This window comes from Triticum urartu, chromosome 1 (genome assembly GCF_003073215.2).
Source record: "Triticum urartu cultivar G1812 chromosome 1, Tu2.1, whole genome shotgun sequence".
NCBI lineage: Eukaryota > Viridiplantae > Streptophyta > Magnoliopsida > Poales > Poaceae > Triticum > Triticum urartu.
Genome location: NC_053022.1, coordinates 525520715 through 525590242, shown reverse-complemented (window position 1 = coordinate 525590242; position 69528 = coordinate 525520715). Strand labels below are relative to the sequence as shown.

The 69528-nt window shown below is 45.5% G+C and overlaps 4 protein-coding genes across 5 annotated transcripts; 1 reads left to right on the top strand and 3 right to left on the bottom strand.

The window, feature by feature from the left end:
- Positions 1-16914: 16914 nt before the first annotated feature.
- Positions 16915-18228, top strand: LOC125525490 (zinc finger CCCH domain-containing protein 37-like). The gene has a single exon (XM_048690489.1). The coding sequence runs from the start codon at positions 17087-17089 to the stop codon at positions 17888-17890; it is 804 nt and encodes a 267-aa protein (XP_048546446.1). The 5' UTR covers positions 16915-17086; the 3' UTR covers positions 17891-18228.
- A 9733-nt stretch (positions 18229-27961) lies between these two features.
- Positions 27962-33175, bottom strand: LOC125525475 (pentatricopeptide repeat-containing protein At4g14050, mitochondrial-like). 2 transcript variants are annotated; one of them, XM_048690482.1, is made up of 3 exons: positions 30094-33175; positions 29417-29535; positions 27962-28706 (listed from the first exon to the last, which is right to left on the bottom strand). In XM_048690482.1, exon 1 carries the CDS (start codon positions 33132-33134, stop codon positions 30330-30332), a length of 2805 nt encoding a protein of 934 aa, XP_048546439.1. In that variant the 5' UTR covers positions 33135-33175; the 3' UTR covers positions 27962-28706; positions 29417-29535; positions 30094-30329. The 2 variants fall into 2 exon arrangements, with proteins under 2 accessions (XP_048546439.1, XP_048546433.1); XM_048690476.1 differs by lacking the exons at positions 27962-28706; positions 29417-29535 and adding an exon at positions 29706-29995.
- Positions 33176-37761: 4586 nt separating this feature from the next.
- LOC125525466 (putative leucine-rich repeat receptor-like protein kinase At2g19210) lies at positions 37762-43032 on the bottom strand. The gene is made up of 13 exons (XM_048690468.1): positions 42760-43032; positions 42078-42627; positions 41445-41935; positions 41153-41291; positions 41000-41071; positions 40803-40874; positions 40269-40349; positions 39983-40146; positions 39621-39889; positions 39414-39540; positions 39212-39277; positions 38784-38976; positions 37762-38521 (listed from the first exon to the last, which is right to left on the bottom strand). The coding sequence occupies exons 1-13, from the start codon at positions 42845-42847 to the stop codon at positions 38023-38025; spliced, it is 2811 nt and encodes a 936-aa protein (XP_048546425.1). The 5' UTR covers positions 42848-43032; the 3' UTR covers positions 37762-38022.
- A 3934-nt stretch (positions 43033-46966) lies between these two features.
- Positions 46967-58858, bottom strand: LOC125533044 (senescence-induced receptor-like serine/threonine-protein kinase). Its single transcript, XM_048696844.1, has 11 exons — positions 58809-58858; positions 58248-58525; positions 57976-58114; positions 57757-57828; positions 57357-57437; positions 57124-57271; positions 53595-53606; positions 47882-48008; positions 47702-47770; positions 47377-47569; positions 46967-47291 (listed from the first exon to the last, which is right to left on the bottom strand). Exons 1-11 carry the CDS (start codon positions 58856-58858, stop codon positions 46967-46969), a joined length of 1494 nt encoding a protein of 497 aa, XP_048552801.1.
- Positions 58859-69528: the final 10670 nt, after the last annotated feature.

Genomic DNA, 69528 nt, shown 5'->3' with positions numbered 1-69528 from the left:
AGGGTTCAGATGCGATGTCGCTGAAAGGGGACGAAAATTCACAACAGAAAAATCCCGAAGAGGTTATATCTCATAACAAACCAAAAAAAGATGTTAATTTACATGTTATCCCACAAGGTATTTTTTAATATTATTATCAATATTATTTTTGTGATATTGCCTTTTGTATCCAACTAATTTTGCTCATTTTGATTGCTAAGTTGGCTCATTTGTTTATGAATTCGACAGACTATGTTTGTACCCCTAGGGATATTACAGTCATCGAATCAATCAAGTCTGCCCCCAAGAATACCCAGTTCGTGGACATTGCAGATGCCTTGTTATCAACCGACGATTTGGAATGCCTTATGAAAGATGATATGTTCTTACATGACGGTGTAAAAACAATTGCACAAACTTTGTAATTAATAATATAAACAATATATAATATCATAAAATATAAATATAATCTAAATGCCTATTACAGGTGATAAATGCTTACATATATTGCATGCTTGCTCACGGCCATCTACAAGACAGGGCGGGTGAAAAGGTACACATTGTTAGCACGTTTGTATCTGGCCAGATAAAAGAAGACAGGGAAAGAGACATAGACCCATCAAAATATCACCGCATCGTGCATCATGTTAATACTTATCTACAACAAGATATGGTTAGTTTTTGTCTCGTTATCCATGCATATAATTACGGATTGTTTTTATTTGATTCATAATATGTATATGTATAATGATTTATTAATATTTATATCTAATTACGACCGTGACTTGTATGATATTTATACCAGTTATTCATTCCGATTAACATGCCGGGCTACCATTGGTATCTAGCAGTCGCCAATGCCAAAAAACATGAGATTCAAGTATTGGACTCACTTGGTTCTCGGGTCAAACGCAATGACCTTGCTACTACGGTAACTATCTATTTTTTTCACTCATCTTAGCATATGTTTTGTTTACCTTGATTCCTAATATTTCTCATATATAAAATAGTTACTAGGACTCGAGAAGCGTCTGAAACTTGTAGAGCATAGTCCGGAGTTTATCAGAGGTCATAAGTGGCCCGATCTTAATGTTACAAAATGGACGGTTGTAGAGCAGTTTCATGAGGCAATACAAACCGATGGGTAAGCAGTTGTTACAATGGTTTGTTTATTTGATTCATCTGTGTGATATTCTAAAGGATTATTTTATAATATTATAGCGTTCATGTGGACTGTTTATGCTAAATTATATGGAATACTGGAAATCACATGGACTGTCAGACCAGTTCACCCAGGTATTTTACTTTTATACATTATCTCGTTATTTTATCTCAAACTATTATATAATTTGTTTATATATATATATATTGTAGGAGGATATGAAACATGTTCGACAAAAAATAGCAGTCATTTTGCTCGATTCAGAGCTGAATAAGCTAAAAGGAGGTCTCATATACCATCAACCTGATGATGAAGAAACTTTAGCTAATTCTGATCTCGAGATCCTGGAGAATCCATCTGACGTAGTCAAAGACAAACGTCCTACCCCAATCACTATCATACCCACGGACCAATGTGAATTACTTGTCGACCTTTGCAACTACATCATGTCGATCGATGATGCCGGGTGTTTGGAGTAAGTATCATGTATCAATATTTAATGTGCGGGTCTATATTATTGTTCTCCTTACCATCCAATTTATAGGAAGGTATGGGTCCGGAGCTCGACACCCGATCCAATGGGCTTAAGTCTTAAGAAACTTCAGTGCATACTTAACATGGAGCAGCCAATGGACAATGATTGCTTCAACACCGTCGTGCATATGCTGGCATGTTACGAGGGAGTATTGTTTACAGACCCTCCTGTACACTACTGGATTTACGATTTTGTGTAGGTTATCGTAACTCTTCATTCTATGTGTCATTAGTATCAACATGTTGAAACAATATTTTTTTACTTAGTCCATGATGCTAGAGTCAACACGAGGTCAGAAGTTTTGCGAGAAGAAAACTATCCAGACATTGGCAACATTATTTGATAGCTGTCCTGGGATGGACAACGACATCTCATCGTGCAACAAGGTAAGTAAATTATTTTGTCCATTGTTATCATGGTTTATTGTTGTTTCTAATAGCTCCATTTGTAGATTTATCTTCCCTCTGCATTCATCGTCCGATATATCTTGTACGTCATCGACAAAGAGGCACATCGTCTATATATTATGGATCCTATTCAAACATCACAATCGTTAGAGGATAAAAATTTGAGACATGCACTGAAATTAAAAAGTTTTACAAGGGATTTCAAAGAAGCACTTGAAATAAAGCTGCCTAGTTGGAATTATGATATATCTAAATGGCAATGTTTATTTCCATTCGGTGTTCCAACGAGTATAGACGGGTAATGAATTCATAACAAAAACATTTTATTTTGTTATCACTATATTCTTTATATTATTAATTTAAAGTTTTGTAGGAATGTGTCTGGCTATTTTGTTTTTCATTTTATGCTCTGATGGAACGGTAAAGAATTGGTCAAGCCGATTTGCACGGTGAGTACACTAGTAGAAAACGGGGCTTTGGTCCAGGCCGGGTCAGCCCATTAGTCCCGGTTCAGTCCAGAACTGAGACCAATATGGGCATTGGTCCCGGTTCGTGAGCCCAGGGGGCCGGCCGGGCCACGTGGGCCATTGGTCCCGGTTCATCTGGACCTTTTGGTCCCGGTTGGTGGGATGAACCAGGACCAATGGGCCTCGCTCCTGGCCCACCACCATTGGTCCCGGTTGGTGGCTTGAACCGGGACCAAAGGCTCCCCTTTAGTCCCGGCTCATGTCACCAACCGGGACCAATGAGGTGCCTATATATACCCCTCGCTCGCGAGTAGAGCACCCCAGTGCTCTGTTTTTCTCTGGCCGAGGGGGAGAGGGCTTTGTGGTGCTCTAGCTCACCTCCTATGCACATGAGGTGTTCGATGGAATGCCCGAGCCACACTACTTAAGCTTTCTCCTCTCGAAGCTCGACCTCCAAGCTCCATTTTCCTCGCGATTTGTCTAGATTTAGCGGTCCGTCACGCCCCGTCCCCGTCTTCACCGCCGTCGATCACCTGCGCCGATCTCATCACCGACACCACCGTGGTGAGTCTCTTGTTCTTATCTTCTTTCTGAAAGGAAAAATATTCTTACTTGTATGTTTAGATAGATACTTGTATCATTTTCTTACATTTATTATTGCATCTTATATAGTGCGATGGTTTTGGTATCCGCCCCCGTCGGCCCTCGTCCTGTCTATGATTCGGATGTGGTATGTATATTATCTTTATAACTATTGGTTCATTTATTGTTTATGAAAATTATGCCGACCAATGTGACATAGATTTTATTTATCTAGGATGTATGTGAATCGGAAATGCCAACCGACCCTATTGTCGAGAGGTTAAATTTAGTTGAAGAAGAAAACAATTTGTTGAAGGAAAAAATAAAAAAATTGAGGAGGAGAAGATGATATTGGAGTTGCATGTTGCGGATGTCGTCGATGATCACAAGATCAAGATGGATGCAATGCGCTTGAAGATTAGAAAGATTAGAAAATATGCAATTCATACCAAGGCTTGGTATCATTATGCTGTTGGATCAATTGTTACCTTGGTTGCGATATGATCGCATTTGTTTTCGCATTGAAATGTTTTACATAGTTTCAATGTATGGTTTAATTAATTAGATGCTCTGGAGAGCTATATGTTGTTAGACGAGAACTATGTATGCACTTTGGTTTTAATGTGATGATGAACTTCTATTAATTTGGACACTTAATTATATATAATGCACGCAGATGAACCGGCAATGGATGTACGGTGACAGACACACCCGCGAGTACATTAAGGGCATGCATGAGTTTCTCGATGCGGCTGAGGCAAACAAGCAGAATGGTTTTATGTGTTGTCCATGCACTGAATGTGGGAATACGAGGTCTTACTCTAACCGGAAAATCCTTCACTCCCACCTGCTTTATAAGGGTTTCATGCCACACTATAATGTTTGGACGAGGCACGGAGAAATAGGGGTTATGATGGAAGACGGCGAAGAAGAAGACTACGATGACAACTATGTGCCCCCTGAATACGGTGATGCTGCAACCGGGGGGGGGGGGCTGGTGAAGATCAAGAGGAACCAGACGATGTGCCCAATGATGCTGTAACGGGTGAAGCTGCTGAAGATCAAGAGGAACCAGACGATGTGCCCGATGATGATGATCTCCGCCGGGTCATTGTCGATGCAAGGACACAATGCATTAGTCAAAAGGAGAAGCTGAAGTTCGATCGCATGTTAGAGGATCACAAAAAAGGGTTATACCCCAATTGCGAAGATGGCAACACAAAGCTCGGTACCATACTGGAATTGCTGCAGTGGAAGGCAGAGAATGCTGTGGCTGACAAAGGATTTGAGAAGCTACTGAAAATATTGAAGAAGAAGCTTCCAAAGGATAACGAATTGCCCGACAGTACATACGCAGCAAAGAAGGTCGTATGCCCTCTAGGATTGTAGGTGGAGAAGATACATGCATGCCCTAATGACTGCATCCTCTACCGCGGTGCATACAAGGATCTGAACGCATGCCCGGTATGCGGTGCATTGTGGTATAAGATCAGACGATATGACCCTGGTGATGTTGACGGCGAGCCCCCCAGGAAGAGGGTTCCTGCGAAGGTGATGTGGTATGCTCCTATAATACCACGGTTGAAACGTCTGTTCAAAAATGAAGAGCATGCCAAGTTGATGCGATGGCACAGTGAGAACCGAAAGAAAGATGGGAAGTTGAGAGCACCCGCTGACAGGTCGCAGTGGAGAAAAATCAAGAGAAAGTACTGGGATGAGTTTGCAAAGGACCCAAGGAATGTATGGTTTGCTTTAAGCGCGGATGGCATTAATCCTTTCGGGGAGCAGAGCAGCAATCACAGCACCTGGCCCGTGACTCTATGTATGTATAACCTTCCTCCTTGGATGTGCATGAAGCGGAAGTTCATTATGATGTCAGTTCTCATCCAAGGCCCTAAGCAACCCGGCAACGAAATTGATGTGTACCTAAGGCCATTAGTTGAAGAACTTTTATAGCTGTGGAATGAAAATAGTGTACGTACGTGGGATGAGCACAGACAGGAGGAATTTAACCTTAAGGCATTGCTGTTCGTGACCATCAACGATTGGCCCGCTCTCAGTAACCTTTCAGGACAGACAAACAAAGGATATCATGCATGCACACACTGTTTAGATGACACTGAAAGTATATACCTGGACAAATGCAGGAAGAATGTGTACCTGGGCCATCGTCGATTTCTTCCGACCAACCATCAATGTCGAAAGAAAGGCAAGAATTTCAAAGGTGAGGGAGATCACCGGAAGAAGCCCGCCATGCGCACCGGTGATCACGTGCTTGCTATGGTCAATGATTTACACTACGTAATCTTTGGAAAGGGTCCCGGTGGACTAGCTGTTCCGAATGACGCTGAGGGACACGCACCCATGTGGAAGAAGAAATCTATATTTTGGGACCTACCCTACTGGAAAGACCTAGAGATCCGCTCCTCAATCGACGTGATGCACGTGACGAAGAACCTTTGTGTGAACCTGCTAGGCTTCTTGGGCGTGTATGGGAAGACAAAAGATACACCTGAGGCACGGGAGGACCTGCAACGTTTGCACGAAAAAGACGGCATGCCTCCGAAGCAGTATAAAGGTCCTGCCAGCTACGCTCTTACGAAAGAAGAGAAAGAAATCTTCTTTGAATGCCTGCTCAGTATGAAGGTCACGACTGGCTTCTCGTCGAATATAAAGGGAATAATAAATATGCCAGAGAAAAAGTTTCAGAACCTAAAGTCTCATGACTGCCACGTGATTATGACGCAACTGCTTCTGGTTGCATTGAGGGGGCTTCTACCGGAAAACGTCCAATTAGCCATTGTGAAGCTATGTGCATTCCTCAATGCAATCTCTCAGAAGGTGATCGATCCAGAAATCGTACCAAGGCTAAGGAGTGATGTGGCGCAATGTCTTGTCAGTTTCGAGCTGGTGTTCCCACCATCCTTCTTCAATATCATGACGCACGTCCTAGTTCATCTAGTCGACGAGATTGTCATCCTGGGGCCCGTATTTCTACACAATATGTTCCCCTTTGAGAGGTTCATGGGAGTCCTAAAGAAATATGTCCGTAATCGCGCTAGGCCAGAAGGAAGCATCTCCATGGGCCAACAAACAGAGGATGTTATCGGGTTTTCTGTTGACTTCATTCCTGGCCTTAACAAGATAGGTCTCCCTAAATCGCGGTATGAGGGGAGACTGACTGGAAAAGGCACTCTTGGAAGAGACTCAATAATATGCAGGGACGGATATTCTTGGTCTCAAGCACACTACACAGTTCTACAGAACTCTACCTTGGTGACCCCGTATGTCGATGAACACAAGAACAGTCTGCGCTCCAAACACCCGGAGCAGTGCGACGACTGGATTACATGTGAACACATCAGGACTTTCAGCAGTTGGTTGGAAACACATCTCAGAGGTGACAACACTGTTTGTGATGAGTTGTACTTGTTGTCCAGGGGACCATCTTTGACTGTATTGACTTACAAAGGATACGAGATAAATGGGAATACATTTTACACGATCGCCCAAGATCAAAAGAGCACCAACCAAAACAGTGATCTCCGCTTTGATGCAGCAACCGAGAGCGGAAAGGATACATATTATGGTTACATAGTGGACATATGGGAACTTGACTACGGACCTGATTTTAAGGTCCCTTTGTTTATGTGCAAATGGGTCAATCTGTTAGGCAGCGGGGTACAGGTAGACCCACAGTACGGAATGACAACAGTGGATCTGAAAAATCTTGGGTACACTGACGAACCGTTCGTCCTAGCCAATGATGTGGCACAGGTTATCTATGTGAAGGACATGTCTACCAAACCGAGAAAAAGAAAAGATAAGGAAGCGAATACATCATACGATGAGCCAAAGCGCCACATAGTTCTTTCAGGAAAAAGGGACATCCTGGGAGTGGACGGCAAGACAGACATGTCTGAAGATTATGAAAAGTTTCATGAAATTCCTCCCTTCAATGTCAAGGCTGACCCAAGCATCCTGATAAACAATGAAGATTATCCATGGTTACGGCGCAATAAGCAAATGACACAAGCAAAGAAAAAGTGAAGACTTTCTCCCGCAACTTTGTAACACACGAACATGCTACCATTGTCCGTTTTGTACATGCACATGCTATGTGGGTGAAATTATGATACCATCCCAACTTTCAACTTTTTCAGAGTTCATTTGAAATGCTTTCATGTCTTATGGTTCGGCCCTCGTAATACCATGACCATTAGTCCCTGGCCCATGCCAACTTTCAACTTTTAACTTTCTAAAACTAATGGCACTAACAGAAAGTTTATAATTTTGCTCCTCGCCCCTGGCCCATGACCATTCGTCCCGGTTTGTGCCACAAACCGGGACTAAAGGGTTGGTCCTCGTTGCGGGCCGAGTTTAGTCCCACCTCGCCAACCGAAGGGGGCTCACACCGGTTTATAAGCCCTTCCCTCTCTGCCTTGTTGAACTCCTCTCAAAGTGAAAATAGATGCCCTAATAGAGAAAAGTTTAACCTAAATTCATAGTGAATTTCTCTGAAATTCATAGAAATTTACTAGGAATTTAGGTTGAATTTTCTCTATAAGCGCATCTATTCTCATTTTTTAGTAAGTTAATCACAAACTTTTGATTCAAACAATTTTCAAAGAATTCAAATTTTAACTATTCAAATTTGAAAACTAATGGCACTAACAGAAAGTTTATAATTTTTCTAAAACTAATGGCACTAACAGAAAGTTTATAATTTTGCTAACCTAAAAGCAAACAGAATTAAAAATTAAAGCAAAAAACAAAAGAAAATAAATAATGCAAAAAACAAATCAAAAAAACAGGAAAAAACTATTTTTATAGTAAAGTTAATCACAAAATAAAATAAAGAAAGAAAGAAAGAAAACAAAAAAACTAAAAAAGTGTTTTCAAATTTGAAAACTAATGGCACTAACAGAAAGTTTATAATTTTTCTAAAACTAATGGCACTAACAGAAAGTTTATAATTTTGCTAACCTAAAAGCAAACAGAATTAAAAATTAAAGCAAAAAACAAAAGAAAATAAATAATGCAAAAAACAAATCAAAAAACAGGAAAAAACTATTTTTATAGTAAAGTTAATCACAAAATAAAATAAAGAAAGAAAGAAAGAAAAAAAAACTAAAAAAGTGTTTTCAATTTGAAAACTAATGGCACTAACAGAAAGTTTATAATTTTTCTAAAACTAATGGCACTAACAGAAAGTTTATAATTTTGCTAACCTAAAAGCAAACAGAATTAAAAATTAAAGCAAAAAACAAAAGAAAATAAATAATGCAAAAAACAAATCAAAAAACAGGAAAAAACTATTTTTATAGTAAAGTTAATCACAAAATAAAATAAATAAAGCAACAAAGAAAACAAAAAAACTAAAAAATTATTTTCAAATTTGAAACTAATGGCATTAACAAAAAGTTTATAATTTTTCTAAAACTAAAAGCATAAAGAATTAAAAAATAAAGCAAAAAACAAAAGAAAATAAATAAAGCAACAAAAAAACAAAAAATGCCACCTACTGGGCCACCACGGCCTGAATACGACTAGAAATCCTACCATGGGCCAGGATTCAGGCCCGCAGCATGCCCAGTAGGCCCACAGGCATTGCAGTGACAGATTAGGCCCGAAAGCCTGCAGTTGAGAGGAGCTCGGGAGGGTGGGCGCGGCAGCGCTTATAAACCACTCCCGAGCCCTCTCAACTAGCGAGGTGGGACTAAACTTTTGGGCGCGGGGCAGCACAAGGCCATTGGTCACGGTTCGTGGCACCAACCGTGACCAATGCCCCCCTTTAGTCCCGGTTGGTGCGAGCAACCGGGACCAAAGGCCGCCGCTTCCCGCCCTTTGGGCTGCTGAAAAGAGGCCTTTGGTCTATATAACAAACACTTGTGAAAATTTTCAGTTTGCATCGCCAGTTCCCCCTCCCCCGCCGACGACGCCGTCAGGCTGCTCCACCTCGCTGTCTACGCCGCCGCCGCCAACGTCGTCGCCTCCACGAGCCCGCGTCGTCCTCATCACCGGCATCCTCGAGCCCGTCGTCCTCGTCGTCCCCGTCGCTGCGTGCCTCCCCGAGCCCACCCCTCCTCGTCCCTGTCGCCGGCCGCGCGCCGTCCCCGTCACCGCGTGCCGCCCCGAGCCCGCCATCCTCGTCGCCGGACTCCTGCCATCGCCGCCCCCCCTCCTCGAAGTGAGCCCCCCCTTTCCCATGGTCCCGATCGAGTGCGGCCCTTGCTCTCTGCCCCTGCTCCATGGTCGCCGCCGGCCCCGACGCATTGAAGAGCAGAAGGAGAGGAGAAGGAGAGGAGAGGAGAAGGAGTGGAGCAGCAGCAAACTTTTCTGAAATTTCTGAATTTTTTTTACATATATGAACATTGCATATAGAGGGTGTTTGATCAAATGCTAGATGGCTTTGGGCATTTTTAGGATTTATGATATTTTTTGTGGTGAGGTACTGATGCAAGACAAAGGTGATGGCAAAATTTCAGAATTTTTTGATTGGTTTAGAATAGGTTTTCAGCAAGGAATTTGAATCTGGTTCAAATTTCATTTGAATGAAATTTAAAAAAATTAAACTATGGATCGGAAGGTTTTTGGTGAAATGGAGTGTGGGTACTGTCATGAAGTTGGAGTAATTTTTGTGGTTGTAAAAGAGTTAGGAAAATTTAGAATGTGCTAAATATGTCAAAAATGTCAAAAATTTATGTGAAAAAGAATGAGAGGAAAAAGGAAAATAAGAAGAGGAAGAAAGGAGAAGAAGAGGAGAGGAAGAAGAGGAGAAATAAATAAGAAGAAGAAAAAAAGAAAAAGAAGAGGAAAAGAAGAAAGGAATAGAGGAGAAGAAGAGAAAATAGAATATTCTATTTTCTCTTCTTCTCCACTATTCCTTTCTTCTTCTCCTCTTTTTTTCTTCTTTTTTTCTTCGATCTTCTCCTCTAGCTATTCCTTTCTTCTTCTCCTCTTTCTTCTTCTTCTTCTTCTTCTTCTTCTTCTTCTTCTTCTTCTTCTTCTTCTTAATTTTTATCGGGAACGAGGGTGTCGAGGATCGCCGAGGGGTCGAGGGTCGGGAACTAGGGTAGAGGGTCGAGGGTCGGGAACTAGGGTAGAGGGTCGAGGGTCGTTAAGGGGTCAAGGGTCGAGGGTTTCAGGTTCGAGGGTTCGAGGGTTCTATAGGGTCGAGGGATCGAGGGTCGAGGGTTCCAGGGTCGTCTAGGGGTCGAGGGTTCCAGGGTCGTCGAGGATAGGAAAGAAGAAAATAAGAAGAGGAAAGAAAGAAGAAGAGGAGAGGAAAAGAAGAGGAGAAATAAATAAGAAGAAGAAAAAAGAAGGAAAAGAAGAGGAGAAGAAGAAAGGAATAGTGGAGAAGAAGAGAAAATAGAACTTCTTTTTTTCTTCGATCTTCTCATCTAGCTATTCCTTTCTTCGAGGGTTCTATAGGGTCGAGGGATCGAGGGTCGAGGGTTCCAGGGTCGTCTAGGGGTCGAGGGTTCCAGGGTCGTCGAGGGTTCGAGGGGTCGAGGATCGCCGAGGGGTCGAGGGAGGTTTCCTAGTGTCAAAGTATTGAAGAAATCCATGGCTTCATCATTAGCCGGAAGTAACCAGGGCATGACGAAGTCCACCAAAGTTATTTTGGAATGGTGTCCCGGATAGGATAATTTGCCTTTTTGTATGAATTTCAGCAAAGGCCTTCCAAATAACGATATTTGGAAGGTGTTGCTGAACTTTGTACCAAAAAGCGAATTATCTTATCTGGGACTCCGTTCCAAAATAACTTTGGAGAGCTTCGTACCATCATGCACATGTTACTTTCGCCTAATGATGAAGACATGGTTTTGTTGAATCCTTTGACACTAGGCAACCTTCCGACCCCTCGGCGATCCTCTCGAACATGAGAGTAAGAAGAGGATAAAAAAAGAAGAGGAAGAAGAAGAAAAAGAGGAGAAGAAAGAATAGAGGATTTCTTCTCCTATTTTTTTATCGGGAACGAGGGTCGTCGAGGTACATATAGATGTAGTGTCATCGTTGTCGATATATACCCCCTCCCGATAGCTTCAACACGTGGGGGGGGGGTCGAGGCCACTAATTAATATATATGATTCCTTACTATGATTAGGTAGCTAGTTCTACGTTTGGCACTAATATATCCATCTGTCATGTTTGAATAATAATTGCCATGTTGTAAATATTTGTAGAAACTATGGACACCGCCCGAGACGAAGCAAAAGAAGCGTTGTTGAGGGACATAATCACAGAAGGAAGTGATGCCGCCTCGTTGTTTCTCAACGACACTGATGGTCTGGAAGGAGAGGGTGAAGAAGCTGGCTACGGTGAGCTAATGCCGGTGCAAGAAGAAGAACATGAGGACGGCTCCGGTGACCCAATGCCGGTGCAAGAAGGAGACCGTGATGACGGCTCCGATGACCGAACCGAGTCCGGCCAGGTATATATATTAGTTAAGCCTGTGCTGACTAGCTGATTGATGCATTCATTGTTTTGGTATGTACACATATTAATTAAGTCTTTGTTCTTTTTTCTAGCCCTCCGGATCGAGCACAACTTCGGTAAAGAGACGAGGCCCGAAGAAAAAGTTGAGCTCAGATGACAAGTTTGAGATCATAGCAATCGCGCCCGACGGCCAACCGATTGAACCCCTCCGGACAAAGAGCGCATTTGTTGCTCAGTGCGGGGTTCTGGTTAGGGACAAGATCCCGATAAGCATCCAGCAATGGTTTAAGCCGGCTACAGAAGACCCTGAGGTGTCTTATGTCAATGATATGCAGAAAAATGATCTTTGGACCGAGCTGAAGTCAAATTTCACCCTACCGCCAGAGGATAATCCAGAGAACCCAGTTAAAGAGCAATTAATCAAGTCTTTTGCTCTTAAGAGGATGGCAGAACTATTCAGGAGGTGGAAGAAAGAGCTGAATAAGTTTGTCGAAAATAATGAGACACCAGAATTCAAGGGCAGATATAAGAAGATCAGAGATCACTGGCCCGCATTTGTGGCCCACAAGACATTGGAAAAGAGTAAGAAGATGTCGGCGACAAACAAGAAAAATGCTGCGAAGAAGATGCTTCACCATCGCACGGGGTCAGGTGGCTACCTCGTAGCCCGGCCTAAGTGGGCCAAGACTGAGAATGATCTGGTTGGTAAAGGGATCGAACCAGAGACAATTAGCTGGCCAGACCGTTGCTGGACTTGTTTCTTCGGGGCTGGCGGAACCTTGGACCCTGTAACAGGGAAGTGCATTTGGAGGAACGATCAAATGGACATACCAGTCAGGAAGCTTAAGCAGTATATCGAAGCAGCGCAACAAGGGAAGTTCTTTCCAGACAGAGAGAACGACGAGCTCACAATGGCCCTCGGGAATCCTGAGCACCCTGGACGGACACGAGGCACGCCAGGCTCCATTCCGTGGAAGGTTGGGTTTTCGGACGCAGGCGGTTACAAATCCCATGAGAGGAGGAAAAAAGTGCAGCAGACCCAAATGCAGGCGCTGCAAGCAAGGGTAGACACGATAGAGGAACGACAAGCAAATCATAGCAAACGTACTGCCGAAGATTCCCTCGAAGCTACCCCGCCATCTCAGCGCAGAAGCGGCGTGGCTTCCACCGAGCTGCTTCAGCCGGAGCATGCCTTGATGGCTCCTGCCAGCTATCCCATGGATGCTATCATGGAGTCTCAAAATTGCCACCTTATGACGCAATGGATGAATTTGAAGGTCAAGGCGGCTGTTGGCTCTGTTTATCCTACTGAACCCGGCGCAACTTTTCACTGCCGGCCGATTCCAGAAGGATATGCTAGGGTGATGGTGGATGAAATAACGGAGGGATTTGAGGACCTCCAGCTTGACCACCCTACCGGTGAAGGGGAGACTCGGCTGGGGTCTGCTCTAAAGACTCCATGCCTATGGCGGAAGGAGCTCATCAACCTTCCGAACTGGACGCCTCCGCCTCCTCCTCCTCCTCCGGCGAGTTAGGGCACTCCGCCTCCTCCACCGCCTCCTCCTCCGGCGAGTGACGATCAGGGCCCTTGGCCGACTCCTTCTCCAGCGCGTGGCGGCACTCCGCCTGCGCCAGCGCGCCCGAGCAGCCAGCCTCCTCCTTCTCCGCCTCGTCAGCAAGGGCGGAAGAGACCCGCCGCCGCTCCAGCAGCTGCTCCGGCGCGTCGTAGTCCTTCTCCTCCGCCTCGTAAGCAAGTAAAGAAGACAACTGCTTCGTCTGCTTGGCCGGCGTCTAGCAGTACAACCAGAGGCGGGAGGACATATAGATTCTGTCCTTCTCTGAAGAGTCCACAGAAGTTACCATACGAGAGGACCCCGGAGGAGAACGCGAAGATCGCGCGAACCGAAGTGGATGACTGGTTTCAAGGGTTGAGAGCAAAGAGACATCCACCTCCGGAGGAGAAGGTAGATCCGGTGAAAGTGAAGCGCACTCTGGCTGCCCTGGCAAAACCATCCAAGTCTCTGCCGAGAGGCAACTATGAGCGCATTGCAAAGACATGGGCCGAAGCGGAGCGGTCGGGAAGTACATTCAGTGATCAAAGGCTGAAAGAACGACGAGCAGCTGGGAAACAAATTGCCCAGCTCGGTGAACAAGCGAAGCAATCGTGCCCCCCCCCCTCAAGGTGCCTAGCGACATCGTCGATCCGAGGATGGTGCCCGGTTATGGCAATGTTGACGATTACCTGCCCGACGATGTACATTATGATCCCATGGAGGTGCAGATACACAGATACGAGTACGGGAAGCCTCTCGTCAAAGATGAAAAATCTTTAACAACGATGATGCGAAGATTACATGATTGGTATTTGAAAATCTGCAGAGAGTCTGGGGGAGGAGTACTTTGTATGCGAGAGTTAAACCGGAGCATGACCTCGTTGGAATTGAACTGTTGCCTATTCCATTTGAGGAGTTCTATCAGTTTTTCAATCAATTGGCCCTCGATAAAACAACGATCACCTGCTACTGTCTGTAAGTACTACTATTTCTGTCATTAAGTCTCTCTATATAGCTCATCTCTTTCATTGCATGTATTTATAATTATCCTCACTATATTATGCAGAATGAAGATCGCCGAATTGAAGAAAAGACAAATCGGTGATATTGGGTTCGTTAACACATATCTCATAGATGCAACTGAGGTTGAACATCGTCCCTGAGATACCGAGGCCAACTTGCTACGATCATTCAAAAAAAATGAAAACAAAGATATAATACTCTTTCCTTACAACTTCAAGTGAGTGTTACTGTCTTGTGCATATTCGGTTTCCCTTATATATTAGTCCAGGTTATAGTAATGTAATTGATGAGTTATGCATGCGTGTGCAGTTTTCACTATATTCTCCTAGAGATTAGGCTTGAGCAGGGAGTAGTAACCGTCTTGGACTCTAAACGAAAAGATCCCCAGGAGTATGCGGACATGACTGAAATCCTCAAGAAGTAAGTTAAATCGATCATTATCCACCATATCAGCAACTTTGTTCATTTCCTGATATCAAGTAATTGTTTTCTTTGTCCGGCAGGGTTTGGAGAAAATTCACCAGAAAAGTTCTGGGACTGCCGAAGGAGCTGGAATTTAGACACCCGAAAGTAAGTACTATAGTAGCATGTTCCACGCATCTCCTAGTGATTCAAGCGCTAGTTTCATCAATACCATTTAGCATTCTTGCTTATCAGTTTGATTGACCCCTATTTCTTGTAAAGTGGTTGTGGCAGGAACAAGGAAATGATTTCTGTGGATACTACATCTGCGAGTCCATCCGCCACACGACCTGTGAGCGGGGCGGGTACTCTGACGAACAATATGAAGTACGTAACTAACAACATTCACAATTTTATTTTATTACCATCATTTGTATTGAGTTTCATTCATATATATATATATATATGTATTGACCCCCTTCTTCAAATTAGATGTTTCGGAAGCGGGATGAACTCCTAGCACCAGCTCGCATGCGAGCAATTCAAGAGGAATTGGCGGCATTCTTTCTTGACCACGTGATCGCTGAAGACGGAGAATACTATGTGGACCATGAGTCCGTATGATTATATTTGTAAGAGATAATTATTGTATATATGTAGCCGGTAGTGTCGGATAGATATACGAGAACTTGTTGTTCGACCAATCTCTCGGAGAAGGAGAGGTGGTCGATATCACTTCTCTCTATATGCATATATGTTCATGACGATCTTCTGTTTCCTTCGTTTGCTTACTAGCTAGCTAGCGTGTCTAGTCCTCTCTATACGTATGTATAGTACGTAGCGTCGACCAAGCACGGACATAAGAGAGGACACTTCTCTCTATTAATTATAGCTAGCTAACACAATATATGAAACACCTAAGTTAACCCCCCCCCTTTCAAAAAAACAAAAACCCCAGCCACAGAAATGCTGACGCGTGGATGCCTATTGGTCCCGGTTGGTGCCACCAGCCGGGACCAAAGGGTCTCCTGCCTGGGCTCCGCGCACAGGCCACGTGGAGGCCCATCAGTCCCGGTTCTGGATTGAACCGGGACTAAAGGGACAGGGCATTAGTACCGACACTTTAGTCCCGGTTCAGGAACCGGGACTAAAGGCCCTTACGAACCGGGACAACAGGCCCTTTTTCTACCAGTGGTATTGTCCATTACATGTTTTAGGACCTTCGGCGTGAAATTTTCATACTAACTACATGTATTTTTTTGACGAAAACTACATGTATTGTTTGTGCAGGATGGGTATGAATTGAGAAAGCAGTTTTTATTATACTTCCCAAAACATCGTAGGAATGAAGCTAAAGGAAACTTTCCTGATATTATGAAAGAATTTCTTAAGCGCATCATCTAGGCATTAATAGTTTTGTAATAGATGTTTAGTTGGAACATCGCTCAGCTTGTTACATGGACATGTCGTTAATTTTTCTTTATGTTATCAATTTACATTGTAAAAATGGACTTCAGTTATTAAACAATTGTGTTTGTGTTATATTATTTGTATTTATGGAATTTAACATGTAACTCTTGTAAACTATTTCAAGAGCCCGTGACAACGCACGGACACTCTATTAGTTTTAACATTTCGTCTCTTTTGTTTTTCAGATTTTTTTCGAACTTTTCGAATGTGGTTTCCATGTCATATTCTCCCGCGTGAAGAGTGTGGTTTCTTGAGTCGGTAGCACCGGTTCGCTGCGGACAGCCGCGGGCTGCGCTCCAATTTCCATAGGATTCGTGGGCGTGAGCTGTGAGCACGGGAAGACACACAGCACCTGCGCCTACGTGTAAAAACTGTTGTGCACGAAACCTCACAAGCTCCTCATTCAGCTGATGCAATCACGCAAGCCAGACGCACTCGTAATCAATACCGTCATACACGCACCGCTCAGAAACACAAGTATACCTTCATCACACGTAAGGTGGTACGTACGGTAAACTTTTGCCCAGCGTGTCCTGTCTCCTGTGTTGCGCCGTGTGGCCTCTGCTCCCGGAAATGGGAAGCCAGAGAGAGAAACAAACCGCCCCTGATCAGCCGTAAACGAGAGCACCAGAAGCCTATCTATGTCTAGAATCCAGAAGAGGAAGAAAAATAAAGGCGGGCGGGGTGCGTGCGTGCGTGCCGGCGGCGGAGGAGAGAAACCATCCCGGCCGCGACGTGGCGGGCAACATGCAGCACCCGCCTCGACCGCGCTCCACGTACCCTCGCCCACCCCCACGTACCCCGCCCCGCGCCAAAACCACCCCACGCCGATAGCCCCCCGCCCGCAACCAACAGCGGTCCATGCGATACCGCCCCTCCCCGCACCGGCGCGCGTCCCGCCCCCCGCCGCGCCACCTGCCGGTACTATAAAGCGACGCGCCACCCGCCCCACGCCCTGCTCCCCCACACCACCACCACCACCACCGCCGCCGGTTACCGTCACGGCGTGTCATCACACCTCTCTCTTTCCCTCTCCCCCTCTGACAAGGACAAGGACGGCCATGGCGAGCCACGGGCATGAGCACGGCCTGCTGCTCGACCCGGCCGCGCTGGCCTACTCCTGGGCCGCCGAGCCGGAGTTCCCGCCGCAGCTGCTTGCCGCGCTGGGGGAGTACCTCTCCTCCTCCGCCGCCGCCGCCGGCGCCTCCCACGGGGACCATCAGTCTGCCGTCGACACCGACGCGGACGCGGAGGCGGACGACGAGTTCATGATGTACGAGTTCAAGGTGCGGCGGTGCGCGCGCGCGCGGAGCCACGACTGGACGGCCTGCCCCTACGCGCACCCGGGGGAGGCGGCGCGGCGCCGGGACCCGCGCCGCGTGGCCTACGCGGGGGAGCCCTGCCCGGACTTCCGCCGCCGCCCGGGCGCCGCGTGCCCGCGGGGGTCCTCCTGCCCGTTCGCGCACGGCACCTTTGAGCTCTGGCTCCACCCGTCCCGCTACCGCACCCGCCCCTGCCGCGCCGGCCCGGCCTGCCGCCGCCGCGTCTGCTTCTTCGCGCACGCGGCCGGGGAGCTCCGCCTCGCCTCCCACCACAAGGGGCCGGGGCCGGACTCGCCGCCGGCGCTGTCGCCCAAGTCCACGCTGACGGCGCTCTGGGAGTCGCCCCCGGTGTCGCCCGTGGAGGGCAGGATGAGGTGGCTGGACGCCATAGACGACGCCGCCGCCGCCGACGCCGAGGTCGGGGAGATCATGCTCGCAATGCAGCAGCTCAGCTTCGCCAACGCCGCACCGTCAGGAACGCTGCCGGCGGTGACGGAGGACGACGGGCCGGACCTGGGGTGGGTGTCGGAGCTGGTCATGTGATCAATCAGGAGACCGAAGCCCCACCAAGCAGCAAGCAAGACAGCAGCAGCTTCAGTAATTAATTAATTACTCGTATTATATTAAGCAACCTATTATTAAATTCTACCATTCCCGGAGCCGGATGCATCATTCTTCTGTAGATAAACAAGCGCGTATGTATGGTGCAAGCTGAATACAGCAAAGAATTGTAAAATTATTAAGCGTGAGTGCCTGTTTTTTTTTCCGAGACCGTCAATGGTTTCGGATTAGTGGGAACTAAATGATGAGTGTAATGGGCTAGTAGCCTGCCGCTGTTTCGTGATCTATAATATCATTTGATTTGATGTACTTCGAGTGCAGCTAGCGGTGTCTCGAATCTGCGTGCCACTAATTGTCTATGTGCTTGACTTTGTTGATCAGTTAGATTCTGCGAGGATCGGCTATGGACTTGTGAGGATGGGTCTCTTTCCTATGTGAGCTATCCGGCTCCTCCTTTCTCCTTTCGGTCAAGCACTCACGCTCAGTGAGTCCCAACTTCAATTCTTTGACTTCTTATAATCGCTCATGATATATACATTATTCGAGGCTACCTTTAACCACGGGTCAGCAGGGTTAGCACAATGACATGCAACATGCATGTTGCACAAAGCATGTATATCATCCAATTCGTACGTGAAAGAAGTAATGATATAATTTTTACTTTCCTTTGTTCCAAATTACTTGTCGTGGCCCTATTGTTCCGATGGAGAGAAGAACCTATAATTAGCTTTTCAGAAAATTTTCAAACAAACAATTTCAACAATTTTTTATTTTATTATGTTCAACTTTATGTATTCCTCTATCCATAGAGTACATTAAATGTATAGAAATGGCTATAACAGAGTTGATACATCCATACATGCGACAAGTAATTCCGAACGAAATAAATATATCATACATCTTAAATACTAATAGTTTTATCATTGATTATATGCTACCTTAAATACGTATTAGGTCCTATATATATATGAAAGGAGGGGTATGAAAATTCGGAGAAAAACCACTTGTCCCAAAAGAGAAAAGCCACTTGTCCCAAAAGAGAAGAGGGCACAACCCATCAGTTTGGTAGGGGGGTGGCTTGGCCCTCTGATGATCTATATAATCATAGCTAGTGATAATCAGAATTGTGGAGGGTTTTTCGCCTGAATTCTTCGAACGAATTTTGAATTTAAAATTAAACAATTTTAAATTATACTTCCTTCGTCCCATAATATAAGGTATTCAATGTTAGAGTCAGACGAGACAGTTCTTTGGACCCCGAATCCAGCAAGGTCCTCACCAATGAATCCGACTCGCACAAAGTTCAGGGGGAGAAGGGGCAGCTGTTGTAGGTATGGATTGACAGATAGGCCGTGGGCAGGAAGGTGGATCTCAACGTGCATGGCTCGTACGAAGAACTTGCCTTGGCCCTCGAGGGCATGTTCACCGTCTCGTCCGCTACCACATGGTACCGAGGTTTTTTTTTAGGGATTGAAAGCGGGTGAAGAACGCGAGTTTATGATCTGTGGGGCATAAATTCTATTAGTTTTGCTTAAGCACATCTAGATGTGCACTAAGTATTGCACATTTAAGTCCTATATCATTGATTTTACACTAAAATTTGTGCAAGCATTTTTTTTCTTTCTAGCTTGATTGAGTCACTTAGATGTGCAATAACTAGAGCACATCTAGATGTGTAACACCCCGTATGTAATTTACCCAATATGTACTCCAACTCTTGCCGTTTCCGGCGTTAAGTTATTTTATTTTCTCGGGTTCGGGTTTTACCTCCGTGTGTTGTTATCGTTGCCATGCATCTCATATCATGTCATCATGTGAATTGCATTTGCATACGTGTTCATCTCATGCATTCGAGCATTTTCCCTGTTGTCCGTTTTGCATTCCGGCGCTTCGTTCTCCTCCGATGGTCATTTCTACCTTTCTTTCGTGTGTGGGGATTAAAAATTTCCGGATTGGACCGAGACTTGCCAAGCGGCCTTGGTTTACTACCGGTAGACCGCCTGTCAAGTTTCGTATCATTTGGACTTTGTTTGATACTCCAACGGTTAATCGAGGGACCGAAAAGGCCTCGTGTGTGTTGCAACCCAATACCCCTCCAAGTTGGCCCAAAACCACCAAAACCCTCTCCATCATTTAGAGCGTTCGATCACGATCGCGTGGCCGAAAACCGCACCTCATTTGGACTCTCCTAACTCCCTCTATGCCTATTTAAAGACAACCCCGAATTTCTCCTTTCCCTTCCTCCCAAAACACTAGATCCATCCACACCCGCCGCCGCCGGACAAAGTCCGCCGGGCCGGACATTGTCCGACCCGCTCCGCCACCACCACGTCAGCCCGCGAGCCCCACATCGCCGCCACTCCCGCCGAGGCCCGCGAGGGCCCAAGGCCGGCCCTCTCCCGTCGCCGCCTGGGCCAGAGGCGCCCGCGCTGGCCGCCTCTTCTCCTACCTCGCCCCGCCGCCGCACGCCGTTCGCCGCCCGAACTCCGGCGTCGCTCCGCCGCGCCGCCCCATCCCGCCGGACGCCGCCCCTCGCCGCTGCGGTCCTCGCCGGCGCCGCCCGCGGCCACCCCGGCCCGCGTCTCCTCCTCGACCTCCTCACCGGCCGGCCCCTTCCAAATCCGGCGGTTCTTGCTACAGTAACTCCGGCGAGCCGCATCGGGAACCGTGCAGATCTCAGATCCAAAATTGCATCGGGTTGACTTTTTGCCCGAAACTCTAATATTTTTGGCTATGTTCATCGTGTCGTAACTTTGCATCCGTAGCTCTGTTTTGGGCATATAGCATATCAAAATGTTCATCTGAGAGAGTACATCATTTCGTCTCATTGCATCATTTTCATTTGAATTCATCTTGATGCCAGAAATTCTGTTAGAAGATTGCTATTTGAGATAATTGTCAGATCTGATCCTCCAATTAGATATTTGTCATTTTTGCCATGATTATTGTGTGCAAGATATGCCCCTGAGCTCTTCATGAGTTTTGTTATATGTTTTTCCATCTATTCAGAGGTGCAACCCATGTATTTTTGTGATGTGTGTGGTGACTAGCACAAGTTTGCAAAGTGGTGCATTCGTTAATGCTGATTTCAGAGACAGCATTTCCACTAAGTCATTGAGCTGTTTATCTCAATATGCCATATGTTCATGTTGATTCCTAGTGATCCGTGCCCCTTTTGAGGATGATCAGTAAGGATGTTTTGTTAATCTTGTAGTGCTCTATCCATCCATGTCTTTGTTTGCATTTATGGAGCACCCTATCTTGAGTCAATCGAGCTCTACTTTTGTCATTTCGTGAATCTCGGCAGATTGTCTACTTGTTAGCGATTTTGCCGGGGATGTTGTAGTTGATCCGTGCATGCTATGTTATTGTTCTTGCCATGTCTAGCTTGTATTTTGTGTATTCTTGATGGGTGTATGCTTAGATTATCATGTTTTACTCTGTAGTGAGTGCACCGAGCTCGTAAACATGCCTACTTGTTATCTGTTTCAGCATGCTACAGTTTTTCACTAAGTCTGAGAACTAATTATGTTTTTGCCATGTTCACATGCTTGCAAATATATTTTCCGATCCCTTTTGGCTCAAAGTCACTAAGGGACTTTTGTTAAGCTCTTTGAGTAGCTCCATGCCATGCTTTACTTTGCCATGTTCAGGTCATGTAGCATATTGTTTTCATGCTCCAAAGTGTGCTACCTGATCTGAAATTCCAGACAAGTGTTAATTTTACTAAGTTTGAAATCTGTTTGCCAAATGCATTTTTGCCATGCTTGTTTGAGCCTGTTAATGGATGAATTGGAAGTGCTAGTCTTTTGTTAAGCATCATGAATGTATCCCTGCCATGGATTTTGTTGCCATGTTTGGGTGCGGTAGCATGTTCATCTTGTTGCATTTAGATGGCTACTTGCTGTAAATCGCAGAACGTGGTCATATTTGAATCGCTTGCCATTTCCAAACCGTAACTCCGATTCCGGCGTTCTTTCTATTGTTTTCAAGCGATTTAATCTCATCTTTCCAGTGGCACACTTGGATTTCCAAGTTGAGGCCAGGTTCATGCATTCCTTGTCAAATCTTGCATATGCATCCCATATTGCATCCCGCATAGCATATCATCTTTGCATCATGTTGTTTGAGTTCGCACGTGGTTGATTGTGTCCTTGTTGCTTGTTTGTCTTGTTTGGGTAGAGCCGGGAGACGAGTTCGCTAACGAGGAGCCCGTTGAGTTTGCTTTCGAGGATCCAGTCAACTCTGACAACTTTGCAGGCAAGATGATCATACCCTCGAAATCACTACTATCTTTGCTATGCCAGATGCTCGCTCTTTTGCTATGCCTATGCTATGATGCCTACCACTTGCTTATCATGCCTCCAAAATTTCCATGTCAAACCTCTAACCCACCATGTCCTAACAAACCGTTGATTGGCTATGTTACCGCTTTGTTCAGCCCCTCTTATAGCGTTGCTAGTTGCAGGTGAAGATTGGAGACCGTTCCTTGTTGGAACATTATTTACTTGTTGGGATATCATTATATTGCCATGTTATCTTAATGCATCTATATACTTGGTAAAGGGTGGAAGGCTCGGCCTCTCGCCTAGTGTTTTGTTCCACTCTTGCCGCCCTAGTTTCCGTCATATCGGTGTTATGTTCCCGGATTTTGCGTTCCTTACACGGTTGGGTGATAATGGGAACCCCTTGATAGTTCGCCTTGATTAAAGCTTTTCCAGCAATGCCCAACCTTGGTTTTACCATTTACCACCTAGCCTCTTTTTCCCTTGGGTTTCCGGAGCCCGAGGGTCATCTTATTTTAAACCCCCCCCCCCCCGCCAGTGCTCCTCTGAGTGTTGGTCTACCTGTCAGCTGCTGGTGGCCACCAGGGGCAACCCTGGGCTGGCCTACCCGTACCTAAGACAATCTGAGTGTGCCCTGAGAAAGAGATATGTGCAGCTCCTATCGGGATTTGTCGGCACATTCGGGCGGTGTTGCTGGATTTGTTTTAACTTGTCGAAGTGTCTTGTTGTACCGGGATACCGAGTCTGATCGGAATGTCTCGGGAGGAGGTCTATTCCTTCGTTGACCGTGAGAGCTTGTCATGGGCTAAGTTGGGACTCCCCTGCAGGGTTTTGAACTTTCGAAAGCCGTGCCCGCGGTTATGGGCAGATGGGAATTTGTTAATGTCCAGTTGTAGATAACTTGAACCTTAACTTAATTAAAATGAATCAACAGTGTGAGTTACCGTGATGGTCTCTTCTCGGCGGAGTCCGGGAAGTGAACACGGTGTTGGAGTAATGATTGCGCAGGTTGCTCTCTAGTTTCTCGCTCGCGCTTTGCCTCCTCTTCTCGCTCTCTTTTGCGAACAGGATAGCCACCATATATGCTAGTCGCTTGCTGCAGCTCCACATATTTACCTTGCCTTACCCATAAGCTTAAATAGTCTTGATCGCGAGGGTGCGAGAATGCTGAGTCCCTGTGGCTCACAGATTACTTCCAAACCAGATGCAGGGCCTGATGATTCCGCTCCAGATGACGCGCTTGAGCTCAAGCGGGAGTTCGACGAGGACTCACGCCGATACTACGTGTCTTTCCCTGATGATCAGTAGTGGTGCCCAGTTGGGGTGATCGGGACCATGTCGCATGTTGGGTTGTTCTTTTATTTTGGCGCCGTAGTCGGGCCATGAGTGTTTGAATGTTGTAATGCTATTTATGTACTTTGATTGACGTGGCGAGTGTAAGCCAACTATGTATCTACCCTTTTATGATCTATATTACATGGGATGTTGTGAAGATTGCCTAACTTGCGACATTGCTTTCAATGCGGTTATGCCTCTAAGTCGTGCCTCGACACGTAGGAGATATAGCCGCATCGAGGGCGTTACAAGATGTGCCCTAGACAAACCCAAATTTTATTGATTGGCTCAAAGGCATGGGAGTTAAGAGAGGAATGAGAAAGCCTCTTGTACCAAAAGAAAAGAGAGTTTAATAATCCATCAGTTTGGTATACAATCGAGGTGTATAATGGAGGGTGGGGGGGGGGCTTGCCCCCCTCTATATAACCAAAGTTTAGCTTTGCATGTTACTGTTGCTAAAGTCTTTAACTAGGATTTTGATTGTATTAGATTCAAGAGATGTTTTTATGGAGAAACTCTTACGATGTGGAATGAATTACTCGATATGAGTGGCCAAGTTACTCTGTCGGAGGAGGCTCACAAAGTTAAATGGCTTTTAACTAAATCTGGATCCTTCTTGGATAAGCCGCTTTTATCATTGCCTTATAGTTAGAGTTGTTGCTTTTCCTTTTAAACTTCTTTGGAGGTTGAGAATGCTTCTGAAGATATAAGTGTTTATATGGTTAGTGATCAAAGGGAGGATCCTAACCAAGGATAACTTATCTAGACGAAGGTGGAAAGGATTAATTTTTTGCGAGTTTTTCGGTGTCTCTGAGAGCATTGATCATCTATTATTTTCATGCTCTTTTGTTAGGTTTTTATGGAATGTGATCTGAGGTTCGCTGGGTAACCTGAAATTACCTTTGTTGATCTTTGTCAGAACTGGATACCATCCTATTCTGGTAAGGACAGGGATGTTGTTTTTATTGGTGCTTCTGTTTTGATCTGCACAATTTGGAAAACAAGGAATAGATCATGTTTTCAACGTGTTTTCCTTTTATATCCTATCAATGTAATATTTATCATGTGTTTTTTGTTGGATTCCTGGGTGATCTGCAAAGAAAAAGAGTGCAAAAAATGCTTAGGGAGGTTTCCGAGAGGCTATCTTTGGTAGAAAACGAAGTCTACAAAAGAGCGTACGGCCGGAATCCTTCTGCTCAAAGATCGTGCTTTGTCTCTACCTGAAAAATTGGGCGGCTCTGTAGTGCGTTCAGGTTATATAGACTTGCTTATTGTTTTTGGCTGATGTGCAAATTGTAAAGATGTTAAAAGTCTGCTCTCTCTCTCTCTCTCTCTCTCTCTCTCTCTCTCTCTCCCCGGTAGTGGGCAGTTTGGCATCCTATAGATGTGATTATATGTCTAGGATGTAGGTTGTTCATCAGCAGGTGAGGTGACACATCAGGTCTGTGGAAAAATGGTGTGGTGTTGCGTTTTGTTGCATCCAGACTCCTACTTTCATAATGGAAATGGGGCCATGTGGCCTCTTTTATCCAAAAAAACCAGCGTTGCAGACATAGCTAGTGATAGTGATGCTATGCGCTTAATCAGTGATACTACGTGCTTAATCAGTCAGTGAGTTGGGCAATCAACCGGTGCCGTTGTCATGGTGGATGCAAGTACGTGTACATGAACCCGGTGGGTCGGGAGAGGGACGTAGACGGACGGTTTCCTCTCACTCTACTATGGCTATCAGATAGGCACGGACAAAGATGCCTGTCGTCATGGACAAAGGGTGTTGTTCGCAGTGTTGTCACCATCGGTGCGACGGACAAGCAAAGGGAGTAGGAGAGAAACATCCCCCCTAATCCCTCCCTCTCTTGCGAGTGCTTTGAGGCTGCAGAGGCAGGCAGAACTTGGAATTTTTTTTTAGTCGTTGTTGCAACTGTGAATCGACTGCTCATGTACCGTACGGACCGAGGAACGATTCCTGGACGCATCCTCCTAGTTTGTCTGTTTGTTTATCCGGTGACCATGGAGGGAGTCGCATGTCGTGATCCAAGCCCAGCCCGGCCCTATCCGATCAGCACGGCAGCAGGGCGGCCCGAGCCGTGAAAATGGACGCAACGCCGCGGGTTTTTTAGCCGGGAAACGGCGAGCGGGGCGCGCGGTTTGACCATGACCATGCCATGCCACCAGCGGCTGCCGGGAGAGGGAGCGCGTCGGGCGCGGGCACGTCGGCGGCGGCGGCAGCCCAGGTAGGCAACTCTTGCACATACTTCTCGCCCACGCGAGCCCGCCACCGCGGTTTCGGCGCCGTCGCTTCGCGTGCACCGCTCTTGGCTTAGGGCCGTGGCAGGTGTCTATCTGCAGGTGGCGGCCTCCCGCTGCTCGGCTGACGCCAAGTTGAGGGCGGCCGCATGCAGCTTGCGTCTCCTTGTTTTATCGATCCACCAACACGGCTGCGCGCGCTTTCGCTTTCTCTTGCCTCGACGCGATCTGGTGCTTTCTCTTATACACTACTATGATGATAAGGGTCTTGTCGTTCTGCCAGATTTGTTGTAGCACGAACGCTGGCTGGACGGCATAACGCGAAGCTCCGGCTCCCTGAAAAGATGGATGGACGGATTGCTGCTGCTGCTGCCTGACGGGGACTCGGAGGCCGTCGGCGCACCCGCGCAGTCGTTATCGCTTCTCAGGTCCACCACTGATAATTGGCCGCTTCAAGTGAACCTCGCATGGTTTAGGTTTCATGGGCTGAAACTAGCCCATCAGGATTTCAGCCACGGATTCTGGATTTATTTCAGACTTCTCGACAATGTTTGTTTAGTGAACCTCACAATGGTTTGGATGTGTACGTACGTGAGCGTCTGCGATTGTACTATCTTAGGAAAAAACCATTGGCTGGCTGTGGCCTGGGGCGGAATGTACTGGAATGCACGGGGTGGCTATGGAACGGTGCTCCATACCGTACCGAAAATGTTTTTCGAGTGACCAACGATATACCGCTTCCATTATTAGATTAGTCGGCCTGTTGGACGACTTCTGCTATTTGTTTTTTTAAAGAAGGCATAAAATTTACCTTGTCCATTAGTCAAGAAGAAAATAGAGTATGGTTACTAATGACCCTTAGACACCATATGAGGGATTACTCTCGCAACACATTGACTCTAGTTTCTTTACACCCGCGGTGATCCATACATAGGCTCGCCTTGGTCATGATGATGTTGAGCAAGATTTTCATCGGGCGCTCTTGTGGCGGAACATACGTGCCGTTCTCTCATTTCAAATGGCCTAGGACACAAGCATGGTAAGGGGAAGCCATGGCTTTTCCATGAGGGATGTCCACACCTGTTATATACTTGTCCACCAATCCTTGATGAAGCCCGCCAAAGACCATGAAGATGTGTCCATATTCTCAAGGTGAAGCTTCTTAATGATCAAGTTTCAAAACCTAAAGGAGTATCGACATTTGAAGAAATCTTGCATTCTTGTTCCCTCTTGCAAAGGAGATAAAGACCACAATTTGTCCATCCCCGCTTGGCCAACCTATTGACAGTCCAAATCCTATCTTAGATTGCCAACCAAGCAATGAAGTTAACATGGAATACCTGACGGCGATGGTTGTTGAGGCATAGAAAAAGTTAAGGTCCTCCTCTTCACATGGAATTCCCGTGCCAACCCACATCTTGGTTGGTTCCTTCGAGTCATACCAAACCGTACTGATGTGGCCGGCAAACGACCTCCCAATTAACCTTGCATCTCGCACCCATCGTCCTATCGGAGCCGGGCCAAAGGAATGCCCATTCAAGCTTGTTAACATCATGTAGGGAACTTGGTGGAATAACGAGAGGCGTGAAGTAGACCGTTTGGGAGGCGATCACAAACTTGACAAGGGTTGAACCCAATCGTAGTGATGTTTTGGCCTTAATTCGTAAGTGACCAACTTGTTCGCAACTTTTTCCTCAAGAAATTGCACCTTCTTCAATTGCCAAACAGAGAGCAGGAGGCCCAATTATCTCATTGGGGAAAAAGTTCTAGACGCTGGCAAGCTTTGAAAAATATGTCCCAAGTATAGATGATCCAATCTCTGAACTTACTGGGGAGCCCTCTCTGTCGGAGGAAAGCAAGGATGTATTCCCACTTGGGAACGCTTCCTGCGATCATAGTACGTACAGAATTTGGTACTACTGAAAACAGAGGCTCGTAGTTTAGATACGCACAAGTGGAAACCTATATTCTACTGCCTTGCCTTGCACGGCGGGCTGCTATCATATTGACGCGAATGGCTTTGGTTATGCATCGCCACATGCACATATATATATTTTTGGACTGAAGGAGCTCCACTCCCATTTTAATTGGAACCACATGCAGCAGGGTGGGCAAAGTCAGATGCACCATGCTGCAAACTCCCAGAAAATCACCTCTGCATCTTACGAATCATCTCTGCGGTCTGCTACATACGAATGAACTGACACTGACACTCAAGGACAAAATAAGGCAGGATTGTGAACAGCCTTACACATTCCACTATATAGAACTACATTTGAATCTTCAGTACAGAACTGCTAGAATGTTACGTAGTACTCGGAGTGATTTTCACTACAGAACTACTAGAATCTTCAGTGTTAAGGGAGAAGCTAGGTAGGAGACTCAACACACTTGATTCATCCATCGACGGGGCGATATATACAGGTTACACGGAGCGCCGTCGGGTGATCGTGTGCCACTACTCAGACCATCGTGGTGTACACAGGGGCTGGTTTACAACTGCTGTACATGTACTATCATACGTACAGTCTATCATTCAGGAACTACTTTTCTCCAATTTATTTATTCAGTTACCTACATTTGACTAGAGTAAGGGTTGAAACAGATTTGGCATAAATTTGCAGCACCGTCCATTTACCTCTCCCACGGGCACCATCATTTTTCAAAAAGTCATACGAGTGTGGTCACACATCGTTTTGAATCTCCCATATAGTTACAAAAGCTGCAATTTAGGATGCCAGCAAGCCTTTTGAGTAAGACAAAAGGTTAGCTTCCACCGATAATCTTGTCTAAGTTATCTTCAGAGCCAGATCATGTGTGGGGTCTGCAAACTCTCAGTTTACAAGAATATAAAGGCCTTTCGACATAACCAGAATGAGCACCCATGATAGATGACACACATAACATCACTGTCATTCAGCCATAGTTCCCTGCCACAACCAAAAAAGAACAACGGTGATTAGCACATCAAATTGAGTACAAGCAATTCAGACAATTGAAATCTTCAATGCCACATTATTGTTTAAACAATGTACATGTTGCTGAGAGAGACAGACATCATGGTGGCGTTGCTAGCCTATCCTATACCAGGGCTGCCAACTAGCTGGAGCAGAGTCGAGCTCATCAAAGCTCGAATTGACTCAAGCTTGATTTGATAAGGATCGATAACTCTACAAATACACATATATGACTATACTATAGGCTCGATCATGCTCAGCCTCAACTCCTACTCCTAAGGCCGAATTATTCTGTAAATACACATATATGAGTATAATATATGGTCGAGCTTCGTCTGGCACACTAATGTGGTATATTACACAAGTATTGAATTTGAGCCTAATCTACACAAGCTCGATCTCAGCTCAACTGGGATCAGGCCAAGCGTACAATATGCTCGAGTTCCACCTGGTAAGGCTTGAAATGGAATACATACATATGTTATATTATATACAAGTATGGATTCGAGCCTAATTTAGACAAGCTCGATCTCAGCTCAACTGGGCTCGAGACAAGCTACAATAGTTTGTCAACTCAGAACACTTTTGACAGCCCTAGCTATGACTTTATTCATAAACAATTGAACCTCAGCGAAGAAGAACATTATGGCCAACATGATAGAACTGAATGAGGTATGGGTTACCCGAAAGTTTTGTTGTATTATGGACCCCATACTTCCAATCAACAATATGCTTTGCACGTGCATTATGTAATGCCCTGAATAAATCTTCAGCAGATTTATCCCGTGTTAACCTACAAAAACTGCAGCCAAAAGTTATCCATATGTGTTAGTCACATCTCTAATGGTTTCATTTGGTAGAGAGCATGTCTGTCCAAGCGTCAACCTAGGAAGAGGTATGAATTCAGTATCAATTTCTTCTCTTGACGAGCCATAGGATCCCCCCGCACCCCCCCCCCCCCCCCCCCCCCCCCCCCCCCGAGAACACACAAAAGCTTTGCGTTTCATTGCATTGATAGAAAAGAATCCTATACAACACTAAGACTAGGCCGTTACACTGAACGCGCATGGTAAGAGAACAGGAATTAGGCGACATAGGAAATGTCTCTTTTCATCAACAGTGTCAACTTGCCTGCATACAGTTGATATACATTGATTGTTTATCTGTCATGCAGCATCGCGCTCTTGCACGAACAATCAGATGTTGTTTAAGTCTTTCAGCTGCACCTATCCAGCTTCCCTTTGTTTCCTGTTTGCTTTTCACTACCATGCAAAATGGTCACAAGGTTTGCTGTTGAATAGATTGATAATTGACATGCAGCGAAAAGCAAACTGGATAAGCATATATTTTAAGCACTCACCAGATTCCAATCCAGGCGCTTCTAGGGGGTTAACAGACTGTTGACTATCTCAATATTGCATCCACGAACCCGTGGCAGGCCACAGCATAGCAACATAGTCAGCCAGTATACTCTTCTCTGCTTTGTGTGTTATAACTCAACAAAATCTTCTGAATGGCAACCCAACATCTCATCTGGAATCATCAGAATGTATCTACTTTGGGGCTTATAGAAAAAAAAGAAGTCAAAACAGGGTATCACCAGAAGTCACCACATGAACAACTTCCATTCCTAAAATGATGAAACCGATTTCCGTCCCTGATGTCAATATCTCTCTTGGTGACATGTGACACAAACTTGAAGAAAGTGTGACAGTCACCACATATCCTAAGGTTCTTCATTATCTGTATAGGCATGCCCTGGGGTGTAACAAGAAGGCCATAAGCAACAGCAAGCTTCTCACTGTGATACAGAAGGGAACTCTCCTTCTGCTCTTCATCGATGTCATGGAGAACAAATTCAGTGTCAGGCACATAGCCTGTAGTCCTTAACGAAGTGTACAAATCCTGGAGGGTAGATTCTATCTCTTCAATTTGCTCATGCTGTTTATCCCCAGTGACAAATGAGTACACTTTGTTCCTAATCTGCATCCAGCTACAGCCAGGCTCTTTTGTGACACCTTGTTGTTTCATAATTCTCCGTACCTCCGCAACTTCTACCCACATCCCTAGAGAAGAATATATATTTGATAACATGACATAGTTGCCAGAATTTGATGGCTCAATAACGAAGAGTTTCTCAGCAGCCCTTCTACCGATTTCCGCATTCTTGTGAATCTTGCATGCCCCAAGAAGAGCACTCCAAATCACTGCATCTGGTTCAATAGGCATATCATATATAAATTGTTCAGCTCCTTGCACATTACCAGTTCGCCCAAGTAGATCCACCATGCACGCATAGTGTTCCAGCAGAGGAGTCAGTCCATAATCCCTGCTCATTGACTTGAAAAATTGCCAACCTTCATCTACCAAACCAGCATGGCTGCATGCATTTAAAAGCCCCACAAAAGTGACCTCATTTGGCAACACCCCTGCAGATTCCATATGTTTATACATCTTGATGGCTTCTCTTCCAAGGCCATGTTGTGCACAACCTGTAATGAAGGAATTCCATGTAAATATGTCCCGTTCCTCCATTGAATCAAAAACCTTATGAGAATCTGCCGAACCACACTTGAAATACATTGACATGAGAGCATTAGCCACTATAAGTTCTGAATCCCTTCCATGTTTGATGGCTACTGTGTGAATTTGTTGCCCAAGCTTAGGAGCACCAAGACTTCCACAAACGCTGAAAAGTATAGTTAATATCGGGGAATTTGGTACCTCATGCTTGTTTAACATTATTTTGAAAAACTCCACTGCCTCATAGCCCCGCTCAGCCTGTGCATATGCAGATATTATCGTAGTCCAAGAGACAACATCCCGACTGAGCATATTGTCAAATATATGTCTTGCATCCTCCAGCATATTATTGTGTACAAGTGCCGAAATAAAGGAGTTCCATGACACAGTGTCTTTCACTCTCATTCGATTAAAGACTTGTCTCACATACTCCATGTTTCCGCACTTGCCATACATAGTAATGAGAGCATTACCAACATAACTATTGAACTGGCAACCGGCCTTAACAGCCAGTGAATGCACTTGTTTTCCTGTCTTGAGAGCTCCAATATTTGAACAAGCAAAGAAGCTACTAGTCAAACTAGATAGGCTAGGTAACATCCCATTCCTATGGAGCGCTTGGAGTAAATCCAAAGCTTCTTGACTCCTTCCATTCTGTGCATACCCTGCAATCATTCCAGCCCAGGATATTGTGTTCCTGAACGGCATCCTATCGAACAGCTCCTTTGCCTCATCAACCATTCCATTCTGCATATACCCAGTAATCATGGCGTTCCAGGACACAACAATAGGATCAGGAATCTGATCAAATAAAATCCTTGCATCAGTAATCCTGCCACATCGAGCTAAGCCTGTGAGCAGTGCGGTCTGGCATGGAATGGACTTTACAGGGTCTCTTTCATAGACAGCAGTAGCAGCATTGATTCGACCACCATGAGATAGTGCAGCGATCATAGTTGACCATGTGTACTCATTCCTCTCTGGCATACCCTCGAAGAATTTAATGGCAGTGTCAAGCGCACTTGCATCCCTGGTATATGCATTTAACATCGACGTCCCAATGACCACATCACTCTCAAAGCCTGTCTTAAGGGCTAGAGGGCGGAGGCCCTCTAGAACACCAAGATGCCGAAGACCCGTCACGGCTAAAAGCACAGACGCGAAGTTTGACTGGTCTGGTGCCACGCCTTCACGGTGCATCATGCGAAAGATGTCCCAAGCCTTGCGATGCTGCTCGATTCTAGCATACCCAGAGATAATCACTGTCCAAGAAACCAAGTTGCGCTCTGGCATTTGCTCAAACAGATGCCATGCATCCACCATCTGCCGGCTGTGGCAATACCCGGTGAGCATCGAGTTCCACGACGTGACATCCCTGCGCGGCATCGCGTCGAACAGCCTGTGCGCCATGGTGATGTCCCCGTTCCGGACATAGCAGCTGACCATGGCGTTCCACGCGATGGTGTTCCGCTCGAGCATTCCGTCGAACACCCTGCGGGCGTCGAGCACGCGGCCGAGGCGGGCGTACCCCGACAGCAGGATGGTGCTCGTGCGCACGTTCCCTCCGGAGATGGCGTCGACGAGGGACCTCGCGTCCTCGAGCATCCCACTGTTGCAGTAGGCGGAGATCATGGTGTTCCAGGCGAAGATGCTGCGGTGCGGCATGGCGTCGAACACCTCCCGGGCCTCCCGCAGGCGGCCGAGCCGCGCGAGCTCCTTGATGCGGTCGGTGTGCGCGCTCCTGTCGAGCACCCGGTGGGCGCTCCTCGCGGGGAGCGGCGCCGTGGCTGCGGCGGTGGCGGTTGCCGCGGCGGTGAGGTGGCGGCGGAGGAGCAGGCACCGCGCCATTGGCTTGCTCCATTTGGTGGGGAACAGCATCAAAAAACCGGAAAAACGGCGAATTATGGTGGTGACCTACATTTGGGCCCACATGTCACGGGAAGTTGGGAACAAATGCACCTGTTAAGATGGGAACTGAAAACTGTCTTGGATAACAGGGACACGGATTACTCATTACCCGTCTCCACTTCTGGAAAACGTAGAGTAATTTTGTAGATTCTACAAAGAAAATCACACCCTCGGGCGTGCTTAGAGGGATGCTTAGTAAAATAAATCAAAAAAAAATCTTAAACATTTGTCTTAGATCTACAACATAGATATAGTAATACTATCAAGACTAAGTTCATGATAAATTTAAGTTCAATTAATCATATTACTTAAGAACTCTCAATTAGATAGACATCCCTCTAATCCTCTAAATGATCACGTGATCCATATCAACTAAACCATGTCCGATCATCACGTGAGATGGAGTAGTTTCAATGGTGAACATCACTATGTTGATCATATCTACTATATGATTCACGCTCGACCTTTCGGTCTCCGTGTTCCGAGGCCATATCTGTTATATGCTAGGCTCGTCAAGTTTAACCTGAGTATTCCGCGTGCGCAACTGTTTTGCATCCGTTGTATTTGAATGTAGAGCCTATCACACCCGATCATCACGTGGTGTCTCAGCACGAAGAACTTTCGCAACGGTGCATACTCAGGGAGAACACTTATACTTTGATAATTTAGTGAGGGATTATCTTATAATGCTACCGTCAATCAAAGCAAGATAAGATGTATAAAAGATAAACATCACATGCAATCAATATAAGTGATATGATATGGCCATCATCATCTTGTGCTTGTGATCTTCATCTCCGAAGCACCGTCATGATCACCATCGTCACCGGCGCGACACCTTGATCTCCATCGTAGCATCGCTGTCGTTTCGCCAATCTTATGCTTCTACGACTATCACTACCGCTTAATGATAAAGTAAATCACTACAGGGCGATTGCATTGCATACAATAAAGCGACAACCATATGGCTCCTGCCAGTTGCCGATAACTCGGTTACAAAACATGATCATCTCATACAATAAAATTTAGCATCATGTCTTGACCATATCACATCACAACATGCCCTGCAAAAACAAGTTAGACGTCATCTAGACCTCTACTTTGTTGTTGCAAATTTTACGTGGCTGCTACGTACTTAGCAAGAACCGTTTTTACCTACGCATCAAAACCACAACGATAGTTTGTCAAGTTGGTGCTGTTTTAACCTTCGCAAGGACCGGGCGTAGCCACACTCGAACTAAAGTTGGAGAGACTGACACCCGCCAGCCACCTGTGTGCAAAGCACGTCGGTAGAACCAGTCTCACGTAAGCGTACGCGTAATGTCGGTCCGGGCCGCTTCATTCAACAATACCGCCGAACCAAAGTATGACATGCTGGTAAGCAGTATGACTTATATCGCCCACAACTCACTTGTGTTCTACTCGTGCATATGACATCTACGCATAAAACCAGGCTCGGATGCCACTGATGGGGAACGTAGTAATTTTAAAAAAACTCCTACGCACACGCAAGATCATGGTGATGCATAGCAACGAGAGGGGAGAGTGTGTCCACGTACCCTCGTAGACCGAAAGCGGAAGCGTTAGCACAACGCGGTTGATGTAGTCATACGTCTTCACGATCCGACCGATCAAGTACCGAACGCACGGCACCTCCGAGTTCTGCACACGTTCAACTCGATGACGTCCCTCAAACTCCGATCCAGCCGAGTGTTGAGGGAGAGTTTCGTCAGCACGATGGCGTGGTGACGATGATGATGTTCTACCGACGCAGGGCTTCGCCTAAGTACCTCTACGATATGATTGAGGTGGATTATGGTGGAGGGGGACACCGCACACAGTTGGGAGAGATCAACAGATCAACTTGTGTGTCTTGGGGTGTCCCCTGCCCCCGTATATAAAGGAACAAGGGAGGAGGAGGCTGACCCTAGGAGGGGCGCGCCAAGGGAGTAGGATTCCTACTCCTAGTAGGAGTAGGTTTCCTCCTTTCCTAGTCCAACTAGGAGAAGGGGGCAAAGGAGGGGAGTGGAGAAGGAAGGGAGAGGGGGGCCGCGCCCCAAACCCCTTGTCCAATTCGGACTGGGCTTGGGAGGGGCGCGCGCCACCTCCTGGCTGCTGTCTCTCCTTCCCACTAAGGCTCATTAAGGCCCAATACTACTTCCCTATATTCCTGTAACTCCCCGGTACTCCGAAAAATACCCGAATCACTCGGAACCTTTCCGATGTCCGAATATAGTCGTCCAATATACCGATCTTTACGTCTCGACCATTTCGAGACTCCTCGTCATGTCTCCGATCTCATCTGGGACTCCAAACTACCTGATGAGGACATCAATACCATTGTTACACCCACAGCCCCTACTGTTACATATACTAGACCAATTACTAGAGCTCGCGCACGCCAATTAAATTACCAGGTACTTTCGTTTCTTGGTAATGATTCTAATGTTCATGAGATTATGATGCTGCCTAAATTGGATACATTTGTTTTGCTTACAAATGAAGGGCCTAGGTTGGAGAAGGATGAACATTGGAGCAAGAACACGCATGGAGTTGATGGCATGTGCAAGGGGATCAAGAACAGAGTTACAAGTGATGATTTCAGGACTTTGAAGCCGCCATAAGGAGTGCATGAAGCCTTGGACGAAATATACAAGATGCCACTTCATAATATTCGTCCATAGGCTATTCTAGGTGCTGCGTCACCTTATTAATGGGCCAGGCCCATGTAATTTCGAAATACTTAAGTATAGGCTATTTTTAGAGTCTGTATGTGTGGGGAAACAAGAGTTAGGGTTGGTTTCGGACCCCACCCTCAAGGGCCACGAAATTTCCCCCTCTTCCTCCATATATACATCCCTTAGGGCGTCGTTTAGACTTTGGGTTTTGTTTAGATTAAAAGTTCGCCATAGCTGCAACTTCGCGTACTTCGTTTGTGTCCAACGACCAGACCAAGACGTCACAGAACCCCACCTTGATCAATAAAGCTTTCATCTTATATTCGCAATATCCCGATTGCAATCTCAGTTTCTTGCTTGTTCTTCGTTTGCTCGCAGGAAACAGACCCTCGTGGTCAGGTTGATCGTGCTCCGGCGTGGTCAATAACCCTCGGAAGTTGGTTTAGCGATTGCTAAGGCACGACGTCTCGCACGTTCATAGTCGGATCGTCAAGGTCGACTCCCACAGAAAACGATAGCCACCATCTCATCGAAACATCGGGACACCTTAGCCTCTATCACTACCTTAGGTACATCAAAACACATAAACTCATAATATAACCGTCATCGAACTTTAAGCATGCGGACCTACGGGTTCGAGAACTATGTAGACATGACCGAGACACGTCTCCGGTCAATAACCAATAGCGGAACCTAGATGCTCATATTGGTTCCTACATATTCTACGAAGATCTTTATCGGTCAAACCGCATAACAACACACGTTGTTCCCTTTGTCATCGGTATGTTACTTGCCCGAGATTTGATCGTCGGTATCTCAATACCTAGTTCAATCTCGTTACCAGCAAGTCTCTTTACTCGTTCCGTAATACATCATCCCGCAACTAACTCATTAGTTGCAATGCTTGCAAGGCTTATAGTGATGTGCATTACCGAGTGGGCCCAGAGATACCTCTCCGACAACCGGAGTGACAAATCCTAATCTCGAAATACGCCAACCCAACAAGTACCTTCAGAGACACCTGTAGAGCACATTTATAATCACCCAGTTACGTTGTGACGTTTGGTGGCATACAAAGTGTTTCTCCGGTAAACGGGAGTTGCATAATCTTATAGTCATAGGAACATGTATAAGTCATGAAGAAAGCAATAGCAACAAACTAAACGATCAAATACTAAGCTAACGGAATGGGTCAAGTCAATCACATCATTCTCCTAATGATGTGACCCCGTTAATCAAATGACAACTCATGTCTATGGTTAGGAAACATAACCATCTTTGGTCAACGAGCTAGTCAAGTAGAGGCATACTAGTGACACTCTGTTTGTCTATGTATTATGTTTCCGGTTAATACAATTCTAGCATGAATAATAAACATTTATCATGATATAAGGAAATAAATAATAACTTTATTATTGCCTCTAGGGCATATTTCCTTCAATATTTACAGTTCATCCACTTGCAGCTATGGCAATGACCAATATATAACTTGCATTTTCTGATCTTCTTCCTCTACAGGCGTTCTGGTTAGTATTTCCGCAAAAAAAAGGTGTTCTGGTTAGTAGCAATGTATAATTTTGTTTAGCTATAGAATACATATTTTTCCTTGGTATAAGCAAATAAGATTGATTACGCCCTTGATATGCATTTCTGACACTAATTACCTCGTCGAGCGGAAATTCGTCTAGAATACCTCTTTTAGAAGCTTTGGACCCTCATTTTCTAATGTGTGTCCATTAGGCAAGGTGTGAGGTGACGTCCGGGGTCCAAAAATATCTGAATGATGACGAGGAATGAAACAGATGGAAAAGAGAAGTCTAGACATTACGATCTTTATACATTTTTTTATTAAATCATTGAGGCAACATGCCTATCGTATATAACATAAACAAGCAAAATGCAAAACTGGCATAAAACCGTATTAAAAGTCACCAAAATCTGATATTTCGATAGAAGATTCACTAAATGGGGTAATATGTGTCACAGAATGTACAACTACAGGGTAAAAAGTGGAATTCACTCTTCATTTTAAGACAAGATACACTGTAGAAGGATACACGTAACAATATATATATTTGCTCTTTTTCCTGGATGATGCATCATCAATTTTTGTTGTTCTCCAAGTAAAACAAAACCCTGCAATAGAGAGAAGGAAATAACTCATTGTACTTGTCCTCTCCTCACCTGGCGACAGGACCAGTAGTCATGGTTGGAACCCTGCCTAAACGCTCCACCTCAAATACATCATTGCTATGGCTCGTACTAGCAGACTGGTTAGTGGCGTATCGATTATAACTTGAGAATGGGTCGCTGCCACTGGCCATGTAAAACTCAGGATCCGTGCTGCCACCTTTGCAGCGCACAGTCTCGAGCTCGAGGCACTCTTGCAGCTGTACCACCACCTCGGTCATTGTGGGCCGTTGCGCCGGTGTTTGCTCAGTACACTTGAGAGCAATGCCCGCTGCTTTCCACACGCTGTTGATGTCGTGCTCTCCATGCATGCGCGCATCCACCACGCCCTCTATGTTTCCCTGGGAAAGCCGTTCCTGGACCCACTTGGTGATGCTTGAAGGTTCCGGATTATTCAAGATGCGAGGCTGGCCCGTGACTATTTCCAGCAACACTACTCCAAAACTATACACATCAGTCTTATTAGTCAGCTGCAATGTTGTTAGGTACCTATAAAAGTGTGAAAAGCATTGTGAGTTTAACTTCGCCAAGAAAAGTTTTGCACATCTCCTATAAATGAATAACGTGTAGGATAACTTCCTAATCGAAAGGATCAGGTCATGATCATCGATCCTAGAAGATAAGGTACATCATGTAATATATGAATTATGCTACCTTTGGACAACTAAATAAAGTATAGTACTTCTGCTATTAATAAGTGGCAAGATGATATTATAGCATTATAAGCAAGAATTTAGAATAGCGCACTTACTCAGGGGCAATGTAACCATGCGTGCCAACCAACCTGGCTGTGGACACATGGGTATCATCATCGCAATTGAATGCCTTGAGTAGGCCAAAATCCGCAATCTTGGCCTCAAGGTTCGCATTTAGCAAGATGTTTGATGTCTTCACATCCCTATGGATGAGGGGTGGATTGCAGCCCTTGTGTAGATACTCAAGCCCTGCGTGCACAGACATGAGATAATCATCCAACCATTTTTTTGAAAAAGGGCATTTAGTGAAGCATCAAAGTGATACAAAACACAATGAACATACATCCGGCGTTTGCATAGCTAGGATGGCCACATCCAACACCACACACACGCGCGCGCGCGCGCGCACACACACACACATAGTCTGAGCTTTCTAGCTTCCAAGTGAAATGTCATGAAGAAAAATCTGAATTTAACAGCTTACCTTGTGCGGATTCCTGTGCAATACGAAGTCTCTGTGCCCAGGTTAATGTTGTGTCGTAGTGTCTGCCTGCAAAAAGATCGTCGCATGAATAATATATTTGGTAGATATTCCTACAATTCTCTGGGTCCTTGGGTCTTTTGATATTCTTAATTGACAACATACCAATGTTCTTCAAGTGTGCACACTTGGGCAATTTACATACCTCTCAGATGTTCATGTAGGGCTCCTTCGGACATGTACTCGTACACGAGGGCTAGGTGCTCTCTATCGTTGCAGTAGCCAATCATGGTTACAAGATTTTTGTGATGAATCTTAGCTAACGTCTGAGCCTGAACCAACAAAGATCAATGCATTACCAAATCGAGAAGAAAACTTGATTTCCTACAGCATATACTTGAGCAAATCTTACCTCGACCAGGAACTCTTGTACACCTTGAGCTGATGACTCAGACCGAAGCTTGACAGCCACCTGGGTGCCATTCTCCAAGAATCCATCATAGACTTTTCCAAACCCTCCTTGGCCGATCACTCGCTGGAAGTTGTTCGTTATGACCTTTATTTCCTCGTACGTGAATCGCTGATTGTTCAGTTGCAGCGAGCTGTCTTTGTTTCTATTCCAAGAGTGCGACAGGGTAAAGCGCGTCTCATTCTGCGGCTTGATGCTGTTGCTTGTTGTTCCTTAAGAAACCAATCACGCAAACTAAGGTCCCTTAATCATTTCATACTTACATTCAGAGATATAAACTTCTATGTTTCAGGCAAGTCTCTCACCTTGCCTTCTCCTTCGCATGCACATGAGCAACACTAAAAGCAACACAATCACGAGTACTGCAACTATTGGAATAGCAACATAGACAGGAACCATTGAATTGCTCTTCTTCTTTGGAGGCACACATGAATTGCCATTGCTGCAGAGGTCCGGATTGTTATCGTATCTAGCAAAACAAAGAATGAGAAGCTACATCCATATTCTGAACAGCATGCCTACCTTCAGCTAAGAAAGTGAAAACCATGTCGAAAATAATTGCAGAAATCCAGATGCTAGTGGGGCACTAACCTTAGAGTTAGGAAGCCATCTTGGCTTTTTTTCAGAAGCATGGAAGGAATTTCTCCAGTAAGCCGGTTTCTTGTCAAATCACTGGAAGAATGGAAAAGAAGTCAAGATAGTGTCCTAGTACCTACTATCACTAGATATAGTATTTTCCTGTCAAATACTAAGCGAGAAAATGAAACAAAATAGTGTTGCACGTCAAAACAAATGATGGATATGTATTGGGAGATGAATCTGAAAAATGCTATAATCATATAACGTTAATTCAGGACAAAGATAAAACATCATGAGTCTCCGATATGTATTTATGTCTAATAATCCTCATATGAAGATGTTAGTAAAAACTAAAAACTTAAAGTATCCTGAAAATATATTTTGTTACAAATTCAATCATATAATTTGTTATTCACCCAATTAATTTGAATGCCTTTTCATATGTTAAAAAGTCAAAGTTACAGAAGTTTGGCTGCAACATCAGTTTATACACAGAGGAAATAAGTAGTGGTAAAAAACTAAAAATATGAGAGATTAGTTACTGACAGAAGTGTAAGCGATGACAATTGTGAAAGGGTGTCAGGAATGGAGCCGGTGAGATTGTTGCGAGACAAATCCCTGCCAAGTGTAATTAAGTTCTGTCACTCATTTTGCTTTGTGTGTAGTCACTTGTTGAAATGTCTAGAAAGACAAATATTTAGGAACGGAGAGAGTAGTATGGAATGGTTTGATAATCTCCTTACAGGTATTGTAAACCTTTGAGATCCCGAAAAGAAGACGAGATATTGCCACCCAGACCCATTGAAGACAGATTCCTGCAGTGTATTTATACAACAGTTCAGATAATAATTCCAGAATTTGCTGGACCATTTCTTCACCGAAGATAATTAACTCACAAGCCTTTGACAGTTGGTGGTCCGGAGAGAGCGTAGCCGCAACTCAATCCATCCCACGCAAATTTCCTCGGCGCGCAGGGATCCCCCATCCAGTTCTTCTTCACCCGGTACTTGTCTCTGACCGCCGTGACAGCAGAAACTGTTGCATTTCTCAGTAGCAACACACAAATTAAAGTTATTATAAGCGACCTAAATCAGCTGCTGAAATTCATTTGCTGGCTAGCTATCTATCTATCTAGCTAGCTAGCTTCATGATCCCATATGTATGTATCTGAAAGTAATAGCCGGTTACCATCCTGAGCGGCCGTGGGTACGCCGGTGGTAGGGAGGACCGAGAAGACCTCGACGGCGTTGATGATCGGCGGGAGCGTCGAGTTCGCGGTGGCGTTCAGCGAGATCTCGTACCGGTCGAAGCCATGGACAGGTTTGCGCTGGAAGACGGCGTCGGTTGCCAGGTACGCCGGCGTCATGACGTGCGGGTACGAGAGCTCGCCGTTGGTGGTGATGTAGAACCCGCGCACGGCGTCCTTCTGCAGCTCCGCGAAGTAGAGCATCCAGGAGTACCCGGGGACGTGGTAGTTGGCGTTCCGCACCGCGTCCCACGAGAAGCGGACGGGGGAGGAGGCGTTGGCGGACGTGACGGCGGTGCGCATCACGGCGGAGGGCACCTCGAAGCTTTCGAGGTTGTCTTCCACGTTCTCGGCCGTTGAGATCTCCAACCACTCGTCCGGATGCGGCTTGGTCCACGGGAGCCATACCCGGTCGTAAGCATCGTCCGGGTACCTGCATGTGCGCCATGGGAAAGTCGTAGCTAGGTTACCCTACGTGCTATTTTTGCAAAGTTAATTAAGATGCATGCATGCTTGATTGAATATATGTTGGACTTTGGAAAATTGTAGTCTGGTCTGCTCATATATTTCCTTACCTCACAGTCTTATTAGTGCCAAAGCTGGACCTGGTGATAAGAACAAGCCCCTGCGTCGCGTTGACTTGCGGGTAGAGCGTCGTCTTGAGGGGTCTTAGGGCCAGGCTGGTGATGAATGGCGTCCCGGAGCCGGTGTTCACGAGACATACCTGCACAGTGCCGCCATAGACGTAGGCGATGACCTCCACGATCAATGGCATGTCGGCGGCAGTGATGTTCACAGTTTTCCAGTAGTTGACTCCGAGATAAATGTCGAAGATGGGCGGACTATCGAGGCCGTCGTAGTTTCCATACATGAAAAAGGCACGGATGAGGTAGTTGGGCCCGGCCGATCCTACAGGGTTGATCGTGTAGCAGTTGCGCACGCCGATGGGGAAGCTGCGCACGGTGTGCCAAGTCCAGCCCATCGTCGGGGTGATGTACTCGGTGGAGATGTTGTGGTTGGTGCCGGTGTTGGTGAAGCCGGCGTCCCCGGTTGCCCGGAGCTTGGTGACGTTGTCCATGTAGCCGGGGGAATTCTCCGGCAGGCCACAGTCTATGGTTATGAAACCTGCACGAGCACGCAACAAGCAGTTACGGAGTTGATTCGTGCATATATGGCGAGTGGCCTAGTGAGTGTTCTGTCCGGCCGGGAAGTGAAAATGTGTACAACTCAACAAAAGCGAGAGAATAAGGAACTCACTGGCTAACTTGTCGACCTGGCCATGGACCTGAAGAACGCCGGCGAGGCCAAGAAGAAGCACTAGCTGTAGCAGCCACCGGGCCACCATTGTTCTTTCTTGCTCTCGGTGATGGTCGTCCCAACTGATCAATGGCACATGTGCCAGCAGCTAGTTACACTAGCTAGAACTTAGCAAGTCGGGAAGTTCATTGGGATAGACACCATCGAGCATATAGTAGCACGTAAGTCGTCTACCGCTGGGCGGATTAGTTGGGAGTGGGAGATTAGTTATTCTAACACCACATGGTAATGACTAATGAGCTCATTTGAGAAGTTTGCCCACTTAATGAGTTCATATGGGAAGCTTAACCAGTTGAGGCATATCACATGGGTTATGAGTTGACTTGCATACGCCCAGCTCGGGAGGATCAGCTGACTGCAGACTTTTTCCTGACCTGTTCATTTGATTTCTATGGAATAGGGGTGTGCGTAGATGATCACGGTGGACATGTCGTGCCAGTGATTATTTCCGTTGAGCAATTAATGAAAAGGGGGTGCCAGGTTGGGGAAAGACAAGGTCATGCCAGTGATTGATTTGCGTGAGTATAGTGCACTATATGATCTGACATGACATTCCGCGACAACCGCCGGAAGATGTTTGGCAGGTACGCGGTACACCCACCATAGCCTTGCGGTGTTATGGTTGAGCCTAATAGCTAGATCAACCGTAACACCGCGAGGCTACCATGGGCGTATACGCCGCACTTGGTGATGTGCATACTTGCCTCTTCTGGATCGATTGGTGGCTCGACGGGCACTCAATCGCGCCATGTGTGTTTGCCCATGTTTCGCATCGTCGCCGCAAGGCTTGCTCCATTGCTATCAGGCTGGTTGATTGCTTGCGGATACAAAACATTCATGCCGTGCTCGGTCCTACTTCCACAGTTGAATACATTGAGCTCTGGTGTCGTCTTTGCTCTGTTCAGCTGTCTCGTGTCCTAGATAGTCCACAATTACTGGCACAACTCTACGTCTAGTTTGGAGAGGCTGAGATTCAACTCAGAAGACAAAGTCTCCCCTATTCTTCCCGAGGTAGCATCTATCAAACTTCTCCCAATCACTTGTGGTAGATCTTCAAGGTCATCTCCATGACCTTTACACACATGTTCTTCGATAGTCCGCAATTACTCTTTGATGCTCTAAACAGACACCTAACACTCTAGTGGATGCACAGTCCACAAGAGTAATAGGTTATTTTATAAGCTTTGACTAGTTAATCAGTGATGCTCAATCACTTAATAGTTTTTAGGGTCTGGTTTTTTTTCCTCTGTTAGGATTCTCACAATCCCTTCAAGATGATGAATTGCTCAGACATACTCTTGTGAATTCTCTTATGGAGCAACCAACCATCGAAGGTTGAAGTATGGTGGCTATTGATAGTCAGGATCAATCTCGACGGATGATACGACCGTTGGAGGCATTGGCCAACCAACATACATGCAACATGTGGCGAAATGATCGGATTTCAAAATGCAAACGATAGATTGTCTTGCAGAACAAGTCATTTGACTCTTTTGCGAGGACTTTCACTTACGATGTCTCGAAGAACATCATCACAGACACCTAAGAGAAGCAAAAACGCATCAAAGAGATGTCAAAGTCTTCACTCAAAGAAATAGGTTTGGATTGACCACACACCAAACACCTAAATCTTAACTTTCACTTAGACCCCCCTCCCCCCCTTAATATACGGTTTGCCCTATGACTTAAAAGAAGAAGTAACTAGAAAATCGAAGTCTTCACTACGCTTCATATTCCTCGCAGCGAGCTGATTGTTCCTCGAACTGGTATTCCGAAGATATTCATTATTACCACAATTTTTAGGGATCATAACTCTCATGTTAAACCAAATCCTCAGGGACTTCTACCTGTGTATACTCACACATTAGTTCCATAATTGTTTGGTCATTAATCATCCAAAACCCACTAGGGGGCACTATATGCACTTACATTATGAAAACATATATGATTCAGATATGATATTATATTACTCGGTCCCTACCTAGTAATAAGGATTAAGCATAGCAAAGTCATGGAAACATTAGGTCAAGAACAATCATCATACCAGGGATCAGAACCCTGAACATCTAGACACTACTACATGACTGACATCACTCAGTTATCATCCATCTCATATGCCTATAACGGATTACACATGGATGGGGGAAACATGATGTAGGTGATGGAGAAGAGTGTGATGGTGTTGATGGTGATGACAGTCCCATCTCAGAGAAGAAATTAGACTTCAGAAAGGCCAAGAAATGAAGGTCAACGACGACGGTGGACATGCAAGTCAAGAAAATTAAAATCTACCAAAATACCCTTGTCATCTTTAGGACATATGGTCTAAGCCAGAAGATGGGAGCTAGGGGGCATTTGGGACCCACACGCCTTAGGGTTACGGTGCGTCCAGATGGTGTGTGGGCCCCATGGTCGGCCCAAGTGACCTCCTTTGGGCGACTTTCCTCTTCTGCGTCAAAATTCCCGGCATCTTTTTCTTGCATTTTTTTGGCAAAGTTTTAATACATGCCATGTAAATGACAACATATGCACTTATGCTAAAATGGCATTAGTTCGAGATATATTATTCAATAAGGACAAGTTCATAGGAGAAGCCTTAAGAAAATTGGTCCAATAGATAGCTAGATTTTGGATCCATCATCTACTCGGTTGGAGCATATATCCAATGAGTTTTTTACCAAGCATAGATGGCAATTTAGTCCACGGAGTGGTCTTCCATCACCCTAGGTTTTTCTTTTCTTCCTTTCTCAAACCATGTCGCCTTTTTCCATCTATTTTGTATGTGTTGGACTATGTGCATCTAGTTATGCATAAGCCAGGTTTGCAGTCAGTACAATTATGTCACCTTGACGAAAACAATTGAGTGAAATTACCATCGGGAAAAAATCTCATAGTTTCTCCATAAATTAACATTTACATGTTGGTAATTTGAATAATGTTTTCGTCACCAAGTGTGGGGTGATGTGCATTTAGGGCTCGAATATCTGCACACAAATCCCGTGGCTCAACCTTCATGCACCGGAACGTGAAGGTGTCTCACATATTCTACTGAATGATAACTTCGAGGCCAATGTCGTTGATTTTGGGTTGCTCAAGACTTTCAATCAAGACAGTGATACCCATGCATCCACAATCACGCTAGTTGGCACACACAGGCAACTTGCCCCCGAGTACATGCCACCATACCATCTTCTAGATTCTTTTTCTTATCATTCTGAGTGTATGAATAAATTCCATTTGACCAACCATATTGTGAAGGTATGACATATATCTTGTATTAGTTTGTTTGTAGGTACATAGCGGCCCTGAAACTGAGCAAGGAGAGTGACATGTATATCTTTAGCACTGTGCCATTGGAGGTGATAATGGGGCAGCCTTCCATCCTATGATGTCCGGAACCATCAATATTGTTTAATGGGAACGCCAGTGGCTTGGTAACATCAAATACATGGTGGACTTGCGCATGCGATGATAAAATGATATCAATAACATGTGGAAGGTCGATGATGTCGCGCTTAAAATGAACCATGCAAACTTTCGCCTGTTCAGCTCAAGATGATCAATGTAGTGTAGCCGCAAGACTGTCGTCATCTAGAGGAGCAACAATGCAATTAAGCCTGTGCCGTGGCGCATAGTTTTGCAAGGGTATGTCGTGTGATGAAAATGCCATTGTTCACCATATAGTATAATCACATGGAACAACTTCTTTTGAAGATTTACAACTATCTTCTTTGACATTGAAATGACATATACACAAATATATGCATTTTATATAGAAAACAACTCCAATTTTCTATTAATTGCTAAAGAAGTCGCCGGGAAGGATTCTGACTAATGTTTTGACTAACGGCACAACCAATAACTAGAACATGTCTAATGGAAAAAAAAGTTTTAAAAACAGCTTTTGCAAACTTTCTGTGTTAAAATGAAGATCTGGTCCGTCTCAATGGCGAAAAATATCTAGTACGATTGAATAATACATGGAGGGTTTATCATGCAGCAGAAGTGAATGACCATTGACCATGGTTGGCTCCCTCCAAAAATAAATTAATGTTGATCATCTCAAATAAATTGGTGCCATGGGTTACATTAGGTGACCACGGTCACCATTGCAATTGGCTGTCATGTAGAAGCTACCCTTAGGGTTTTATCTGGTGTGGTCTTCACCCTCTAGATCGAGGCAATATTGTAACTGGGCCGCCACATTAGTCATTGTTGGACGCTGCGCTGGAGCATGGTCAGTGCACTTGAGTGCGAGATCCAGGGCCTTCCACACACCATTGATGTTGTAGTCACATTGCATGCGTGTGTCGACCACTTCCTCAATGTTGCCTCCTTTGAGGTGTAGTCGTGTCCAGTGGATGACCTCATCAGATTGTTGGATGGCTGGACGCCCTGTGATCACCTCTAGTAGTACGATGCCGAAGCTATACACATCACTTTTTTCATTCAGTTGTAGGGCTATTGCGTACCTGCATGCATGAGATGCATTTGCATTAAAGATGACATGTACTTGTAGGCCACTAAAAGATGGTAATAAGCTAGGTTTTTATTTACTCAGGTGCAAGGTAGCCTCTTGTGCCAATAACCCGCGCCGTGGATACGTGGGTATCATCGTCGTGATTGAAGGCCTTCATCAAGCCAAAGTCAGCAACTTTGGCCTCAAGATTTGCATTCTGTAGGATGTTTGATGTCTTCACATCACGATGCACGAAGGGTGGGCTGCACGCCTTGTGTATATAGTCGAGCCCTGCATGCACACCATATTATCGATAGTGACATAACAAATCACACATTAACATATGTAAGGTTCTAACGAAACATAGATATTAGTAGCAGTATGAATAATGACCCAGATCCCAAATTAGAAGAAAATATATACCTTCTGCAGATTCTAGTGCAATACGGAGCCTCTGCCTCCAGGCTAAGGGTACAACATTGCTGTCTTTCCCTGCAAAAGTGCGGCTAACTTTAGTATTGTGTAACTTGACATAGAGATTCCTAATGCTCTTTTTTTTTTGGAAATTGTCCTAATGCTCTTCCCAAAGATGGACTAGCACACCTCTGAGTTTATCTTCGAGGTTTCCTTCAGACATATGCTCGTAGACAAGTGCCAAATACTTTCCATCTTTGCAGTAACCAATTAAGGAGATAAGATTCTTGTGATGAATCTTCGTCAATGTCTGAGCCTAAGCAAGGAGAAGAAATATGTGTCATAGTTTTTAAAAAAATCTGCATATGTACTATGCTCTAATTATACTTGACCAACATTAATTACTTCTGTCGAGAACTCTTTAAATCCTTGACTGGAAGACTGAGACAACAACTTGACTGCAACGTGAGTACCATCATGCAAGAAGCCGTCATAAACAGTGCCGAACCCACCTTGGTCGAGCACTACTTTGAAGTTGTCTGTTATGACCTTCAGCTCCCTACACGTGAACTGGTGGTTTCCAAGTTCGTGTTGTCCATGTCACTACTAGGAAAAGGGCTATAGATGGAAATGACACTAATAGCGCACTAGACATGTGGTGCGCCCTTACTATATACTAATGTCGCATCATCTGTTGGTGCACCAGGCACACGATGCGTCACTAGTAACAAAATTTCATTTTTTCAAACATACTAATGGCGCATCCGGGCAGAGTGCGCCATTAGTAGTTACTGTATTTTTTTTTTACAAAACTACTAATGGCGCACCGTTGCATAGTGCGCCATTAGTATAAAAATTATTATTTTTACTTTTTTTACAAAACTACTAATGGCGCATGTCTGTGTGGTGCGCTATTAGTATGTTGGGTTACTAATGGCGCATGTCTGTGTGGTGCGCTATTAATATGTTGGGTTACTAATGGTGCATGTCTCTGTGGTGCGCCATTAGTAACCTGGGACCAGCTAGATATTTTTGGACAGCCACACCTACACACTCACTTTCCCCACTTCATTCCCCCCACCTCCTTCTCTAAGCTTGTCGGCTGCCTCCTCCTCCTCACCTCATTTGCACCATAGATTCATCAAAATTAAGTGTTGAAATTACCTTTTTTTGATAGGTAAGTAAGGGGAAAGCTATCTTCATGTTGTAGATCTACTTTTTTTCTCCCTAGCTCGCTTCAACAACATGCACATGCACTTTTTGTGGCCTAGCTTGATCTATGTATGTTTGTGGTGTTGCATATGTTTGTGGTGTTGCATATATGTTTGTGTTTGCAGGTACCGGTATTTGAAATGTGATAGTTGCCAATATTTTGCCGGAATGTTGATTCATTTCCGTTTTGGCGAGAATTTTGGCACTATGCATTCTTTTTGGTCCTATTTTTAGGAAAAGTCATGCCAAATTTTTCCTTGGTTCTAAAATATCGTTTTGCTCTACCCCGCAGGCGAGCACGGTCCGCATGATGACCGAAGGCATCGTGAATAGGTTTTTGAGCTCCGCGAAGGCCGAGATGCTTCAAAAGAACGAGACGGAGATAAGATGTCCGTGTCGAAGATGCAAGCTGAAGAGCCTTATTGCGGACCCGGATTCCGGACAGGTGCGGGACCACCTGCTCTTGCGTAGTTTCATGGATGGCTATCGGTGGCAAGGTGATGAAGATGACTATGAAGTCGTCCATGGGGGCCGGTCAAGAAATGAGGAAGGGCAGCAAGACAACCACCGCGGCTCGGGCGGGCGAGAAGACGAAGAATCTCCAGGACATGATCACGACGGTGATGCTGTACACAGTCATCATGTAGAAGATGCCGGGCATGATGATGAGGAAGATGCCGGAGCAGACGAAGGGCATGATCATGAAGATCTAGATGCCGGAGGAGCAGACGACGATGGACCATCGATGGGCTGGGTGCAGGACCCTCATATTCAAGAGCTGCTTCTCAAGCAGACGGATAAAGCAAGAGCTGCCGCCCGAGAGAAAGCCAAGCTGGATCAACTGGAGATAGACGCGGTTACTCCATTGTATGAAGGATGCAGACCCGAGGATACCTGCCTGAAAGTAACGCTCATGGCTTTGGAGATGAAGGTAAAACACAAAATGACCGACGCATGCTTCGACGAGAACATGTCATTCTGGCACGAACGTCTTCCCAAGGGGAACAAGTGCCCGACCAGTTTCAAGGAGGCGAAGAAAGTCGTGTGTCCTCTGGATTTACCGCACGTGAAATACCATGTGTGCATGAACAATTGCATCATTTATCGGGGCGAGCACGTGGAGTCTACCATATGTCCGGTGTGCGGCGTCACTCGATACAAGAAGAGGAAGAAAGCTCCTCGAAAAGTGGTGTGGTACTTTCCGATCACTCCTCGTCTACAGCGGTATTTCGCGGACCCTAAGGTAGCAAAGCTCCTGCGTTGGCACACGGATAGGGAGGAGAAGAAGCGAGAAGATGACGCAAATGATCCGAAGATAAACAAAAAAGACAAGATGCTGAGTCACCCTAAGGATGGGAGCCAGTGGCAAGCGTTGAACTTCGAACACCCAGAATTTGGGAAGGATCCAAGGAACATCGTGTTGGGCGCGAGCACCGATGGAGTCAATCCGTTTGGCAGCCAGAGAAGCACACATAGCACCTGGCCTGTGTTTGTGTGGATGTACAACCTTCCCCCTGGTTGTGCATGAAGAGGAAGTACATTCACATGAGTATGCTAATTGAAGGGCCGAAACAACCAGAGAACGACATCAATCTGTATCTGGGGCTGCTGAAAGACGAGCTAGACACGCTGTGGAAAACGCCAGCCAATACGTGGGACGCCGCAGAGAAAGAATATTTCCCTATGAGAGCCGCACTGCTCACGACGGTGCACGACTATCTCGGTTACGGATATCTCGCGGGGCAGGTGGTCCACGGATTTTCTGGATGCGTCAGGTGCATGGATGACACAACGTATCGCCAGCTAGATAGAGATCCCGGGTCTTCGAAAACCGTGTTCATGGGACATCGAAGGTGGCTTCGCGACGATGACCCGTGGAGGAAACGCAAGGATCTGTTCGATGGTGAAACCGAACTCCAAAGACGCCCGCGTATGAGGAGCGGCGAGGAAATAGACGGGCTGTTGAAAAATTGGAAAGATTGTCCACTACCGGGAAAGAAGCAAAAGGCGCCAGAGCTGGGAAAGAAGCGAAAGGCGTCAGAGCCGCTGCTGAAGGTATGGAAAACGAGGTCTATTTTCTGGGACTTGCCGTACTGGAAGATCCACCGTGTGCCTCACAGCCTTGATCCATGCATATCACGAAGAACGTGTGCGAGAGTCTGCTTAGTACCCTGCTCAACATGCCAGAGAGGACCAAAGATGGGCCGAAAGCAAGGGCAGACTTGAAATCAATGGGCATCAGGCAGGAGCTTCACGCTAATGATGATGATGATGATGATGATGATGATGATGATAAGGCGAAGCAGGACACAGAAAGTCGTCGCAAAGGCAAAAAGGCCAAGAAGACCGGAAATGACTACCCTCCCGCGTGCTTCACTCTAAGTCAGGAGGAGATCGAGCAGTTTTTCACCTGCCTCGTAGGAGTAAAACTTCCTTACGGTTACGCGGGGAAGATAAGCAGATACCTAGACCCAGCGAAGCAGAAGTTCAGCGGGATGAAGTCTCACCACTGTCACGTGCTGATGACACAGATACTTCCAGTTGCAATCCGTGGGATCATGGACGCGCACGTCCGTGAAACGCTATTTGGCCTATGCAACTTTTTCGACGTCATCTCTCGGAAGTCGGTTGGCGTGAGGCAACTCAGAAGGCTACAGGAAGAGATCGTGGTGATACTATGCGAGCTTGAGATGTACTTCCCGCCCGCATTCTTCGACGTTATGGTGCATCTGCTGCTCCATATCGTGGAGGATATCATCCAACTCGGGCCGACGTTCCTGCACAACATGATGCCGTTCGAAAGGATGAATGGTGTCATCAAAGGATACGTTCGCAACATGTCACGTCCAGAGGGAAGTATAGCCAGGGGCTTTCTGACCGAAGAGTGCATCTCCTACTACACGAATTATCTAGGCATCGAGAACCCCGTTGGTCTGCCCGTCAACAGGCACCTCGGTAGGCTCGCTGGATGGGGTCACCGTGAGGGTCGCCGCGAAATGCATGTCGACTTCGAGGGTCGACTCGCTGACTTTGAAAGAGCAAACCTAGTCGTGCTACAACACATAGACGTAGTCGATCCTTGGGTGGTAGAGCACAAAACCTTTATTGAGAAGACGTACAATGACCGAGGCCAACAGAGGACGGACGGAGATATAATCAAATAGCACAACTCATGTTTCATGCGTTGGTTCAAGCAGAAACTTCTGTCGTACCCTTTACATGAGGATTCTTTCGCGGAAGGACAACTCATATTCGCCTTGTCACAGGGCGCCGAGCACAACCTGATGACCTATGAGGCGTACGATATCAACGGCTACACATTCTACACCGAGGACAAGGACATGAAGAGCGATGGTTATCAGAACTCCGGGGTAACGATGGAATCCTACACCGGTAACGACAAGGACAGATACTACGGAAGGATCGAGGAGATCTGGGAGCTGAGCTACGCTGGAGAGAAGGTCCCGATATTCCGTGTCAGATGGGCCAAGAGCGTCCTAAAAGAAGACCGGTATTTCACCACCATGGTTATACTCGAAGCCAAATCCAAGACCGCGGGCGCAAACGTCACCACAAAAAATGAGCCATGGGTACTGGCTTCCCAAGTGGACCAATGCTTCTTCATTACCGACCCGTCAAAGCCCAGTCGTGTTGTCGTGAGGAGAGGCAAAAGGAAGATCATCGGAATGTATGGAGTAGCCAATGAGCAAGACTTCGACAAGTACGGCGACCCGAAGATCGAACATGACGACGACGATGAAGTAGCAGCATACACCACAAGAAAAAGCAGGACCACCCTACCTAAAGGACGTCCGTTCCATAGAAGAACTCCATTTGCGAAAAAGAAGGGCAAGAAAATTATGAACAGATAGCTAGCTAAGATCGACTGTATTTAAATTGTAGTCTTCATTTCTCGGTTGTATTTCATGGGCACTTTTTGATATCATGAATATTTTTAAATTTCATGGGCACTTTTTGAATTCATGAATATTTTTTCAAATTTGATAATATTTTTTAATATTCAATATGATAAAATATTGAATATTCATGAGGATACTCGATCTCGATCCCCCTCCATCTCGATCTCGATCCCACCCGCGCCTCCTCTCCCCTCTTCATTTTTTAAAAAATAATAATAAAAAAGTGTAGACTACAATTGTTGTTAAACAACAATTATTACTGTTTTTATAAAAAATATTACTGTTTCATATTCATATTCATTTTCTAAAAAATTATTACATGCAACAAAAAAAATTACTTATGGCGCACCTCTGGTTGGTGCGCCATTGCTATATATATAAAAAAGATTACTAATGGCGCACCTCTGCCTGGTGCGCCATTGCTATGTAAAAAAAGATTACTAATGGCGCACCTCTGCCTGGTGCGCCATTGCTATGTAAAAAAATATATTACTAATGGCGCACCGACCGCAGGTGCGCCATTAGTAAGATTCCCCCTAGCTAATTCCCTCCCTCTCGCCAGATCCCCTTCGTCCCTCTCCCTCGCCTCCTAGCTAATTCCCCTCACTGCCCCGACCCACGCCGCCGCCGCCCCCGCGCCTCCGTCTCCGTCGCCGCCCCCGCGCCTCCTCATCGTGGTCAGGTAACCCTCCTCCCTCTGCCTCTCTTCCTCCTCTCTTCTCCTCTCTTCCTCCTCCCTCTGCCTCTCTTCTCCTCGCTTCCTCCTCTGCTTCTCTTCTCCTCTCTTCCTCCTCTCCTCTCAGGTAACCCGAACTTAATTTTGTGATGGTGCATTAGGAGGATCAGGAGGCAAGTTGCAGTGCTGCAAGTGGCAAGAAGAAGAGCAGCAAGCATTAGATGCTTGCACTCCTGCTCTTATTTGCTTATGAAGCAAAGTTTTTTTCCTAGCTGGAATAACACAGTTAAAAAGAAGTGTCTGAACAAGCTGTTGCTTTTTGCTGTGAATGTGCAGGTGTTCCTGGGCTGAGGGAGAGGATAGAGGCACGAGGAGGAGAAGAGCACCTGGACCAGAGGTGAGAATGAATGAGCTGGTGTTTAAACCATGGCTAACTTAATTTGTGTTTGGGGTTGGAGCTAGGAAAGAGAGACAGAGGGATAGGAGGGGGGAGGGGAAAGAGAAATGTTTATTTTAGGGTTTAATTAGACTCAAGATTCTGGTGTTTAACCCTGCTGTGTTGCTTCTAGAAATAATATAAAAGCTGTGAAAAAGAAATCTGTGGAGTTGGCACTTTACATAAGGTTGTAGATCATTGTAGTGTCCTAATGTCTAAGACTGTTGCATTGGAGGTTCATCTTGCAAACATATCAGAACTTGCAAACATTTTATTACTTGTTGCATTGGAGGTTCATCTTGTCTTGAGGCAAACAAATCAGCATTGGAGGCTCATCTTTATTACATATCAGAACTTGCAAACAAATCTGTGAAAGACTTGTAAAGTTGCTGGGTTTTGTCTCCGACCATTGTGTCGTGATGAATTTGCAGGTACCTCGAGAGACCCTTGAGTTTGCCGGAATGTCGATTAACTTCCGTTCCGGCAAATTCGGGTACTCCATATGTCCTATTTTCAGCAAAGGTCATGCTGAAATTTTCCGTGAATTTTAGCATGACTTTGCTAAAAATAGGACATATGGGGTACTTGCGACTAATGCATGAGCCGGGGTATCTTAGTACTTAGTTAAGTAGGATCAACTGCCCCGCCATTCTTGCTGCATTAAACCATAGGTGGCAATAGAGCCAAGTGATTAGGCCCTAAACCCTAGATGATAAACCCAACATAGGTGGCAATAGAGCCAAGTGATTAGTGCCAAGTGATTAGGCCCAACCTAGGGTGCCTCGGCATCGATAAACCCTAAATGATGAAAACTTAACTTGGCTTCTATAGGGTGCCTCGGTGTCGATGAGAACCTAAATGATGTACGCTTAGGCTTTTAGGGTGCCTCGGCGTCGACAAAACCTAAATGATGAAAGCTTAGGCTTTTAGGGTGCCTCGACGTCGACAAACCCTAAATGATAAAACCTTGGCTTTTAGGGTGCCTCGGTGTCGATAAGAACCTAAATGATGAAAGCTTAGGCTTTTAGGGTGCCTCGATGTCGACAAACCCTAAATGATAAAAGCTTAGCTTTTAGGATGCCTCGGTGTCGACAAACCCTAAATGATGTAGTTTTGAATTACGAACGTAGAATATGTCGTCATCATCATCGGACGACGAAAGTCTCCCGGCGGAGTGCGACTGGTGCCACGACGATCGAGGTCTGTGCGACATGCCTCACCTTGACGATGATCGGCGCTTCAGCATTAAGCTCGAGGAGACCTTCGAAGTTGAAACGGTACACAACGACGACAAGTGTTATTTTCATAATTAAGCATGACTTCAACTATTTCAACGTGTAATTTTCATCTTTTACAATTCGAGTATAGCTTATCCCATGCCATGCAAGACGCTATGTCTTGGAGAGGATGGATTTTGAAGACCATGAAATTTCTGAAACAAAGAAAATTCACCTAAGGACTCATCACGATGTGGACTTTGAAGTAAATCTATATAATTCTGAGAGCGTAACCCATTTTGGTTGCAAAAATTGGGAAGCATTTTGCAAGATGTATGGTTTTGATGAGGGTATGCTTATCACCATGGATCTTGGTAATCCTGACATCAACCAAGACAATATGGACATTTGGGTCCTTGTTGATACGCCTCCAGTTCTACCGCTATGTGAGTTTCTCAAACATAGTTATTAGCTAATTTATATTGTTTATTTCAAAATAGTTGACAGCTTATTTCCATTGACAGCTTATTTTTATTATTCAAAGAATGTGCGGGAGATGGTAGACACAACCCACTACACCGATGGCTCCGAATTAACAACTTACAAGAAGAAAAATCATCTGGTCGGATTTTGTACTAACATTGAGAATTACATTATCCACAATCAAACTCCTCAACATTATGGTAAATACGTGCCACTAGTGCATGTGTTCAACTACGGTAACTACTATGGAGATACCATGGTAAGATTTTTACTATTATGACATCCGTGCATCTTTTGCATACTTCTAAAACTAGTACATCATTGCTAACTATGAAGTTATTACTATGTTTTTCAACAGATAATCCCAGAGAATTGTGTGCGTCATATGATGTATCAGAAAGGTAGTGTTAATGTTTTGAACATACAGCCAGGTCGTCCTACGAATCTCAACTGTCCATACGAGATTTCTAAAAGAAGTGGAGACATGAAAATCAAAGGATGGAAAAAATGTATGTACAGTCGTAAGGAGTTTCTTGGAAGCAAAAGGAAGCGAAGCGCAAGAATTGGAGACAGGATGTTCTCCATTCTCCATAATGGAGAGTCAGGGTCTATATTGTTTTATGCTATTTTAGCTTAAATAGGGTATTTAGGTCCTGCCTAATACTGATGATCATGTGCTAAGAACAATTAAGTAGGGTTGGTTCGATGACTATCAAGATGATGATCGTATGACTTGTTATGAATAACGAGTAGAAGTTGTATGATGATGATTAGTAGGACTTGTTAGGATTAGTATTACTTCCGACAAACTTGATACTCGCGGTCTCGAGACTTGTAATGTTTTATCTTTGTTCGGTCTTTTGAATTCGGAGACTAATATGATGAATTGTATTCGGAGACTAATCTTCTATTGTATTCGATGAATCTGCTGTTGCTGTGTGCTACTGTCTATATTCTGTCAAATAATATATTTTGTAACCTGTGCAAAAATCAGAAAAGTAAAAAAAAACCTAATATTCATACTAGTGACGCATCACTAAAGAGTGCGCCATTAGTATGCCAAGTATACTAATGACGCATCCATCCGCAGTGCGCCATTAGTGTGCCAAAGCACATGGTTAAATATGGTCCTGGGAGGCATACTAATGAAGCATGGTGTTATATACTAATGGCGCACTGGGTGGTGCGTCATTAGTATAACAGATACTAATTGCGCACCAGTGGTGCGCCATTAGTAAAAAATACTAATGGCATGATACTAATGGCGCACCAGTGATGCGCCATTAGTAGACAAAACTGGTGTGTCATTAGTAGGCCTTTTCCTAATAGTGTGTCCATGGCTTCCCCTCGCCAATCCTTCAAATTTCAAGAATGAGAATAGCCTTACCTTGCACTCTTTTGAGCAAAACCATTCCTTGTACATGTGTGGATATTATATGTATATCGATGCAGTGTTTATGCGGTGTATTACCTTTCCTTTTTCTCACTATGAAGATCACTAGTACTACAAGTGCTCCTATCAGCAGAACGACAAATACGGGAACAACAATATAGGCGGCAAGCATAGAGTTGGTCTTCTTTTTTGTAAGCTGGCAAGAACTGTTGTTGCTACAAAGGTTTGGATTGTTGCCATATCTGCCAATAAGAAGAAAAATTAGATATCAGTTTTGAATTTTGACCAGGCCGTGGATATATATATATATATATACGATGTACTGACCTAATAACTAGGGGACCACCTTGAGTTCTCTTGAGAAGCCCGGGAGGAATTGATCCACTAAGCTGGTTGGCAGTCAAATCTCTAGGGGGACCAAATAAGGTTCACGTCAGTCAAACAATAGGGTACATAGTTATTACTCCCTCCGTCCCATAATATAAGAGTGTTTTTGACACAAAACGCTCTTATATTATGAGATGGAGGGAGTAGTCCTCAAAGATATCATAATGCAGAGCTGCTTACAGCACCACGAGAGTGGGTAGTCGTGAAAGGACATTAGGAATTGATCCTGTTAATTTATTGTTTGATAAATCCCTGAAATAAGTGATAAAGCATACGAAATATGTGAACCATTTACCTAACAAAATTCACAGGGAAAAACATATTTAAAATGTCTACTTACAAATACTGGAGATCTTTGATATCAGCGAAATAAGGTGATATATCGCCGCTCAAACCGCCAGATGACATATTTCTTGCAGAACACAAATTTTTTCAGTTGAAACAGCATTGTTCTCATTTTTTTTAGAATAATTTCTTGTGCACAACGACAAATTAAATTCTTCAAATCATAGCTGTAATTTTTTTTCTTCCAAAAAGGCAAAATCAAATTTGAACTTACATGCTTGTAATTCGTGGACGCCCAGAGATAGCATAGCTGCAGGTCAACCCGTCCCATGCAAAATTCTTGGGGGCGCATGGGTCACCCATCCAATTCTTCTTCACATGGTACTTAGCCTTAATGGCGTTGATGGCAGAAACTTTTCCCCCGCAGTAACACAATAGACAAGAAAGCACAACTATCAGATCATGTAAGCTCTGTTTTATGAAAAGCTTACTAAAATAAGAACCAAAAATGGTCTGATGTACGAAAATAAGCTTCCATATATTTACCATCCTGACTGTCTGTTCCAACGTTGGCTGTGGAGATGACGGAGAAATATTCGAAGGCGTTGATGATCGGTGGCAGTGTCGAGTTGGCAGTGGCGATCATGGTGTAGTTGTATTGGTTGTAGCCATGATGGGGTTCCCTGTTAGATATGGCGTCCGCGACGAGGTACTCAAGCGTGTACGGGAGCTTATTCTTCTTGCCGTTGGCAATGACGTTGAACTCACGCACATCATTACTAGCCAGGATCTGCAGCTCCGCGACGTACAAGATACCAATGCACCTACGATTAGTTAAAGGGTTAAGCTAATTAAGTACACACCTATATTAGTAGTACTATAGATGATAACCCGCATGTTGCAGCATATATTTATAGGAAGTAAAAGTTGAAAGCAATATAAAGTAAACGATTGTGTGACAGGCATTCAGTCCTTCCTTGTAGATGTTAAGAAACTTCGATATGCAAAGTTACAATGTTCTTTAGCCCAGATGTTATAGTACCACGCTATTTGTTATGTTTACTTACTTAAATTTAACAATATTAATCGAATTAATATGCCAAGTACCTTACCGGGTTTCTGGAGATGAAGCGACTTGGGTTGACCTCATACTCCATCACCCAAATTAAAATATCTAGAGAAATCTAAGACAAATAATTTGGGACGGAGGTTGTACAAAGTTATGTATCAAGAAATGACACTGTTTTAAAGTCAAGAGATTCGTTGCAAGATCACGAGTCATATTACAAGTCTCATGGTACAGTAGTAGAAAAATGGTCAAACGTGAAGCACATTAGTGCCGGTTTGAATTTGAGCCGGCACTAATGTGTACATTAGTGCCGGTTCCAACGGCTAGCCGGGCCGCTCTCATTAGTACCGGTTCGTGGCGAACCTTTAGCACCGGTTCGTGCCACGAACCGGTACTAAAGTGAGTGGTGGCAGGATGTTGTCAGTCTGGGGCCCCTCCAGCACCTTTAGTACTGGGTCGTATCACGAACCGATACTAAAGGTCGTCCTACATAGACCCTTCGTCCACCCGAGCTCGCTCTGTTCTTCCCCTTTCCCCTTTCCTCTCTGTTCTTTCCCCTATTCCTCTCAAGCTCATCACACATTTTGCCCAAGATTTGAAGACCCCCATTCATTCAAATGATCACAAAGGTTAGCAACTCTTTCCTTTCATCTCTCATTGCTAGATTAGCTCGTGCAATGCTTTATATAGTGATTGATTTTTGAGTTTAGTAATTTGGAAGGAATTATATATATGTGCTAGTATTTGATTTATATGCAATTTGAGGTCAAAAATAACACTTAGTTTTGCATATGTAGGTGTGGTTTACTTAGTACCTTCTAAATCTTCGTCATAACCACCGTCGATCGCTCGCAACGTCCCGTCGCCGGCACCACCTTGTGGTGAGCCTCTTGTTCATGAAGTTTTATATAAAAAAAATGATGTTTGTGTGATTTGGATATATAGTTACTCGTATAATTATCTTACCGATACGTTGTTTGTTATGCATAGTGCCATGGTTTTGATATCCGTCCCCGTCGGCCCTCGTCCGGGTTATGATTCGGATGTGGTATATTCTCTTTTAAAACTATTCATTGCATTTCGTGTTTATGACAAATTATGCCCATCAAGTTGACATAGATATTTGTATGTAGGAGGTAGTTGAACCCGAAATTCCAACCGACCCTATTGTCGAGAGGTTAAATTTAGTTGAAAGAGAAAATGAGTATTTGAAGGAAAAATTGAAAAGAATTGAGGGGGGGAAGATGGAATTGGAGTTGCATGTTGCCGATGTCGTCGATGATCACAAGATTAAGATGGAGAAAATGCACTTGAATATTAAAAAGATTAAAAAATATGCCATTCATAGTGAGGCTTGGTATCATTATGCTGTTGGATCAATTGTTACCTTAGTTACGATCTTGATCGCATTTGTTGTTGCATTTAAATTCTTTAGCTAGAGAGTTATTTGTTTGTTGCATTGAAGTGTTGTATGCTCTTTATGTATGAACTTTATGTATGAACTTTATATATTGTATTAATTTGATGTTTTCGGTGCTGTGTATTGAAGATGAGCCGGCAATGGATGTACGATGACCGATGCTCTCCCGAGTTCATTAATGGCGTGCGTACTTTTCTGCTTGCGGCTGAGGCAAACAAGCGAGCGAATGGTTTTATGCATTGTCCATGTGCTGGCTGTAAGAATGGTCGCAATTACTCTACGTCAAGAACCATTCACGTCCACCTGTTTGAGTCCGGTTTCATGCCCCACTATAATGTTTGGACCAAGCATGGAGAAAGAGGGGTTATGATGGAAGACAATGAAGAAGAAGAGGACGACGACAGCTATCTTGGCCATGGGTTCCCTGAATACGATGATACAACAATGAGGGAAGAAGTTGAGCCGGTAATGTGGGAAGAAGCTGAGCCGGCAATGCGGGAAGAAGCTGAAGAAGAGGCATCGGATGAGCCCGTTGATGATATAGGTCGGGCCATTGCCGATGCAAAGAGAAACTGCGCAAGTGATTTGGAGAAGAAGAAGTTGCAGCGCATGTTAGAGGATCACAAAAAATTGTTGTACCCGAATTGCGAAGGTGACAAGAAAAGGCTGGGCGCCACACTGGAATTGCTGCAATGGAAGGCAGATAATGGTGTATCTGACAAGGGATTTGGAAAGTTGCTGGTAATGATAAAGGATATGCTTCCAAAGGACAAAGAATTGCCCGAGAGTACGTACCAAGCAAAGAAGGCTGTCTGCCCTCTAGGGTTAGAGGTGCAGAAGATACATGCATGCCCTAATGATTGCATCCTCTACCGCCGTGAGTATGAGGATTTGAACGCTTGCCCGGTATGCGGTGCATTGCGCTATAAGATCAGCCGCGATGACCCTGGTGATGTCGAGGGCGAGCGCCCCAGGAAGAAGATTCCTGCCAAGGTGATGTGGTATGCTCCTATAATACCACGGTTGAAAGGTTTGTTCCAAAACAAAGAGCATGCCAAGGCGATGCGATGGCATAGAGAAGACCATAAGAAAGACGGAAAGTTGAGAGTACCCGCTGACGGGTCGCAGTGGAGAAAAATCGAAAGAAAGTACGGGAAGGAGTTTGCAGATGACGCAAGGAACGTATGGTTTGGTCTAAACGGAGATGGCATTAATCTTTTTGGGGAGCAGAGCAGCAACCATAGCACCTGGCCTGTGACTCTATGTTTGTATAACCTTCCTCCTTAGTTGTGCATGAAGCGGAAGTTCATTATGATGCCAGTGCTCATCCAAGGCCCTAAGCAACCCGGCAACGACATTGATGTGTACCTAAGGCCATTAGTTGAAGAACTCTTACAACTGTGGAATGGAACAGGTGTACATGCGTGGGATGAGCACATGGGGGAAGAATTTGACCTAAAGGCGTTGCTGTTCGTGACCATCAATGATTGGCCTGCTCTCAGTAACCTTTCAGGACAGACAAACAAGGGATACCGCGCATGCACGCACTGTTTGGACGATACCGACAGTATATATTTGGCTAATTGTAAGAAGAATGTGTATCTGGGACATCGTCGATTTCTTCCGAGAAGGCATCCCGTAAGAAAGAAAGGCAAGCATTTCTCCGGTGAGGCGGATCACCGGACGAAGCTGTGACGCCCGGATAATTAAGCTACAGTGATCCCCCACTAAGGATGCCACGTCACCTCGGTTACTGTTGATGAACTCTAGATAATTCAAAACCGATTCAAATTCAAACTGAATTAAAAGCAAACATTAAAAGTTTTCAAAACTTTAAAACTAAAATGTTCAAGTTGTAGAAAATAAATCATAAATAATATTGATGCAGAAACCACATTTTGATAAAATATTTAGATGCAAGAAATTAATTAAAACAGGGGCTAAACAATTACTTAAATGCTTTTAAAAGGATTAAACTATTACAAACCATTTTGTTTTGAAGAGCTAAATTAATAGTGGCAAAGGCACAATTTGTAACACTAAATTTGGTGCCACTTTTGTAATTTATAAAAACTAAAATAAATAGCAACTATAATAAATCGAAAAGGATAAATAAAAAGAAGACAGAGAAAAAGGAAAGAAAGAAAACCCCGGGCCTTCCCCTCCCCTTCGGCCGTTTGGCCCAACTGGGCATCCAGCCCACCAGCCCACAGGCCCAGCCGCCCCCATCACTCCCTTATCCCCTCTCCCCCGAAACCCTAATCCAACCACCCCACACTCCTCCCCCACATCTCTCTCCCCGATCCAGATCAGGATCGGGGGAACGAACCAACGTCGCCCCCGACGCCAGCGCCGCCCGGATCGACACCACGCCGGCGCCCCTCGCCGGATCGCTCCCCCGACGCTAACGCCGCCTCTCCGTCGCCTGTGGCATAGGCGCCTGCCCCCTCGACCCGAGCTAAAGCGGGGGACTCGGCCTCGCGGCGCCCCGAGCCTCGGCACTGCTCCCCACCGCCGTCATCGCCTCGCCTCCTCACCTCTCCCTCGACGGCGCCCCTCGCCGCGCCGATGGCGACCACGCCCCCGCCCCCGACGATCCCGCCGCCACGGATGCCTCGCCGGTGCCTCCTCCCCGATGGTCTGCCTCCTCGACTCGCCGGACCGCTCCGCCATCGCCGGAGCCCTTCCCCGCCGGACTGCATCCCCTGCGTCGCGTCGTCTCCGCCCTCCTCCTCGCCCCCGTTGCCCCTGACCCTACGGATCCGCGGTGAGGCCCCCGGCCTCCTCTCCCCCTGTCCTCGTACACGCGCGCCCCGCCGGATTCGCCTTGGCCGCCCCCTGCCGCCGCTGTCCCTCCGCCGTGCAGCCCTGCTGCTGCTGCTCCGCTGCGGAAGCCGTGTTGCCCCGCACCGGCTCGGTCGCGCCACCCCCCCTCCAGCCTGCGCCGCCCAGCCCTGGTGCTGCCCCGCCGTGGCCTCGCCGGTGCCATCGCCGGCGCCCGGCGCCCCTCCGTGCCCGCTGGCCCTTGTGCGGGTCGGGCACCTCCAGCGCCCCATCGTCCGCACCCGCACGCCCGCGCGCCCGCTAACCCGCATGGACCCCCTGGGCCTATGACACATGGGCCCTGCCTAGAACGTTTTTATATAAAAAAATAATAAGAAGAAAATAAATAAATAAAATTAAATAAATAATTACTTAATTAGTTAATTAATTAATTAAGTTAATTAATCTTGTTTAATTAATCTAATTGACTAGTTAGTTTAATTAAACGGTAATTAGTTTAGCTAAATCTTAGTTAACCTAAATCAGAGTATGACAGGTGGGTCCCACTGGACCCACATGTCAGTTTGACTTAGTCAACTCTGTTGACTGCTGACGTCAGCATGACATCATGCTGATGTCATTAATCCAGTTTCGAATTTAATTAAATAATTAATTAAATTCCACAAATTAGTAAATCTTTAGAAAATCATATCTTTTAATCCGTAACTCGGATTAAATTATTTTCAACATGAAAGTTGCTCAGAACGGCGAGACGAATCCGGATACGCAGCCCGTTTGTCCGCCACGCATCCCTAACCTATCAAACTCGCAACTTTCCCCTCCGGCTCCTCTGCCCGAAAACGCGAAACACCGGGGATACTTTCCTGGATGTTTTCCTCCTTCGCCGGTATCACCTCCTACTGCGTTAGGTCACCCCTAGCACCGCGTATTGCCATGTTATGTTTTGTATTGCTTTGATTGCTCTGTTATTTATTATGTTCCCCCTCCGTTACTTCTTTCCGGTAGACTCCGAGAATACTGCCGATGTCCGTGTGTTCGACTACATTGAAGATGACCCTTCCTTCTTGCCAGAGCAACCAGGCAAGCCCCCCCTTTGATCACCAGATATCGCCTACTCTTCTCTATACTGCTTGCATTAGAGTAGTGTAGCATGTTACTGCTTCCCGTTAATCCTATACTGATGCATAGCCTGTCCTTGCTACTACTGTTGTTACCTTTACCTGCAATCCTAATGCTTAGTATAGGATGCTAGTTTATCATCAGTGGCCCTACATCCTTGTCCGTCTGCCATGCTATACTATCGGGCCGTGATCACTCGGGAGTTGATCACGGGTATATACTATATACTTTATACATGATACATGTGGTGACTAAAGACGGGTCGGCTTGAGGAGCACCCGCGAGTGGAGTTTTGAGGCGGAGCGGCAGGGCAGGTTCCGACCACCTAGGAGAGAGGTGGGCCTGGCCCTGGTCGACGTTCGCGGATACTTAACACGCTTAACGAGATCTGGGTATTTGATCTGGGTCTGGCCATTTGGTCTATACGCACTAACCATCTACGCGGGAGTAGTTATGGGTATCCCGGCGTCGTGGTATCAGCCGAAGCCTTCGTGACGTCAGCGACTGAGTGGCGCGCGCCGGATTGGAACGTAAGCCTGCTCTTGTATTAAGGGGGCTAGTTCTACTTCCGGCCGCGTACGCAACGTGCAGGTGTGCTAAGGGCGATGGGCCCAGACCCCTGTGCGCTTAGGTTTAGACCGGCGTGCTGACCTCTCTGTTGGTCTAGGTGGGGCTGCGACGTGTTGATCTTCCGAGGCCGGGCATGACCCAGGAAAGTGTGTCCAGCCAAATGGGATCGAGCGTGTTGGGGTATGTGGTGCACCCCTGCAGGGAAGTTAATCTATTCGAATAGCCGTGATCTTCGGTAACAGGACGACTTGGAGTTGTACCTTGACCTTATGACAACTAGAACCGGATACTAAATAAAACACACCCTTCCAAGTGCCGGATACAACCGGTGATCGCTCTCTCACAGGGCGACGAGGGGAGGATCATCGGTTAGGATTATGCTATACGATGCTACTTGGAGGACTTCAGTCTACTCTCTTCTACATGCTGCAAGACGGAGGCTGCCAGAAGCATAGTCTTCGAAAGGATTAGTTATCCCCCTCTTATTCTGGCATTCTGCAGTTCAGTCCACCTATGATACCCTTATTCCATTTGATACCCATGCATATGTAGTGTAGCTCCTTGCTTGCGAGTACTTTGGATGAGTACTCACGGTTGCTTTCTCCCTCTTTTCCCCTATCCCTTCTACCTGGTTGTCGCAACCAGATGTTGGAGCCCAGGAGCCAGACGCCACCGTCGACGACGACTCCTACTACACCGGAGGTGCCTACTACAACGTGCTGCCCGCTGATGACGACCAGGAGTAGTTAGGAGGATCCCAGGCAGGAGGCCTGCGCCTCTTTCGATCTGTATCCCAGTTTGTGCTAGCCTTCTTAAGGCAAACTTGTTTAACTTATGTCTGTACTCAGATATTGTTGCTTCCGCTGACTCGTCTATGATCGAGCTCTTGTATTCGAGCCCTCGAGGCCCCTGGCTTGTAATATGATGCTTGTATGACTTATTTTTAATTGTAGAGTTGTGTTGTGATATCTTCCCGTGAGTCCCTGATCTTGATCGTACACGTTTGTGTGTATGATTAGTGTACGATTGAATCGGAGGCGTCACAGAAGCCTCGCCACCGTACTGGTCCTGATGTACATGATATGGTCAAGGATTTGAAGGTGGTCTTTGGAAAGGGTCCTGGTGGACAACCTGTTCCGAATGACGCTGACGGACGCGCACCCATGTGGAAGAAGAAATCTATATTTTGGGACCTGCCCTATTGGAAAGACCTAGAGGTCCGCTCCGCAATCGACGTGATGCACATGACAAAGAATCTTTATGTGACCCTGCTTGGCTTCTTGGGCGTGTATGGGAAGACAAAATATACACCTGAGGCACGGGAGGACCAGCAATGTATGCACGGAAAAGACGGCATACATCAGGGTCATGCAAGCTACGCTCTTACCAAAGAAGAGAAGGAAATCTTCTTTGAATGCCTGCTTAGTATTAAGGTACTGTCTTGCTTCTCGTCGAATATAAAGGGAATAATAAACATGGCAGAGAAAAAGTTCCAGAACCTAAAGTCTCATGACTGCCACGTGGTTATGACGCAACTGCTTCCGGTTGCATTGAGGGGGCTTCTACCGGAAAACGTTCAATTAGCCATTGTGAAGCTATGTGCATTTCTCAATGCAATCTCTCAGAAGGTAATCGATCCAGAAATCATACCAAGGTTAGAGAATGATTTGGTGCAATGTCTTGTCAGTTTCGAGTTGGTGTTCCCACCATCCTTCTTCAACATCATGACACACGTCCTAGTTCACCTATGCGAAGAGATTAACGTTTTGGATCCTGTATTTCTACACAATATGTTCCCCTTTGAGAGGTTCATGGGAGTCTTAAAGAAATATGTTCATAACCGTGCTAGGACAGAAGGAAGCATCTCCAAGGGCCATGAAAATGAGGAGGTCATTGAGTTTTGTATTGACTTTATTCCTGACCTTAAGCCGATTGGTGTTCCTGAATCGCGGCATAAGGGCAGACTGGATGGAAAAGGCACGCTAGGAGGGGAACAAATAATATGTATGGACGGACATTCTCTCACTAAAGCACAATACACAGTTCTACAGAATTCCGCCTTGGTGGCTCCGTATATGGATGAACACAAGAATTTTCTACGCTCCAAACACCCGGAGCGGTCTGATGACTGGATTACACGTGAACAAACCAGGAGTTTCGCCAGTTGGTTGCAGACACGCACCATGCATGACACCTCTATTGAAGATGACCTGTACTTGCTGTCCCAGTTACCATCTTCGAATATAATGACTTTCAAAGGGTACGAGATAAACGGTAATACATTTTACACGATCGCCCAAGATAAGAAGAGCACCAACCAAAACAGTGGTGTCCGCTTTGATGCAGAAACCAAGACAAGAAAGGAAACATATTATGGTTATATACAGGACATATGGGAACTTGACTATCGACGTGGTTTGAAGGTCCCTTTGTTTCGGTGCAAATGGGTCAATATGACACGAGGCGGGGTAACGAAAGACCCGCAGTACGGAATGACAACAGTGGATCTCAACAATCTTGCTTATGCAGACGAACCATTCGTCCTAGCCAATGATGTGGCACAGGTTTTCTATGTGAAGGACATGTCTACCAAGCCAAGAAAAAGAAAAGATAAGGAAGCGAATGCATCATACGATGAGCCAAAGCGGCACATAGTTCTTTTTGGGAAGAGAAACATCGTGGGAGTGGATGACAAGACAGACATGTCAGAAGATTATGAAAAGTTTGATGAAATTGCTCCATTCACAATGAATATTGACCCGAGCATCCCGTTAAATGATGAAGATTTTCCATGGTTACGGCGCAAAGGGACACACGCGAAGAAAAAGTTTCACACCCAAAGATCTGGGATGTGATCGGCTTCACTATCATCACTTTCTTCTGTGTTTCACACCCAGGAGGGAATTTCTGTAATAGTTAGGGTAGTTATGTGTTTTGGCATTTGAAACGCGAAGAAATTTTATGTGCAAACAAATTCTTTCATGCCTTTACTGATTTTTTAAAGCTAAATGACCCTGAAATTGAAAAGAATTTCAAATGAACTCAGAAAAGGTTGAAAGTTGGCATGGTATCATAATTTCACCCACATAGTATGTGCAAAAAAGTAGAGAGGGTTACCGCAAAAACTGGATGCACTTCGTGTACTAAATGGACAATCTCTTTCGAAGTATCAGGGTTTCGGACGACAACTCATCCGTTACAAAAGGCATTTCATTTTTTAAATAACCTAAGCATTACCAAATTGAATATAATGATAAAACACACTAATATTAAACATAAGAAAAAAGAATCACTGAAAAATCCATTCTCAAAGTTAAGTTATTCAGAAATTAGTGATTCACACAAATTTCAAATAAATCAAAATTTAAACTATTAAAATTTGTAAACTACCGGTACTAACATAAAGTTTGTAATTTTTTGTACCTAAAGCAAAAATATTCACAAAGAAACTCTAAATACAGCAAAAAAACAACTCAAACAAAAATAAATAAAGCAAAAAAATAAGAAAAAAAGCCCACCTACTGCGCCACAGCGGCCTGCATACGACTAGAAACCCAACCTATTGTTGGGCCAGGATGCAGGCCCGCAAAGGCCCAGTAGGCCCACAGGGCAGAACAAAACATTTAGGCCCAGTAGGCCTGCTTTGGAGAGGAGCTCGAGGGAGCTACCGCACTGGGGCTTATAAACCAGTGCGGACGCCCCTCGGCTAGCGAGGTGGGACTAAACATTTCGCACCGCACCTGCGCCAGCGCACCCCCTTTAGTGCCGGGTGGTAGCACCAACCGGTACTAAAAGGGGGGCCTTTAGTACCGGTTGGAGCCACCACCCGACACTAAAGGGGGTGCGGTTCCCGCCGCTTGGCTTGGCCAAAACAGGCCTTTAGTACCGGTTGGTGGCTCCAACTGGTACTAAAGGTCCATCCTATATAACTAAACACTTAAAAAATTTCAGTTTCTCCTCTGCTTCTTCTCCTCTACCCCGTCGCCCGCTGCCCCCGTCTCCATAACCCTCGTCGCCGCCCCCGTCCCCGTCGTCGCCGCCACGTCGTCCCCGTCCCCATCGTCCCCGTCGTCACCGCCGCGCCGTCCCGGCCCGTCCCGCGTCGTCCCCGTCCCCGTCATCGCCGCCCCGTCCCCGTCGTCGCCGCCCCGGCCCGTCCCCGTCGTCGCCGCCCCGTTCCTGTCCCCGTCGTCGCCATCCCCGTCGTCCCCGCGCCCGTCGCCATCCCCGTCGCCGCCCCCCGTCGCCTCTCGCCTCGCCGGTGAGCACACACACACACACACATATAGCATTGTTAGAAATTTTTCTTTTTTTAGTTATAGAAATAGTTAGTTATATAGCATTGTTAGAAATGTTAGAATTGTTAGAAATTTTTCTGTTTTTTAGTTATAGAAATAGTTAGAATTGTTAGAAATTTTTCTGTTTTTTAGTTATAGAAATAGTTAGAAAAAAGTTAGAAATTTTTCTCTTTTTTTAGTTATAGAAATATTAGAAATGTTATACAAATGTTAGTTATATATATAGAAATGTTATAAATTTTTTTCTGTTTTTTAGTTATAGAAATATTAGAAATGTTAGTTATATAGCATTGTTAGAAATGTTATAGGAATGTTAGTTATATAGAAATGTTAGAAATTTTAGTTATCAAAATCCAATCATTAAAAAAATGTTACTTTTTGCGGGCATGTAGCTAGTATTTGTTCTCGACGATGCCCGGCCCGCATCCTCGCCGTCGACCCGTCCGTGACGACGTCCGGCTAACCCATGTCCGGGACTGGGCTCCGCCGGGCTGGCACTAGGAGGTGCTGCCTGGAGGGGTGCGCCGCTTTATGAGGAACCCGGCCCCGGGTCCCGTCGTCGACCCT

Bases quoted from the DNA above. Each gene is read 5' to 3' on its own strand.
- LOC125525490 (XM_048690489.1), top strand. From the start codon at position 17,087: ATGGCGAGCCACGGGCATGAGCACGGCCTGCTGCTCGACCCGGCCGCG.
- LOC125525466 (XM_048690468.1), bottom strand. From the start codon at position 42,847: ATGGTGGCCCGGTGGCTGCTACAGCTAGTGCTTCTTCTTGGCCTCGCC. The intron at 41,072-41,152 runs GTGAGTTAATTA...AATACACTGCAG, and splicing joins CCACCAACTGTCAAAGGCTT to GAATCTGTCTTCAATGGGTC. The intron at 40,350-40,802 runs GTCAGTAACTAA...CCATTCTTCCAG, and splicing joins TTGTCATCGCTTACACTTCT to TGATTTGACAAGAAACCGGC.
- LOC125533044 (XM_048696844.1), bottom strand. From the start codon at position 58,858: ATGGAGTATGAGGTCAACCCAAGTCGCTTCATCTCCAGAAACCCGGTA. The intron at 57,438-57,756 runs GTAAGTAGACAT...TGGTCCCCCTAG, and splicing joins ATCAAAGATCTCCAGTATTT to AGATTTGACTGCCAACCAGC. The intron at 47,570-47,701 runs GTATATATTTTC...GTGTGCATGCAG, and splicing joins TGCACTAGAATCTGCAGAAG to GGCTCGACTATATACACAAG.
- LOC125525475 (XM_048690482.1), bottom strand. From the start codon at position 33,134: ATGCTGTTCCCCACCAAATGGAGCAAGCCAATGGCGCGGTGCCTGCTC.